At 32.3% G+C, this 72089-nt stretch overlaps 2 protein-coding genes, 1 non-coding gene and 1 pseudogene across 9 annotated transcripts; 1 reads left to right on the top strand and 3 right to left on the bottom strand.

The window, feature by feature from the left end:
- The first annotated feature begins 12438 nt into the window (after window positions 1-12438).
- On the top strand, window positions 12439-13276 carry LOC114170687. 2 transcript variants are annotated; one of them, XM_028056216.1, is made up of 2 exons: window positions 12439-12581; window positions 12657-13276. In XM_028056216.1, the coding sequence occupies exons 1-2, from the start codon at window positions 12442-12444 to the stop codon at window positions 12805-12807; spliced, it is 291 nt and encodes a 96-aa protein (XP_027912017.1). In that variant the 5' UTR covers window positions 12439-12441; the 3' UTR covers window positions 12808-13276. The 2 variants fall into 2 exon arrangements, with proteins under 2 accessions (XP_027912017.1, XP_027912016.1); XM_028056215.1 differs by having other exon boundaries at window positions 12647-13276.
- A 30289-nt stretch (window positions 13277-43565) lies between these two features.
- LOC114170168 lies at window positions 43566-46353 on the bottom strand (annotated as a pseudogene).
- A 10905-nt stretch (window positions 46354-57258) lies between these two features.
- Window positions 57259-57330, bottom strand: TRNAG-UCC. The gene has a single exon. It is a non-coding gene; the product is annotated as a tRNA-Gly (tRNA).
- An 8812-nt stretch (window positions 57331-66142) lies between these two features.
- Window positions 66143-70165, bottom strand: LOC114170007 (phytosulfokine receptor 2-like). 6 transcript variants are annotated; one of them, XM_028055463.1, is made up of 3 exons: window positions 70028-70165; window positions 69800-69910; window positions 66143-69519 (listed from the first exon to the last, which is right to left on the bottom strand). In XM_028055463.1, the coding sequence occupies exon 3, from the start codon at window positions 69385-69387 to the stop codon at window positions 66235-66237; it is 3153 nt and encodes a 1050-aa protein (XP_027911264.1). In that variant the 5' UTR covers window positions 69388-69519; window positions 69800-69910; window positions 70028-70165; the 3' UTR covers window positions 66143-66234. The 6 variants fall into 6 exon arrangements, with proteins under 6 accessions (XP_027911264.1, XP_027911265.1, XP_027911268.1 ...); XM_028055464.1 differs by having other exon boundaries at window positions 70033-70165; XM_028055467.1 differs by lacking the exon at window positions 69800-69910.
- Window positions 70166-72089: the final 1924 nt, after the last annotated feature.

Genomic DNA, 72089 nt, shown 5'->3' with positions numbered 1-72089 from the left:
CAATTCATAGCCAATAAGGTAACATACCATTTCCATCTCAAACTCATATATTAATCATGGCATCAACAATAGCACCAAAACCTATACGCAACCTCGCTCAAGCTAACAAGCCTCGCTCAGGCGAGAGAGGCCCTCTCGCTCAGGCGAAACCCTTCTCACCTAGATGAGAGCACGACAGGGAAACAGTGGGTTCTGCTATGTCTCGCTCAGGCGAGCCCCTTCTCGCCTAAGCGAGACTACACCTCGCTAAAAAAGAAACCAAGTCGCTTGAGCGACCATTCGCACAGAAATGCTTGGGTTAGTCTCACCTAGGCGAGGCATGCTCGCTTGGGCGAGAAACCTAGTGCCCGCCACTGTTCATCCACACAACAGTCATGCAAAACATCAAACCCAAAGGCCACAACGACATTTTCATCAAATCACAGTAGGATGCAGTTAGGGATGTCAACGGGGCGGGTAGGGTACGGGTAGTAGCTCCCCCGTACCCTACCCGCTGGATAAATATTTGCCCCGTACCCATACCCATATCCGTCGGGTATCCGTTATGCGGGTACCCGTCTATTTTTTTCATATCCGCGGGTATCCGCGAGTATTTACAAAAATATTTAAAAAAATAAATATTTAATCATAATTAATGCTTAGATCAACAAGTCCTCTTTCTCCGATTGATTCTTGAAAAACAAACAAATAAAAAAATCACTACCAATTTATATTATAGTTTATTTTTGAATAAAATATTAAAGAAATTACTAACTTCATCAATGTCCACCTCTTGCAACATTGTATAAAGTTTCATGTTGTCCAATTTTAATTTAGAAGAGCCTTAAAACATAAGAAGTTCAATAAAAATTTCTAACAATCACTTAATTAAAATATCTAAGTAAAAGTGTTAATTTCATTACCTTTCATGTTGGTCCATAACCAGTCTTAGAGACACATCAATACCTCCACAGTATATGGAAGTAATTTACTCATTTGTGGGGTAAGAATCTGACCACCATTATTGGATGAAGACTCATAATGTTGTTTACTAATATATATATATATATATATATATATATATAAGGTAAAGTTTAGCGGGTACGAGTATCCACGGGTACGGATACTATGATACCCATACCCGCCCCGTTAACATGCGGGTATCAAAAATATCCATACCCGCAGGTAGCGGGTATCCATTTTTAATATCCATTTCCTACCCATTGCGGGTTTTATCCGTGGATACCCGCCGGTACGGATTTTTTTGACATCCCTAGATGCAGTCCACAAAATCATACAATAATATTAGAGCAAGCTAAAAATGACTAGACACACAGACCCTAGCTTCCCTTACTTGGAAAGGGCTTATACGAGACCTCGACACCAACTGTGGAGTGCAACAGTCCGAGAAGCAGTCTCAGAAATTGGAAGAACAGCGGGGCAGTGAAAGAACAAAGTTACTATGGAACCCTAAAAGGAAGAACATGAAAATAAGCTTCAGGGAGTACAGGTACGAGCTTGAGAAACACTTACATGGAGCGAAAAACAAAACTGAGCTCGAGAAATCTTTGGCCAAGATTGGAGTCAAGCCCTAACAGGGTGTTCTAAAAGGAAGGAGGTCGCGTTTAGGGTTCTGTTTTGCAAGAATGAATCAGAATTGGAAATCCTAGCAGCTTTAGGGCCTTAGCACCCTATGGACCAGCCCTTAGGCCTAACAAATTAAGGTCAACCCTTAAACATTAGGGCAGAAATAAAACTGGGCCTTACAACATGACTACAAACGTGTGAGGTTAATGTAATAACTTGTATTTGGATGACAATTTTAGAAATGGTAAAATATCGAAATATATTGTATTTTAATTACTTATAATTTAGTTTTTTTTTTATTTTTAATTAGTTTTTTAATAGAGATAAATTAAATATTTTAGATTTTATTTTTTATAAAGTAATTAATTTTTCTTTTAAAACCAAAATTTTATTTTAAAAATATGTAGATAATTCAGTTCTATTCTTTATTTGTCTTGAATTTGTCCCGATCTTCAATCAAGTTAATTTATCTGAACTTTGACCTAATAAACTCATCTCAACTATCGATTCAGTTCAATTAGTTTTGATCTTTGATACGAACTGAATCATTTTTATCTTGTCTTAATAAACTTGTCTTTACTTTAGTTCAGACTAATTTGTCTTGATCTTTGACCCGAATAACTCATTTTTACTAATTTTTTTGTGTTATGTTTTTCACGTGTTTTAAAAATATATTTATGAACATTAATTTTTATATTTTAAAAATATGTAAAAATTATTGTAATATACTAACATAATTGTATTTTGAAGGCTCTTCATGAAAATAACACAAAAAAACATAAAAAAAATTGGATTTGATTAATGTCGTACACAATTTATAATTATAGTAATTACCTCACTTAAAAATTTTCTAAGTGGAATGTTGGGTTGATAATTCGTCGATGTTTAACCCACTTCTCGCGATCATGACCGAATAGACCATCATCAATAACTTCGGGCCTAAAAAAAACTTAAATGTGTTTTAAATTCAATTTATTGAAGCATAAACGCATCAGTGTATATCAATAATTTAATCCTTAAACATGTTGTTCTTTTCTTTTATGCTAAAATGTTTATAAATTTCCAAACAAAAAAAAAAAAACTACTTGTCTAATCCCATAAATATTAGAAATCAAGTCAACAAGTGTTCCAAAAAAATTCTTCAAATCAGTCTTCAAAACTTTTTAAAATAGATTACGGAGTTAGATTTGGTTATGCATGTTTGGTTTCATGTCAGATGCATCTAGAATCGATTTTGATGCATATGTAATTATCAAAATCATGTTTATTTTCAAAAATGAATTTGAATACGATAGATTCACGTCCGCAGAAAAGCCCTCCATTCTGGCTTCTCTGCCAACCAAAATCGATTTGGGATTTGTTTTCTTCAACTTAATTTTTTATCCCTTATAGTGGTTGTGCTGATGTTCTTCAAGGTGAGGTTTTCTTCATTGCATGTGGTTTTGCTTTGAGTTTTTAGTTGTTACAATTGTAATTCGTTCTCCTATAATTTATTTTTCTTAGTTTTGATTTCTTTAATTTTTACAAATTTAATTTGTGAAAGATTCAACCTTTACGTAAACTTTACTTAGAGATCAAACACATGTATGTAGAAAACAAGAGTTGGCACATAAGGTGTTTGATGAAATTTCAAAGAGGGACGTTACCTATGTTGTACACTGAGTTAGTATTACAATCACCCACCAGGTGCATTTATCAAGCTAAAAAATGTTAAATGATCACATTTATGAAGTTAACACCTATTTTTTTTAGTTCATTTTTTTGCCACTTTTGAAAATAATTTCTTCACATCCTTCTCATATTGAAAAACTTTAGAAAAATTAAAGTTATTAACATTAATTGTGAATCTTTTCTTTTATTTTCAAGTGCACAAACATTAAATATTGAAGGTTTGGTTGTTGAAAGTTATTAATATTTCATTAACTCATTCATAATGCCAAATTCTATAGAACATGTTGAATAGAGGTTAGAGAGTTTATTATATATTCACCATTTTTTTCTTTTTGTTCTCACTAAAATTACTCTTGAGCTTTCCAATTTTTAAAGTGAGTTGCAAGTCTTCTTTACTTATTTAATTTTTTTTTTATTTTTATTTGATAATTTATTCTTTATTTATTGATATATATATATATATATATATATATATATATATTTTGTTCTTAATTTATTTATTTTATTTGTTATCCAAAGTAGTCTTGACATAAATGTTAATGATGTGGTTTCGTCCAAGTTTAGAAGGCATTAACCTTAATTTAGAGGAAGGTTTAGGTGAAAGTGAATATGGTAGTATTGGGGCAGTACATGATATTGAAGGCCTTAATTTCAATGTTTCCTAAGCAACTAGTAGCCAATGATTAGGAACACAATAGAGTGGGGAGAAAGGTCAAAATTAATAATGGTGTTGTAAAGGGTAAAAAAAAAAGGCAACTCCCTCATTTAGGATAACTGATGGGATAAGTGTAATAGCTTATGGGATAAGTGTAATAGCTTATGGGATTTGCTTATGATTACAACAAATAACCCAAATGACTCAACAAAGTGATCATTGTCTAGTAAGCACTAGTTTAAGAAAATTCGAATGCTAGATGGATTGGCTTACTTTCTTGTATTTTCTTTTATATGTATTGAACTTTGAATTATTGCTTCATGTTTCAAGAATTACTACATCATGTGTTTGTTTTATGCTTATCATTGAATTGTTTTATGTTAACATATGATTATAATCCTATGTGAAAATTTTGTAATGTCACTTGTTGGTAATCTTTTTTGCAATATATTTGTACAGGTGCAAATGGATAATATGAATCATTGGTATGAAGATTTTAAAACTAATATTGATGAAGAAGGTGATGGTGAGTAAAATTGTGGGTGAGTATGGAGTAAAATATTTTTGTAAAGAACCATGTCGAACTAGCGATCACACAAGTCATTCATGGGTGCATGAAATCTTATAATGTTATCCTATTCGTTGTTATGAGATGTTTCATATGGAAAAACATACTTTTTGTAAACTATGCCAAATTTAGCTAATCATGGATTAACACCCACTAATCGTGTGGGTATTCAAGAAATGGTAACAATGTTCTTAAACATGATTGGCCATGAGATAAGCAATAGGATGCTCCAATAGAGGTTTCGACACTCTAGAGAGGAAATAAGTAGGTATTTCCATAAGGTATGAATTGCTTGCCTTAAATTTTCAATTGAGTATATCAAACCGAAAGATCATTTGTTTCATGATGGTGATAAAAAATTTCAAAATAATAAATGATAATGTTTTTTTTAATGTCATATGAGAAATTGATGATACACATGTTCCTTGTGTGGTAACCTTAAGTGAACAACCAAGATTTATTGGAAGAAATGTTGTTTCAACACAAAATATAAAGGGTGTATGTGAATGGAATATGTGTTTCACCTTTGAATTAGCTGGATAGGAAGGTACTGCTCATGAGGCTCGTATCTTTGTCCATGCTCACAACTGCAAGCATGAATTTTCCACATCCTCTTCCATGTATGGTTTCTTTATTATGATTACAGTTAAATTTCAATTTCAATTAAAGGTTGTGCTCATATTTTCTTTTTCTTTTTCACCAAGAAAATATTATTGGGTAGATGTAGCATACCCAACACTTACTACAAGAAAAAGTTTTATCACCCATAAATTATTTTCCATGGATTTTTTTTTTTGATGAGTAAAAAAGTATGTTTTCCATAGATATTTTCCTACGGATGTTTTTACGTGGGTAAAAAGTGTGTTTCATATGGATATTTTCCCACATATATTTATTCATAGTAAGATCGATATTTCCCATGCATTGTTCCCACAAATATTTTTTCATGGATAAAACGAATATTTCCCACACATTATTTCCCATAAATATTTTTCATGGATAAATGAATATTTTCCCAAGAATTATTTCCCACAAATTCTCACTCAAAACTTTAAATAAAAAAGCCACTTATTCTCCCAAACACGCCCGAAGTTGAATCCTTCATTCCTACAACCAAAATGCATCCATTATTCCTAATTCATTGTAATGTTCACACAACTGTTGCTCCAATAACACAAAGCTCTTATTCGAAACTAAGTTCTCTAATTTGATAGTGTGCAACTACGAATTAAGAGACCTTTCTCTATCCCTTTCCCTCTTCACAAACCCTCCTTAAGGTTCTTCTTTGCCACCATTTCTTATTCTTTTAAACGGCAGAAGGGGAAGCTAGCAATTTGAATGCTATCATTTTATTTTAGGCGTAAAAGTGGATTTGAAAATCATAATGAGGTCTTCAAGTACTAACACTCAAGTTTAAGGTGCACAATTGAAAGAATTGTTAGTATATGGAAGAACAAGGTTTGCTATTTTCCAACATATGCCTAAGTTTAAATGTGAAACACAAGTTCTTACAGCTTGTTCAACGATGGTTGTGCACAATTTTATTCAAAGGAATGCTGAAATTGATTTACAATTTAGTCAATATGAAAATGAAGATATTGTCCTTGACCTACATGATCAATCTTGTCAAAATGAAGTTAACTTAGACCAATCCAAACTTTTAATGTAATTTCATCAACTGAAATGGATTGTATTTTAGACACCATACGAGATAATATTGTACATCTAAAGCAAAAAAACAAGATTCAAGTTTACCATTATAACATTTTTTTTTATTTTTTATTTTTTTCTTGTGGACTATGTGATTTTGCATTCAATATATTCTAGGCACCTTTGGTTGTTAACGTGCTATGCAGGAACGACTATGCAAGCACTTTTTGTTGTTAATGTGCTATGCAGGAATGACAATGAATATGTTCAATCTAAATTATTAAAGCAATTGCATATGGTGAAGTGCGTTATACATATATTGCAGTTTTATATGAAGTCAATCTTGCATTTGTCTATTTGTTGATTTAATAGTCACTTGAAAAATTATTTCTTGTAGAAATTTTAGAGTGGAAGTAATAATGTCTCAATGAAAATGATATATGAATATGAATGCTCATTTTAGTAATTATACACTCAATCAATTTTGAAAAAAACTTTCCAAACAATATTTAATATGAAATGACATTCATATTTTATGTCATTCAAACAAAAATCATGCCACTTTTAAATCACTTTCATGCAAAATTTATTTGGTCAATGCATATCCAAACACAACCTTAGCCTTTCATTTAAGTCTTTATGTTTAAAAACGTCCTCTCTTAGTTCCTAATGTACAATTTTTAATTTATTTTTATCTTTGTCCTACTAAAACTAAAATTAAATAAAATTCTAATTGATCCTTACACTTTCTATACCATATCAACTTACACTACAAACTAATAAATAAATAAATATATATATATATATAATATTTTAATGATTATCCAAATTTCAACTTTTTTATTTAATAAAATTATCTTAAGATAAAAATTAGGTATACTATTAATACTATGCATACAAACTTCACTTTTTACAAGTCAAATTTATGAAAATGAATTACACTCAAATTTATTTTTTATATAATATAAATGTTTATTTTGAATAAATTTTGATGGACACACAATTTGTTGTACAAGACTAATTATAAATATAGTTAAAGATGTTTCGATAATACTAATATTTCATTAAATTAATGATATTTTTGTAAGTAATTAAGTGTGAAGGTAATATCACATTGATTCTTAGTATTAGGGATGTAAAAAACCTCAGTACCCGTGACTATCCGTAAATAAAATCCACAATGGGTAGGAAATGGATATTGTAAATACATATTCGTGGGTAATGGGTACAGGTATTTTTTATACTCGCATGCTAGCAGGGCGGGTATGGGTATCATAGTATTCATACTCGTACCCGTAATACTCTAATTTAAATTGAGGGAAAAATGATTAAAATATTAACACATTGATTTTGAATGGGTTATTTTGTAAACTATCATTCAACACTATTTAAATGGGTTATTTGGACTTTGTTTGAAATTTATCAATGTTATATATTGTATTTTATTTGAATTTATAGTTAAAATATGTTATTAAATATTTTATACTTTTTTTTTATAAATACCTACGGGTACTTGTGGATATTCGTGGATATTAAAAAAAATATGTGAATACTTGCACGAATATGGGAACGGGTACATGACGAATATTTATCCAATGGGTAGGGTATGAGAAAACTACTATCCGTGCCCTACTCGCCCTGTTGACATCCCTACTTGGTATAATGTGATTACTAAAGTAGTATATGTTAGTTAATTGAAATAGAACTCACCATTAAGTTCATAAGAACATTAGAGAATCACCCTAAAACCTAGAAATTGTAGATAGAGATTAAGCTCTTCATAATACCAAATTACCATTATAGTGATAATGAAAAATAATTATGAATTACATACAAAAATTTTGATTTAAGGAATATTTGATATTTGTTTCAAAAAATCTTTGGAATTCAAGAAATGTGACACACCTAATGACTCATACAAGAACTAGGGTTACTTTTATCAGAGTTCAACATGTTAGGAAATTGACCTTTATTAGTTGAATATGTTTACCAAAATGAAGACGAGAGCAGTTGATAAACAAATGAAAAAGTCAATTGGGAATATGATAAAAAACTATAGAAATCCATGAAGAATGGTGAATCCAACAATGAAGATTTATTATGCATAATTTTCGAATCAAATCAAATGGAAATTCAAGGAAATGGAAATAGAAATAGAAAGATTGTTGGAATGACTATTGAAGAAGTAATTAGTGAGTGCAAGTTATTCTACTTAGTAGGACAAGAGACAACCTCATTTCTACTAGTTTTGGCATTAATCACGTTAAGTAGGTATCTTGAATGGCAAACACAAGCAAATGAGGAAGTTCTTCATGTTTTTGTTATGTATTAAAAACTCATTTTATGGTAACAAGTGGCAAAATGCTTCTTCCCTATATTACAATGATTATGTATGAAGTTCTGAGGTTATACTCTCCCACTAGTTTCTTTAATCACATGCTTCAGAAGGATGTGAAACTTGGAAACCTATCACTATTGACAAGAGCAAAAGTTACCTTGCCAATAATTTTACATCACCATGATGTTGATATTTGGGGTAATGATGCAAAGGAGTTCAAACTAAAAAGGTTTTCTGAAGAAGTTGCTAAGGTAACATTATTGGTCCTTTTGGGATCCATGTCATAAACCTTTTACGAACTTCATATTTCCTTGCATTACAATTCTTATACACATGACCGTTCTTCATACAATAATTGCAAGAAATAAATAACATATCATTTGCTCATTGGATTTCTTTTCATAAACAAAATTGTAACCTAGTCTAGCCATTCCAAAAACACAGTTTTGAGAGCTAAGAACAACTTCTAAGTTTGCTTTCCCTCTTAAGAATTTTGCACAAGTTTTTAAAAGATATTTAACTTGATTTTTCAAAATAGTGCATTTTTCACAAGGTTTTGCAATCAACTAATTTTCACAACAATAGGTTGAATTATTGTATATCATGTCCAAATTTTCAAAATCAACTTTTAAATCAGCTAATTCCGATTATAGTTGATTAATCCTTTTTCTAGCCAATTGTTTAAGACTTTCCATAGATTGTTTATGACTACAATTCTTTACCTTTTTCTCACTTTATTCTTGTTCAGTTAGCCTATTCATCTCAATCTCATGCTCTCTTAACTTTTGCAAACAATGCAACAATGGTCATAATGGATAAATCCTTTGATTTTGAGATAGTCGTATCAAGACACTTTAACACTTTGATGTTTAGCTTCTCTTTGTCAAAATCTTTTCCCAAGCCTATAAGGTGGTTGACAATGTTGGCAAAAAGAAGGAAGCCCATTGATTTTGAATGATGATCAAGAAATGAATGATGATCAAGCAAGAATGAAGACAAAATGCTTAAATGTTTAAATGTTACCTTGTAAAATAAAATAAGTGTATTGTAGAATAGTTTAATTAAACTTAGAATCAGCAGCATTTCATTCGTCCCTCTAAAGGTCTTTTTCAAGAGGATTCGCGGCATGTTAAGCCATGTTAAGGTTCTTCGCTTTGCATCGAATTAAACCACATGCTCCACCGCTTGTGCGGGCCCCCGTCAATTCCTTTGAGTTCATTCTTGCGAACGTACTCCCTAGGTGGGATACTTAACGCGTTAGTTACAGCATTGCACGGTTCGATACGCACAACGCCTAACATCCATCGTTTACAACTAGAACTACTAGGGTATCTAATCCCATTCGCTCCCCTAGCTTTCGTCTCTCAATGTCAGTGTCGGCCCAATAGAGTGCTTTCACCGTTGGTGTTCTTTCCAATCTTTACGCATTTCACTGCTCCACCGGAAATTCCCTCTGCCCTACTGTACTCTAGCTTGGTAGTTTCTACCGCTTGTCCAGGGTTGAGCCTTGGGATTTGATGGCGAACTTAAAAAGCCACCTACAGACGCTTTACGTCCAATCATCCCGGATAATGTTTGCATCCTTAGTGATAATTGATTATCCTTGGCAGTTGGAACATGACGTTGCAGCTTTTAACCTAATTTTCGAAATCCTATTGGAATAATCGATTATCTCTTGAAATAATCGATTATCCTGTTCAAAATTTGTTTTTTAGGAAACCTACTAGAATAATCAATTATTCTTAGCGATAATCGATTATCCTTGGCAGTTGGAACATGACGTTTCAGTTTTTAACCTATTTTTTGAAAACCCTATTTAAGGAACTGTAGTTCAACTTCGAAAATACCTTTTTTAAGATTCAGAGTTCTTATGCTATGACTGTAAAGTGTTGCTCTATGAGATTCTTAAAGAAAGCTTTGAAAAGCCTAGTGTAAGTGAGTGATAACTTTTTCTAAGTGAGTTCTTAGAAGATTGAGTGTTGTGTTGTTGCTAGAAAAGCTGGTCATCCTCTGTGTGATTCAGGGGGAGTTTTGTTCATCTCTTGTGGTTGTTCAAGAGAGGTGTTTTCTAATCCTTACTCTTATATAATCTGTTGTAATCTGATTATTATAGTGATTGAGTTAATCTCTTTGTTTAAGATATTAACAACTGGACGTAGGGTCTTTTGATCCGAACTAGTATAAATATCAGTCCGCATCTTCTTCTTCCCTTAAACTCTTTATTTATCTGCACTTGCATTTAAAGTAACTATGATTTTAAGTTAATCAATTAAATTTTGAGAAAAAATGTTAAAACCTGTTAAGACTTATAAAAATCCAATTCACCCCCCTTCTTGGTTTTTTACCATTGTTTAGTCATTCCGCTGCGCGATACCAACAAACAATGTGTGTGAATTGTAACATCTCGACCGGATATTACTAATTTAAATAATTAGAATAGTGATATAAGCATAAAATCACATTTATGATAATTCCTTTTCCCAAAACGCTGGAAAATTTAAGACTTTATTTTAACGTGCCAATTATAAAATTCATATGACGTTCAATTATTTCAAAGATTAATTGTTCATAATTGATAACGTTGTCGTTGACGCGATCAATTTAATAATACTAAACTATAGCAACTTCAGTATTGCTAAGATAGTAGTCAAGAAAATAGAAAGGGTAAAGTAACCCAAAGTCGTCTCTCAACGAACATGGAATTGATTTTTAACAAACTAGTTCTTATAAAAACTATACAAGAGTTAGTCAAATAAAATTATAAAAATATGAGGGATAAAGATAAAAAGATAAAATAAGATATAAACAATAGTAAAGAAAATATATTGATTCCATTGCTTTTTCAAAATAGATTCATCATCGGTTATCTGAAGATTATTACTCAATTAATTATTGTTGTAGATTTACAAATTAATCAATGTAAAGTCTCAATTAATTTGTTGGCGTTCTCACTTTTAACCAAAGTACAGTCTCAATTAAAAATGAGAACTTTTAGATTATCCATAGTAAATTCAACCAAAGTACAGTCTTAATCAAATTTACTATGCCGAATCATGTCTATTCTTTTATCTCCTTACCAAATAAAAAGCTTAATTAATTAAAGTAAAGTCTCAATTAATTTTAGTTAGAGTAAATACCTTTAATCAAAGTAAAGTCTTAATTAATAGTAAAAACTCATTAAATCACATGATAGTTTCTAAATAAAATCAAAGTAAAGTCTCAATTAAATTTAAAAACCCTTGGACTCATATGACCAACATGCATATAGATTTAAAATCATTACTTCTTACGTGATTCAAAGATAAAAGACATAGATGAATCAAAACCTCAACAATAATAAAAAGAACAAAGAAATTAATTGATCTAACCTCAGAATCCAATTAAGAAATTACAATTGAATCAACCCAAGAAGTTTAGCAATCCATGGAATACAACAGAAGAATAGACAGAAGAAAAGAGAGAGAAAGGAAACAAAATTAGGCACCCCTAAGGGTTCCAAAACTCCGAAGTTCCGAGCTTGTTCCTCTTCTACTTCTCCTTTGGTCTCTTTATATAGGACTTGGACTGGGCTTTTCAGTTGCTAAAACCTCTCAAATATCTTTTTAAAATAAAGATAAAGATAAATATTCAAAGATATTTGGAGAGATCTAGACTATTTGACAAATATAGTTTGGTTAATAATTTATGATATAATTAAATAAATTAATTATTTAAAGATATATGATAAATTATTAACAAATAATATTTGCATTAATTTTCTCAATAAACCATTTTTAATCCTGTAGTCCAAATTTGTAGAGACATCTAAAAATATCAATATTTGTAGTTAAATCCCTCTCCTTTGACCAGTCTTTGACTATTTGACCAGATTTGACCAACTTTTGACTAGTTGACTATTTGACTGTCCATTGACAGGATGACACGTGGCAACCTTCTCCTTCTCTCATATCAGAATTAGGGTTTCCGCTGCCAAATGAAGGTATGCTTCTCGTGATGGCTTCTGCGTTTCCATGGCTGACGGTGCGATGGTCCAACTCGGTGCAGATGCATGGTGATTGCTCGTCGTTACTGCAGGAACTCGCGGTGGTTGCTGCTGGTCTAGAAGCTGCTGCTCTTTCTGCATGTTGCCGCTGGTTCGTGGAGGTTTGCGGTTTTGTATTTTTCGGCGACTTGCAGGTGCTGATCTATGAACGTGAAGGTTGTTGCAGGTGCTGCTACGATGTTGCTCGCGAGGGAGTGGTGCTGCCGGCGAGTTGCAGGTTCATGGTAATGGCGACGCGGTGGTGCAAAAGGTTGGTGCCCGTCGCGGTGCTTCAAGTTCCAGGTGCACTTCCATGGTGGACGGCATGGTCAAGGTGATGAAGATGGTGCAAGTGTGAAGCTTCACCGGCGAGAAGGAAGATGGTGGAACTGTGGTGGCCGGAGGCGGCGACGGCTGGCGTGGAGGGTGGTCATGGTGGCTGAATTAGGGTTAGGGTTTCATGTGTGAGATGGAGGAGATGATGACGTGGCAGTGTCTAATTGGTGTAGATGTGTTTGCAAGGATTAATGCCACATGGCTTGTTCTGGTTGGCCAATTTTAAAAGTTGTGGATTGCCATATGGCCTGATTTGAGTGAGTTGAGTTTAAGTGGTAGGAGGGGTGCAACTTAGTAGAAACTGGGGTACAGAATAGGTTTTTGTGAGATCCATTTGGAAATAGGGGAGTGTATAAGTAATGTATGGGGTGCAAAAGTGATTTTTCCAGAACTTGCTGATTTTAGTCTTATTCAAAGGTGTTTTGTAACTTCAATCAATTTATTTTCCCACCTTTAAATGAGCTTAAAACTTAACTTTAGCTGCATCAACAAACATTAAAATATCCAAAAATAATTTATGCAGCTAAAAATCACTTTTTAGCACATTTTTATCGCACAAGTTCAAATAGCCTAATTATCAGAATTGTTAATTAAATCACTCCTTAAGCACACAAATTCAATTAAATACTCAGAATTAAACACTGAATGAGGGCAAAAATACGCACTCATCAATAATATTCATTACAAAATAGTTGATGAAGAAAACTAGTAAAAACTCCCACAGCTAGCCTCACTCCGAATCTAAGCATCCACATGCTCACTTGCATCCACATTTGCTCCCATGTAACAAGTTACATGATCATCGCTAAACACACACAAATAGGGTGAGCTCAAATATAAGAAAGATAAATACAACATAAGCAATAAAGCAATTCAAACTATGACCCAGGTTAGCACCCCATTCCTCAATCCTCAACTCCCAAACCTTATGTTGGACACATCTTGATTCTACACCCTTTGATGAGTACAATGATCGATCTTTGCTACACGGGTGTCTACACGCCCTTCCGACTACATGCCACCACCTAATAGCCCGCACGTGGGAATAAATTGCCACGATCACAATCTGCGACACCAAGTGGAGTTCCCTAAAACGAACCGCAGTCTGTAGTTGTCCCTAGACTACCAAACTTAATCAGTTACAGTGAAGAGGGCAATCTTCCCAAACCTCGCCGTACGAGCCACGATCTCGCACACTCCACTGGACTTCCAAAACCACCAGGCTACAACCTCGAGTGGCCACATGTTACCCCAATACAAGTTACACTCGTAATTGGGCCCCCAACAAAGCATCGCCTCATGACCTCCATCCAAGCGGTGTAGGAATACTCCTCGCCATCCAACTCTACACCTCTTCATCGCTAGGCGGAACTTGGATCCAGATCGCCTGGCAGACACCTTACGCCGCTAGGCGCCATACGCTTTCCATAGCCTCTACCAAATCTTTTCCGCCTGGCGAGATCACATTTTCCTCTAGGCGCCATGCGTTCCAAGCTTCTCTATTTTTCCCTTATCACTTGGCAACACACCCCAAGCTGTCAGGCGGCACACCCCAAGTTGCTAAGCACCACACCGCTGATTTTTGGCACATTGAAGCAAGTTCCAAAGAACCCCAAGCATTATACATACAATCCATAACATGAAATATGATTATCAAACCATAATCACATGATTGGATCATAGTTCAACATAATACTAAACAACCAAACAATATACAAAAGCAGGAAGAATACATAATCCTTGCCCAAAAATATTGCACCGGCAACAAAATAGTAATAATGATAATAATAAAAAAACAACAACAATAACAATAATGATAATAATAATAATAATAATAAAACGAAACAATACAAATAAACAAAATAATAATAAAATAAAATGAAACAATAATAATAAAACAATAATACTAATAAGATAAAATAATAAAATAAAATAATAATAAAATAATAAAATAATAAAAATAAAATAAAGCAATAATAATAAATAATAATGATAATAAAATCATAAATAAAATAAAACAACAATAATAATAATAATAATAAAAATAATAAAGTAATAGTAAAATAAAATGATAATAATAATAATAATAAAGATAAAGATAATTATAAAATAAAATAAAATGAAAATAATAAAAATAAAAATAAAAATAGTAAAAATAAAAATAGTAATATTAATAATAAAAAATAAAAAATAATAACAAAATAATAATAACAATAATTTAAATAATAATAATTATTATTTTTATAATAATAATAGTAATAAAACGAAATTTTAAAAATAAAAATAATAATAAAATAAATATGAAACAATAATAATAAAACAGTAATATTAATAAAATAAAATAATAATAATGATGATAAAATAAAACAATAATAATGATAATAAAATATCAACAAAACAATGATAATAATAACAATAATAATAAAATAAATAAAATAATAATAATAATAAAGATAATTATAAAATAGAATAGAATAAGAATAATAGTAATAATAATAAAAATAAAATAGTAATACAAATAATAATAATAATAATAATAATAATAATAATAAATACCATACGAGTCATTTATGCTTTGATAAATTTAATGGATTCAAACAAATAACTACACTAGTCATGCATTTAAGTTCACCTTTGGGTGACGCTTAAACTGATAAATACCATACGAGTCATTCATTTAAGTTCACCGGGTGATGCTTAAACTAACATATATATGATAAAAAAATTGTACTTTAATAGACAATCAATCATACTCAAGTCTACATGTATGCTATCTTTGGATATGCAAACATATTTACTAAGTATATCAAATGTATGTCTCACTTTAATATCACTATAAGCAATGGTTCACCTTTGGGTAATCCATATATGCCTTATAACAATAACTTTCAATAAACCCATGAACCAATTAATACATTCATAATTTGGTATCCTTTATTTTATGGGTGTTGATTACCATAATTCAACTTTACTTTAAAATTAATTAAAACGTAAAATTTGATCACTTTGGTGATTACAAATTTACTATACAATTAATTCCTAAAGTTGAACACAATGTTCATAGTCACCCTTACGTACCAGTGAAAACTTCTCTCTTTTTTTTTTTCAGTTCAAAACTTTTATGAATTGACTTTTCAATTAGAATCAGATTAGAATTTAAAATCACACAAAATTCAAGATTTTGCTTATCCAATCAAAACTAACAATTACTTATAATTAGTTCATGAAGCAAAACCATACCATGCGTGACAGGGAATGTAATGCTTTTCCAAATTCAAAACACTCAAAACCTGGAAAAATTTTCGATCTAAATCCAACATAAACATAAAAGCGGCTTTCCTATTCACGTGCAATCCAAATTTTACTTTATCCATTCATGTTAATCAAAGTTTTTCTATTCAACTCCAATGCACAGTAAAAAAAAATGGAATTGAACCATGGAAAGACACATAATTAATCCAAAATTAATAAAGCATAAAGGAAAATTAATATTTATGCACATACCATACAACGCAAAGTCTACAATGCACCAAACAGTAACTCGTGCACCCAATTTAATAAAACCAAATCAAAAATTAAAATCCTTAAATTCCATAATTAGGGTTTTTTATAATTTGGGAAATACTTTTTTTATGGAGAATCATAAATTCCTAAACCTGGTTCTGATACCGATGTAAATTATTTTATGTAGTTTCCATTTTCTAATCAATTTAAGAAACTACTCTATCATAGAAGAGGAACGTTTAGGAATTATGATTCTCACAATTATATTATTAGAAGAGTTCAAGAACTTACCTGGATCCATTGCAAAGTTCTTGTAATCAATATGTTTTCCCTTCTCTTACTTCTCTTTAATGGCTTCTTGATGATATAGAATTACCAAGTAGAAAACTCTTCTCCGGTCAAAGACACTTTTCTTTACGTTCTCTTTGAATCGTAAAAACTCTACCGCTTTTTTAGAAGCAACCGTCATCCTTTTCTTCTAGTATTTTAAATCTTAAGTAAAATACTATAGTACCCTTATGAAGTGAGAAGTGAGAAGTGAGGAAATTAATTTAATAAGTCTAAAATAATCCCCATAACTTTAATAACTTATATTCTAATAATCATCACATTAGAATCTTTACATTAAATTTATTCTTTAAATTACATGAACCACATATTAAATTAATATATAATTTAACAAATCATAGCAATGATTGGGTCACAAAAGCCAAAAAGAAGAATCATGATAATCATAGCAATGATTGGGTCACAAAGAGAACTCAATAGAACGGAAATCACAAACACACAAATACTCTCTCTAAAACCACAAATGACAAACATCAAGAAGTTAAATGATACAAGAATTTGATTCAGGAAAAAGCTTTCATGCATCAATATATAACACAATTGCATATAATATCATTAAAATAGGAAATGACAACTCTTTCTGATCCCCTCATTCATGCCAACAATAATTTTAGCAAAAAGAAAACTTAATCCATGTCTACCAAGGTTCGAACCCACAACAATGTCAAAGCCAAGTCAATGCACAACCATCAAGCCAATTCATGTTTCTTAACATTTCATGCACACAATGCCTTATAACCTCTTATCCCACAACCATGCTTGTATGCAAAATAATTAAATAACCCACAAATGGCATTCACAAGACTCAAATCCAAGTCCTCTTCACACCATCTACATGCTTTACCACTTAAACTACTATTGTTCCTTGTCTTCTCTCTCCACATTAAATAACTTAGGGATTCCCGCTGCTGCATTTATTAATTTATTTAATTTTCCCAAGTCTTACATGAACCTCTTTAGAACTTTTACAATTAACTCACTGTGTTGCATCTTGAATAACTCATATTCTTGTATCAAGGCATGCTTCCTAGCTCTCTTCACATCATTAGTTCCCTCATGTGTGACTTCAAGTACATCCCACATATCCTTTGCACTTTTGCATTGAGAAATTGTAAAGAACTCATCCTTGTTTAATTAAGAGGTTAGGATGTTCTTTGCTATATAGTCATATTGAGCAAGCTTCCTTTCCTTTGTCCAAAGATTCCATGGCTTATCAACCTACTTGTTATCAACATGTTTAAGAATGAATGGTTCATTCATAATTGCATTCCAAATTCCTTGCTCAATTGGTCCAATAAAAATTTTCATTCGTATTTTCAAAATTGATAATTTATACTACTAAACATAGGATGCCTATGTATAAAAGCACCTTCTGGAAAAGGAAGTTTGTTTTCAGTAACTTATCAAAAAAATACGTTTAGGATCAAACTTGAATACCTTTCAAGAACCTACTCGTGATACCAATTGTAGATTTAAAGTGACTTTCTTAGCCAAGAAAGGGGGTTGAATTGGCTGAGTACTTAAAAATATGCTCAATTAAAACCTTTTTATTTGAATTCAATTGACCAACAAATCAAATGTTTATGTTGTAGGACCACACATTTCAATTGATTGAAAAATAGAAACAAATTGATTTGTTTATACAGTATAATTCAAGAAATTGAAATATAAAATCAAGAGATTGATATTCTGGGAAATTCTGTAAAAAAATGCAAATCATGAAAATCACTCAAAAAACATGCATTATCATACAAGATTAATTCCAATTGATATATCAAACTTAGTTGCACCACCAGGTTACATTAAAACACATGAAAACTTTGCAAAGATTGATTAAACAAGTTTTCTTAAAGCTTAAATGAAGAACAGGGTAATGGAGAGAGAATCACACAATGGTTTTTATATTGGTTCACTCAAATAAGAGCTACATCCAATTTATCATAACAACATGAGCCTGATAATGCACTATATCAAAAGAATTACACAATCACTCAAATATTACACTTTTGAATATAGCAAAAACACGAAGATTCTTGAATCACAAAAAAAAACTCAACCCCTGCATAGCAAGATCCCACTTGCAGACCTGGAATCACACCAGGAAACACCCAGGAGCACAAAAACAACCAAACCTTGGTGGTGGCTCTCCCTAGCCAACCAAAACGCGTTCTTCAATGCTTCAAAACCAAGCAAATCTTGCACATTGTGTAATTTAGATAGAGAGTTTTCCAAATTGCTTTCACTGTTTTTGTGCTAAAAAAAGCACAAAAGTTGCTTTCTTTGAAAAACCGACTAATATAACCAGCATATAAGTGAATTCAACAGGTTGATTTGTCGTAAAATCTATTGATTTTACTTGCACTAGTGCAGATTTGATATTTTACCTCGCGTTATAGGCTTCGGTTATGGTGAAACCGAAGCCTATAAGGAGGCGGTGGCAATTTTGCAATTTCATCAACCTATATTGCTTCGGTTCTACAAACAACCGGTGTTGTAAGTAGTTTTAGGCCTCGGTTCATTAAGAACCGAAGCCTATTAGGCAGCCCATAAATGAAAATTTTAAAATTGCCACCAGTGAGAACACATTTGGCCTCGGGTGCTTTTGGACTGAGACAATATTGGGCTGTTTTAGGCCTCGGTTGAAATAGAACCGAAGCCTATAACCCTGCCCAGAAACCCTAATTTAATAATTTCATCAGCACCGTCCCCTTTCGCTTCGGGTCCCCTTTCACCGAGGCCATTGAGCCACTTTAGGCCTTAGTTCTTTAAATAACCGAGGCCATAAAGCTTGTTAAAATCCCCAATTCGCGAACCCTGATCATTATTCATCTTCTTTCCCAATTCTCTCTGCACGAACGCCGCGCTGCCCTCTACCACCACCAGTTCCGACGCTGTCGCCGACCAGCTGTCGTCGCCGTCTGTGGGTTTTCGTCGCCTCCATCTCCTCATCCATTTCTCTCTGCCGCTCAATTTCTCTCCAAGCCACCTGCACCTCCATTAGACCAGCCACCATTCACGAAGCCATTGCAGCACCTCATCCATGAAAAACGCAGCAGGACCACCATGCCTCGAAGGAGAAGATCGAAACCTCCACTGCAACGCCTAGAGTCGAACGAAACGCAACCCACCATCGCGCTTGGAGTCGAACACCTTTGACGAAGCACTCTTCCACGTTCACATGAAGCCTCTCCGAAGAGTCTACCTCTTACAACTACATCATCAACACATATCTGCATAAACGACGTTCTCGCAACCAACTAAAACACGCATCTAGCAGATCTGGAACGCTGGGAAGCAGATCTGGAATGTCGGGAAGCAGATCTGGAATGCCGGGAAGCAGATCTAGAAAGTATATCTACGGCTTCGGTTCAGGCGTGACTAGAGCAGAAAAATGCCTCTATGGCTTCGGTTGACAACCGAGGCCAAAAATCAACCCTTTTGGCCTCATCCCAATATGGCTCAGTTCTAAAACCGGGGCAGAATATAAAAAACAACCGGGGCAAAAGCCCTTAGTGCACTAGTGTTGACTTTAATGAAATCATCCAATTGTATAGCAATTCAATTGATTGAATACATCACACCAAAACTATATGCAGCAAACCTTTTAGCCTATTAAAAACCTTTTTAACAGATTGAAAAGGACAGACACATGACAAAAAGATATCTACACCATGTCATCTAGTCTACAAATTAAGTCCAATCTTCAAACTTTGTGATCTTCAATTTCAGATCCAATAACCCTAAGCTTGATCAACAATGAATCACTTCATTAAGTCTTCATCAATCTCACATGATAATATGCACTAACTTCATCAAATCTATGCACTAAGGTCACTTGTGCTAACACTAGGAACGCTTAGTGAAGGGTTAAAGTAGTGGTAGATTAAAATATGAATTCTACTCTCCTTTTAAAAAAAAAAAACTTTATTAACCATAGTTCTTATCTTTGAAGTATTTTGGTTATCTTTTGGGAAGTATTTTAAAATACAATCTTCATGAATGTAATGATTGGTTGATGGATTTATATATATATATATATATATATATATATATATATATATATATATATATATATATATATATATAAAGTGTGTATTTAAGATTGGACTATATTAAATATAAACCTAAGGTTTTGTGTAAAAATTTGGAATGTTACACGTTGTACGTTGTGATTGCTTATGCAGAATTTCTCGTTTGAACTTTCTCCTGTCTATGTGCATGCTTTTAATATTAGGCTTAGTTTGCAAGTAAAACACGAGGCACCCTTATTTTGCAAAAGCTATGATAATTAATGATATTCTGAATCGAAAGGTCATGGTTTTAGATCTACAGAAAGAATCTTACTACTATACTATAAGACTATGCATATGTCACATGATTTAATGTAGTACTTAATTAGATTGCATTTCTGTAACAAAAATGTTGTGTTCGTGTACATGGATTAAAACTATATTTCTTTTAAGAACTTGTATATCGTAATGCATGCGTTTGAATAACATCTTGCGGTTAAGTTATAAAGAATTATTGGGTGATGCATAATGAATAATGAATAAGTATGTTTAGAGCTATCAAAACGGGTAACCCAGCTTGACCCGGCTCGACCCACCACAGGTTAATGATTTAGTGAGCCAACTCAACCTGACTCACTTTTTAGCGAGCCAAAAAAATTCGAACTCGGTCCGGTCCACCACGGGTTGGCGGGTTAAATGGGTTGGCTCACGGGTTCACTTAATTAAAAAAAAATTTATTTTTTTATTTTTTTTCAGTCAAAACTAAATTGTAATTCTAATTAAAATCTAAATAAAATTTAATACAATCAAAGTACAAACAAAAATAAAAAAAATACAAATTATTTATGTGTTGGATAAAAAAACAACCTAACATGACCCAAATGTAAAGCCCAACTTAATAAAAATAAATAAAAATACTTGTGTGACCCTTTTATCTACGGGTTGGCTCACCAACCCGACTCACTATGGGTTCAACTCGGATGAGCCGAGTTCTAAATGAGTCGGGTCAAAAATCAACCCGTATTGAAATTTATAAAAAAAATTTAACCCAACCCGACCCGAACCCATGGTGAGCCGGGTTGACTCGCGGGTTCAAACCCATCTTTAAGTATGTTAAATGTGTCATGGTATTTTTTTTAAAAGACAAATGATACTTTTAACACCTATTAATTTTGGTCATTTGCTACTATGCACCTTCAATAAATGTTTCTAAAATCCTTTTTATGTGTTTTCATTTATTGGTTGACATGTTCAATTGTTTTACACATTATTTTATCTATATACTTATTTTTAATAAAGATATATACATGTAATTTTAAGACCTTTGAAATTCTGATTTTAGTTCTACGAGTACGGTCTCATCTCGCCACCACCTCCACCTCCACCGTCGGAAGATCATAAACTGCGTTACTTACACCAGATTCTCGTATCTGCTGTCTTTGACACTTTTATCAATGTGAATAACTACGGCTGGCTTGATGCTCCGAAGAACATTAGATCAATTCTTAAAGGAAGTGGTGTCACCGTTAACATATGGCAGTTGGCCACCTCCCAAGACCCCATTGTTGATAAGCTCAATAGATACACAAAGGGTTTGAGTAGTGACAGCGACGACGTGCAGTGCCAACCTGGTTTGGTCTTCAAAGTATCCAACACGGTTAGTATAATTTATGTTGTAATGAAATGACACATAACATGGTTAACAAATATCATATGGAATATGACATTTTTAACTTACTAAAATTAAAATGTACTTTTAAAAATTAAAGAGATATAATGTGAAAATTAAGTTGTTTCAAGAATAGTTTTTAGTGTCAACTGTGAAGAAATTGATATGACATTATTTTAGTTAATCCAATACTTCTAAGAATTTACATATTTATTGTAATTTATTTCTATAATTACGAAAAATGAATAAATTTTAGAAAAGCTGTTAAAATAAATAAGTAATGCTCAAACTAAAAATTTAGTTTTAAAAAATTGCATGTAGAAATACAACTTATACTATTTTTCTTCAAGAAACTTAAAGTGCGACTTCGAATTCAAAAATATTTTGCTATGAAAGTAAAGTATTTTAAATTTTATACTTACGTTTTTATTGTATTAAAATATCATAACTTTTAAAAAATGAGAAATATTAGATATGTCAAAATGGATTGGAACCTGTGAGTCAACTCCACCCACCACGAGTTCAGACTGGGTGTAACATCCTAGGTACATATTATTTAATAAAATATAATTTTATTGAAATTCAAGATAGTAAATAAGGTTCCCAAATGCGGAAAAATTTAAAACTTATATCGCTGCAATTATATTACGTTGTGACATCTTTATTACAAAGCTCATAGTAGAGAAAAGCCTCATAAAGTTTATTACAAATGTCTGAAATTAAAACATAGAGTAAAACATCCCATAGTCTACCCCGCTGAGTCCCTACGCATCAGCACGCTCACCTGGATTCACATCTGCTACAGCATGACAAGTCACATGATCATCGCCAAACACAAACAGAAAGGGTGACCTGAGAAAGAAAATATAATATACTTAATGAATAATAATAATTACCCCTCACCCAATTTGTCTTAATCAATTTTAATTTATTGACTTCTCTATATTGGTTCCCACCACAATCTCATAACCTATATGAGAAAGATCCATTTACAACCTTGGTCTTTAGGGATTATCATGCTCCCACAAACCTACCCGCTCGTGGTCCAACCCTACAGACCTCCCCGCCCGTAGTCTAGCTCTATGAATCCCTGCCCGCTCGTAGTCCAATGTGCGTGAACACCAACTATGAACCTCCCTGCTCAGAGCAACCTCAAGTGTGAGCACGGAACATACGAACCTCCCCGCTCGTATCCCCACACAGGAGTACAAAAATATACGGACCTCCCCGCCCGCATCAATCACGCATCTGACATCTCCGTTACGAACCTCCCCGCTCGTAACTAATCCAGCATATCCCTAACCAAGCCATCAAGATCATCCATGCAAATATATTTGCAACGGACCCCTGCCCCTACACTATCGCCTGGCGCTACCTAAGCGCCGCCATGCAAAAACATGCTCTAGACCACCTGGCGGTAACCCCCTATCGCCAGGGCCACACGCCTAGTGACCCCTCTATTTGTGGCTTATCGCCTGGCGGAGCATTCCTTGCCGTCAGGCGCCACACCAGTAATTCAATTTTCTACTAGTTTAGGCACAACCACATGTTTCCTAGCACACACAAGCACATCAATCCTACAACTAGAATACCAAGTTCATATTATACGGTTCGCAAGCCACAAAATCCATCATTGCAATTCCTTAAGACCAATGAATTATAAGCACCCAAACAATCCAACTTCAAACAATGCATCACTTGAAAGAAGTTAAACATACATATGTGACCTTAAGTCCAACAGTAACATCAGGCATATTATCTCACCATCACCAAATCAATACTACCTCTGCATCCATATACATCATGCCTCCTTTTACAATTCATACAACTCTATAAACAACCAACATATACATAATTATTCCAATAATTAGTTTATTCATTTAGTAGTTCTCATATACAAGTGAAGGACCTCTAATTTGTCATCGCTAGACTCTTAAGGCATAAACCAATTTACCAAAATCAACAATGTTCCTTCTACTCTATGTCCCAATCCATTACTCAAATCAGTACAAATTCCATAGTAATTTTATAGCTTGAACTCATGCATCAATACCACTAAATGCACACCTTTACATCATACAATAACACTCATTGTCATACCCAAAAACCATCTCCAGTAACCATAATCTTATTTTTCCACTAAGCACACCAAACACATGTTGGCCACTCGGTTTCGCCTGGCGGCACGTTTTATACCGCCAGGCGGCGCATTAAGAATTAGGGAAATTCCAGATTTTCTTGTGTAACATCCCGATCGTATATTATAGATTTAAATTAAAAAATGGAATAAATAGTAAATAGGCATCATTTATTAATACCTCATTTCCCAAAAACGAGGGAAATTTAAACTTTTATTACGTCAACAATAATTCAAAATCCATAATTATAAACACCATTATAATTATCAAAAGTTGAGTAATATAAACGATACAATTTATTTAAAATCATAAAAATATAAAAGCTCTGATGAAAATCTTTATCCTAGACTAACCCCGCTCTTGCTCTACGCCTCACCAGATCCACCTGCAACATCATCTGCTCACGTATACCGCGTATACGATCATTGTCAAACACAAGTAGATAGGGTAAGCTAACAAAATAAACATATATATACAACAGATACATATATCACAATCACATCAAAGGAAAACCATTCTTTGATTCCATAACACATGGCCACTACCATGTCAACCGTGTTCTATGTCTTCTAGTGAGTACCTCAAGATGTCTTGTTGCCACACCTATCAGCCACAACTAATAGAGCACGTGTGGGAAACCATGCTACAGATCACACACCGTAACGTTAGCTGCAGTTCCCAATACGAATAACATTCGTAACACTCGCCATTCGTACACGCCGCTACGTGCACACTCACACCGGCAACACTTGCCAACCCGAGTCACAAATGTAACATCCCGTCAGGATATTAGGAATTATTAATAAAATAAAGAAATTAATATAATAGCTTTATTTAATAAAGTTTTGAATTTCCCGCGCTTTTGGGAAATGAGGTTTTATTAAATGCAGCGTAATTAAGAGTTCCTCGTGTTCATCCGTCATCCCGAGCCACAACTCAAGAGTTGTTATTCTAAGCCACAACTCAATGAATACCACGTGCTTTTACCCCTATCCCGAGCCACTCCTCAAGGTATACATTCTGATCCACAACTCAAGGAACATCAGCAACCCGACCTTTAAGATATCCTAGAAGCCTTGTAGACCACGCATATCAAAGCAAACAAAACACCTTTGCCTTAACGGTATCGCCTGGCGCAACCCATATGTCGCCAGGCACAATGCGCTTCTAGATTGCCTGGCAGGGGACGCGTGCCGCGAGGCGCCAAGCGCCTTTGTTGCCACTATTCTTGCTGGTGTCGCCTGGCGGAACACCCCTTGCTGCCAGGTGCCTCACGTTCCAGTTCTCTCTGATTTTTTAGCTATCGCTTGGTAGGTTACACTTCACCGCCAAGCGCTACACCAGTACAGCAAGGGTACTGGTTTGATTCCTATAGCGTTTTCCCATTTTCCAACCCTTTCATTCTCAACTTAGTCCTCTACTGAAATATCCACTCATGCATCTTAACACAGGATTCTCTCTAGCACCTTTGCCTATCCATGAATCCCTCATTACTCCATAATAACATTGACTTAATGAGATACCATTCAAACTGCTTCTAATCATTAAATACAACCTATTAATCCTCCATTTGTTAAGTATTGTCATTTGCTCATGCAATATAACCCTTGCCACATACCCTTGAATCCTACTTTACTCAAGCAACATCTCAGTGTGACTAGTACCACAACAGGTTTTACAATACTTAATTACCATTTGCACTACCACTCCCACTGCACTAAAATGACCTTTCTTCCTTTTACATCACAAAATTGATATTTCTAGTTTCCATATGTCATCCTCAATACTTTTAACCAAATACTACTCCCAACTCCACAAGTAGTACGAATCTAATTCACCAAAATTCTAGAACCACCAGAATTTCCCCAGCCACGTAAAAACTCTTGTCCCTGTGATGGCGCTTGGCGAAAGATCCTGCGCCGCCAGGCGGTGCATGCCTTTCTGGGTAGATTCCCAACATTTCTACACCCGCAACTACCCCTTTCCATCTTCCAAATAATTTCCTCTATCTATCTTCGTTATTTCGTACGTGCGCATGATAGCCGCGACTCAAATATTCAAACTTAACTATACTCAACGTAGTCCCAATACCAATTCGCAATAATTATACTTGAATCATAAAACTATCAATTGTTCAACCATAAAAGGGTGTTCATAGCAATTTTTATCAAACTTGGCCTCCAACCACACGTAATTCAACAATGTAACACAACTAATCATTCACAATTACCTAGGACTTCCTTTCTTCCCAATCAGAATCATCCCAGAATCCTAAAATATCAAAATTTGAACCAAAACCGGTAAGCGTCGCCTGATGGGTATTCATCACTGCTAGGCAGTTCATCAAAACCCAGAAAAACTGGGTGACAGGCATGTTTCACCTGGCGGTCAGGGTTGTGCTGCCAGGCGGTTGCCCTTTTAGGAACCCAAAATTCACTTAGAATGCATGTGTCGCCTAGCGGCTATGAATAGCCCGCCAGGCGGTTTCTGGAAATTTTCCAGAAACACGAAATTTAACAGAAGAGCAATGGTTTATGCATAAACATCATATATTCATCATACAATTCATGCTAAAACATAAAAATCAATGCGTAAAAGCTCCCCTAACCTGGTTTCGTTTGCTTAAAATTTGGGAAAGATGAGTGTTCCTTCTTGATCACCAATGGCCTCCCCAATTCTACAACAATTTTGCTTTTCTTTTCTCGCACGCACCATAAATCCTCTCTGGAAATTTTCTCCTCACAATGCTCTACAATGGCCAAAACTCAGAAACCTTCTTTCTCTCCTCTAATTGGCTTTTTAATTAGGACATAATGGTGGTTAATGGCCAAAAACGAAAATGGAGCTTAATAGTGATGCTAATTGCCATTCAATGGTTCGTTATGGACTATTTTTCAGCCAATCTTGGCTACTCCTTGGCCAGCTAGGGTTCCTATGCCCTTTCACCTTCATGCCAAATAAAATTTTGGCAAAAAGAAAGTTTAATTTGATTGTACCAAGGTTGGAACCCCTAACCATGCCAATGTCAAATCAATGCACAACCATTTAACCAATTCATGTTTCATGATGATTAATATAGATCTGTGATTATATTATCACTCAATTAGTCCGACCAAATCTTCCAATCAATCACTTTCCAATTTTTGTACATTATAGTTCGCAAACACACCCAATTCCATATTGATCCCTTATGCATACAACCTCTAATTCAACAATTTACCATCAGAAGCATATATTATTATTTGATTATGCCAAAAAACATTTTAACAAGTTCACATAACCACAGAACACCCAACACATCACGAAAAACACCAAAAACATATAAAACATACGATTCTAGTGCGCATCACCGTTGGGCGGTTCATCACAGAACCCATAAAACGTGAACAAAATGGTTGTGTCGCCTGGCGGGCCTTCATAGCCATCAGGCGATTTCTAGGCACAACCCTAATATTTTTACGAAAAATAGCACGAATTGAAAGAGAACTAAACCATTCATGCCAATCATCATCCAATACAAAATTAAACGAAAATAAACATGTAAGGGTAACTCCCCTTACCTGATTTCCTTACTCCCAAAAAAACAAATTCTAAGGGATTCTTCTTGTATTCAAAGTTTCCACTCATATTCCCTCTAAACACTCAAATTTTCTCTCTGGATTCACTATTTCTCAGTTCCTTCTCACTCTTCTTGTTGCCAAACTCCAGAACTCTTTGTTTTCTCACTCATTCCCAATTTTCCAGCCCAATAATAAATAAAAATAATTAACACGAAATTTATTGAAATTAATAGTAAGTGGCCATTATTGTGCTTTTACTGCACCTCAACTTCTTCCAAACTACCTTTCTGGTTTCTCAAGGAATTTCTAGAGATTCTGGGTTTTTCCTTCCTTTAGTAAAATATTAAAGCATGAAAAAGAACCACTCTTATTAATGAAGGTTCGAACTCACACCCTTCCACCCACCAAGTCTATGCAGAATCAAAAAGCTATCACATGATTTATGTTAATTTAGTCAAACTTAACATGTTAAATTATACTTCCACATTCACTTGTCAAGAATGTTTCTTAGGGTATTCCCAACCCATCATTACTTGTACATTATTAACTATTATTAGTATGAATTTCTTAGGTCTTACACCAGGTTGAGTTGAAATATTTTTACAAATTTTAATACAAGTTAATTTTTTACTCGACCCACCTAGAACGCGGTCACCCGAGTTGAACTAGTGGTGAGCCCGGTTGGCTCACCAACCCTCAAATAAAGGAGTCACACAAGTGTTTTTTTATTATATTGAGTTTTGCATTTGGATCTGATTAGGTTGTTTTCTTAAAGCCAACACATAGATAGTTTTTTTTATTTTGGTTTGTAGTTGGAGTTTAACATCCTTTTGGATTGTATTTGGACACTATTGAAGTTTATTTAGATTTTCATCAGAAGTATAAGTTATTTTTTTTAGATTGAAGAAAAAAAATTATATTTTTTTTAATTAAGTGAACCGGTGAGCCAACCCATTTAACCCACCAAGGTTCGAATGTTTTTGGCTCGCTAATAAATGATCCGGGTTAGGTTAGCTCACTAAGTGACCAACCCATGGTGGGTCGAGTTGGATTGGGCAAGATTACCCATTTTGACAACCTTAAGAAATATAAAATTTTGTAAAAAGTAACAATGTGCAAGTTAAATAATTATTTTCGAATTGAATTAAGATAGATTATGCAATTTTATATCATTTTAAAAAATAAATTATTTCAATTAAATAAAAAATTAAAATTGTATAATAAAGTGATAAAGAAATAGTTCAAAATATAAACGTTTTTAGATAAGGAAGATAAATTTTGTTTGAACACAAATATTATTCCCTCATTCTGACAACAAATTATCAAGCGTTTGTAGTCCAACGGTTAGGATAATTGCCTTCCAAGATATAGACCCAGGTTCGACTCCTAGCAAACGCATGTAGTCTCCTCAATCTTTTTAAGTCACTAATTAAGCAACTGTTTTGAATCACAAATCAATCACCTTTTATCATTTAGTTTTAATTAATAATATAATTATTTTCTAATCTAACAAATACAAAATGACACATATATGGAGTAGAAAGAAACATGCCACTTTTTATGTTTAATTTTGTGTAACCTGAAGACCAATGCAAAATGCTGACAAAATTTCATGAAATTTAAGATAAGTTTTTTAAAATTAATATGTACCATTAAAAAAAGTGAATCTTCTTTGATTGGATAGAGTCACATCGCAAATACAAAAGCGATGTGAGCAATCACTCTAAGATTACTGAAATTGTTCACGTAATTTCAGTATATATATATATATATATATATATGGATCAAGATCAGATTAATTCCCCATGCATCAGTGTTGAGTTTGAGATAAGAGTAAAAGAATTTATACAATTTGCGCTACACAATGAGGGTAAAAGTGATGATGAGGTAAAGTTTAGACGCCCTTTTTCAACTGTTTGAATGAGATAAAGTTGAATGCAACTGATGTTAGGGAACATCTTATTTGTGATATTTTCCTTATACTTTATACAACATGGGGCACGGTAAATTAAAAGATTTCCCAATTATTTCTCAAACTAAACAAGTTGTCAATTCCACCATGGAAGACCAACTGAATGAAAAAAAATTAGAGAACATGATCTGGGATGTTGGTGTAGAAGCTTTTGCATATGTGCATGTGTATGAGACGATGTTTACTCATGTGGAGACTCTGTTGTATGTCAGTTCAACTATGTTCACACGATTGTCCCCACATATGTGCAAATGAATATAAATAGGACCAATGGGTGGATGGATAAGAGTTTCACAAAATTACTGGTACTTTTGAATGAAATGCTTCTGGATGGAAATACACTACACACTCGTAATTACGGTGCCAAAAAAATTCTTTGTTTGATAGGTATGGAGTATAAGAGGATACATGCATGTCCTAATGATTTCATTATATAGGAAAAAATTTGAAAATTTGAAAACATGTCCAAAGTGTGCATTATCACAGTGCAATCAGAAAAAACCAATAGCAAAGATAATGGTCAAATAGAAAAAGAAGGTCCCGCTTTGAAAGTAGTCTGGTACCTTTCAATCGTGCCAAAACTTAAGTGTTTGTTTGGGAATCCAAAATATGTTAAAAACCTTAGATGCCATGCAAATGAGAGAAGATGTGACAGACTACTTCATCATCCAACTGATTTAATACAATATTGATCATGAGTTTCCCAAGTTTAGTCAAGAATGTTGAAATGTTTTGTTTGGTTTAGTTACTAGTGGAATGAATCCATTTGGTAATTTAAGTACTAACCACAATTGTTGGCCCGCTATATTATTCATTTACAACTTATCTCCTAGGTTGTGCAAGAAGAGAAAATACATGACGTTGTCTATGAAGATATCTGCATCAAGGTAGCTTGAAAATGACATAGATGTATATCGTATTCCACTAGTTGAAGACTTGAAGTTTTTATGGGTTGATGAGGTTGACATATTTGATATTGTTGCTTCTAAAACTTTCATGATGCATGCAATGTTATTTTACACCATTATAACTTTCCAGCTAATGGTAATTTGTCAGGGTACAATGTCAAGGTTCATAAAGCATGTCTTATATGTGAAGAAAACATTGCATCTCATCAATTGTAGAATAGAAGGAAGACCATATATTTGGGCCATCGAAGGTTTTTACAAGCTAATAATCCTTATTAAAGGTTAAAGAAAACATTCAATTGACATTAAGAAAATCACAAAGCACCAATTAAGTACATCATATATTTGGGAAAACATCCAAGAAGTCATTTGTATCGAGCCCTTGGAAGAATAAAAATCAATATTCTTTGATCTTCCATATTGTTCGAGTTACAAGTTAGGCATTAGATAGATGCATGTAGAGAAGAATATGTGTGATAGCTTGATTAGTATAGTACTTAACATTTAGGAAAGTCAAAACATGGAGTAAATGCTTGTTTGAATTTGATTGAAATGAAGATCCGAGAAGACTTGGCACCAAGGAGGTTGGTAAGCGTACTTATTTGGCCTCGCATGTTACACTATGTCCAAACAAGAGAATATTAGTTTTTGCTTTTGCCTAAAAAGTGTCATAGTACCTAAAGGATACTCTTCAAATATTAAGAGTTTAGTGTAGAAGCAAGACTTGAAGCTTGTTGGCTTAAAGTCTCACGATTGTTACATCTTAATGCAACAATTCTTATCGGTGGCTATCCGTGAAATTTTATCCAAAAATGTTAGACAAACTATAACTCGTTTGTGTTCATTTTTCTCTTCAATTTGTAGCGAAGTCATTGATCTTGTAAAATTAGAAGATCTTCAAGGCGAGATTGTTATCATCTTATGTCAACTAGAGATATTTTTCCATCCATCAGTTTTTGACATCATGGTACATTTACTCATTCATTTGGTAAGAGAAATCAAGTTTTGTGGACCAATATAAATAAGATGGATGTATCTCATTGAACGTTATATGAAGATTTTGAAAGGGTACGTGAAAAATCAATATGTCCAAAAACTTAAATGATTGAAAGCTATATTGCTAAAGAAAGTATCGAGTTTTGTTCAGATTACATGACAAAAGAAAATCTGATAGGAGTTCCTCGTTGAACATGTGTTCTATATGTAGGATCATTTTAGGTGTGAATGTGGTTTAAAAAGATCGCGAAGAATTGTTCCAAGCACATCTATATATATTGAACAAAATAGATGAGGTGATCCCTTGCTTATCTACACACAAAGCCATTGTGAAAGAGAACAATCCAAGACAATTAGATAAATGGTAGTTGATAGAGCATAATAGAACATTCATTTCTTGGTTTAAATCTTAGGTTTTAAAAGATTCCCAATCTTTCGAGACTTCAATATGATTACCAAATGGGTATTGCTTATCTACACACAAAGCCACTGTGAAAGAGAACAATCCAAGACAATCAGATAAATGGTAGTTGATAGAGCATAACAGAACATTCATTTCTTGGTTTAAATCTTAGGTTTTAAAAGATTCCCAATCTTTCGAGACTTCAATATGATTACCAAATGGGTAGAAGTTTGATGTCATATGTTGTATATGTTACAAAATTAATAATTGCACATTCTATACGAAGTCTTTGGATGATAAAAGTACATTACAAAATAGTGGAGTTAGTCTTGAATCTAAGTCGCCACAACTTTCCACACCTAAAGATCAAAATCTTGTATAAAAGAGATATGGGAGGTTGATTATACTGTGTTTATTATTCCACTATTCAAATGTAAGTGGGTTGACAATAAGAGTAGTGTCAAAATGGATGAATTAGAAACGAATCTAGTTGATTTTCAGAAGGTAGGTGATCGAGATAAGCCATTTATCATGGCACAACAAGCATATCTAGTTTTTATATGTAAAATATCATGCATATGAACATTGATATATCGCTCTTTAGTGTAAAAAAATTATGCTAATGAAGAAAATCTAAGTAATCTTAATAATCTTAACACCTACCCATTTAAAATAACGATAAATTTTGATGAAGACCCTTTAGTTGATGATGTACATGCAATTCGGGAAGATCATGATGAAGGAATATACATATGACCAATTCATAACTTTATGTTAGAATTTCACAATTTTGTACAAATTTTCGTGTTTTGTTAAATAATATTTTATATGTTATTAATGTTTTGTGCTTTTTTCTTTTGACAAATATATGGCTGAACATCGGAATTCCCCAGGGGATGAAAGACCCACTACGAGACCTACCCCAAGAGCCACTAGGTTGAGACAATTCTTAATGAGAAGAGCTAATGGTGAGAAAACACATGTCTTTATTGACATCAACACTGGTTTAGCTTTAGGTTGTTATGTGGATGTCTTCAGAAGCTATTTAGGAGTATTGTCACGAGAAAAAATATTCATCCTTACTCCATCTTTCGATCATGTGACTGAAGTTGATCAAAACATGATATGACATTCTTTATGGGTAAATAATCTTAGTGTTATTGAACTTATAGTTTGATTTTACTGATAATTTGTTACATACTACTAATGTGCATTTTCTATATTGCAAATGACATTTGATATTCCAAATGTGACGACGCTTAGAAATAAATGTTTGTCATCAATGATTGAGAAATTTCGTATATTTAAGACAAAATTGACATTTATGTATGTTTTTGGAGCTAGAAAGAATGAAAATCATTGTGCTAAATACAAGGCAATTGGTGAACAAACTTGGCGTCAATTTGTTGAGCTTCGAACATCTGAGGGGTTGTAGGTATGTTTATTTCAATATTGCATTTTCATGGTTAAACATGAAATTGATGTATGCATAATATAAATCTCATGTTTTTTCACCTTAATCAACCTGTATTCAAACTATTTTTACCACTATTTTATTGTACCTTTAAACTGTATTTTTAAATGTGTTTCTATGAATGTACCAACCCCTCCCCCTGTGTTGCATCTGGAACCCTTGAATGATAATATAAGTCATTAGGAGACAACCTTGGGATAACTCTTGAGTACTATAATTAACTGTTTTATTTGATTGGGTACAACTTCGATCAAATTTTGCACCATTCTCGACGACCGACATTTTCATTCAAAGTTATTTTGTGGTGTTGAGTTGTTCTGTGTTATGTGTTGTTTTGTGTGGTATAAGTCATATATCATTTGTGATAGTCATTTTTTATGTTTTGTGTAGTGTGCATGTTATTTGTGTAGTAGAGTGAATAGTGCCATAATGAATAATATCATTTCTAGAGTACTAAATAATGTAGAACAATGTTACATTCTAGCATTTAATTTGTAATTTTTTGTTCTCATAGCTACGGTGCTTGTTTTCACTTCAATTTTTTTCGCCCCACTTCTAACACCCTGAACTTGATAGGAAAAATAGTTTGAGCAATTGGTATGGTCTGGTTTGAGAGATACAAAAAAAAAATTGGATGATTTTTAGCCAAACTTCAAAGAACCATAACTTTCACTTTAAATTATCAGAATTACTAATATTATATATGCATTTGGGGTAGAATTTGATTTCTAAGAAAGGGCTCAAATTTAGAATTCCTAGAAAGTACCCTTTTTTGTATATAATCAATAATTTTTGTGTTTTCTCTTTAAATTTTGCACTTTTGAAAAAATATTTAAAATAGTTAGACTTTGATTTTTGAGCTGAATTTTTTTGTGGTAGTGTTTTATTTATTTTTTTTTTTTTGGGACCATCTTAAGTCATTTGGAGTTAGTTTTAGTATACTTATTGTTTCCTTTATTATGTCGATATTACTAGAATTAATGTATTTTGATGCATGACTAGGGAAATCCAAGTGACTTACAACCATTTGACCCTGAAATTGGTAGAACCTTCCATAGAGCAGTTAAGAATCATAGGAATCCATCTTTGCATTCTGAATATTCTATGACTTTTCCTAATACTCTTGAATTTGTACGTTCTTTGCATTTTGAGCATTTTATGCACTTTTATCATTTTGAGCATTTTGTGCAATCTGATCATTCTGAGCATTCTCATCATTTTGATTTTGATTTTGATACTGATAATATGGCTCAACATCCACCTCGTGAGAGGAAACTTAGTGAGCTGGTTGCACCTGATTTCACTTATGATAGCTTGTGCATCCAATATCCTAATGAGGAAGTGCCTTATGTTTGTTGCCAAAGTTTCATGGTCTTGCAAGTGAAGACCCACACAAGCACTTGAAGTAGTTTCATATTGTGTGTTCCACCATAAAGTCCACTAATGTCTAAGAAGATCATGTGTACTTGAAGGCTTTTCCTCATTCTTTAGAGGATAAAGCAAAGGATTGGTTGTACTACCTTGCACCTAGGTCCATTACGAACTAGGATGACTTGAAGAGAATGTTCTTGGCCAAATTCATCCATACTTCCAGGACCACAACTATCAAGAAGATATCTCTGGTATCAAGTAGCAATCTAGGGAGAGCCTTTATGAATACTAGGAGAGGTTCTCTAATCCATGTTCCAATTGCCCACACTACTAGATATCTAAGCATCTACTTCTCCAATATTTTTATGAAGGCTTACATCATATGGATAGAAGCATGATTAACGTTGTGAGTGGTGGTGCTCTTGGTAATATGACCCTAGATACAACTACACAATTGATTGAGAATATGGCTTCTAACTCCCAGCAATTTGGTGCAAGAAGTGACACCATTGTTGTTAGAGGAGTTCATGATGTCGGAGCAGCCAAATACACCAAGAAGTTGGAGATTAAAATTGATGCTCACATGATAATTGCCATTATCATTTTTTTATTTTATTTAATTTTATATCTTATTGTTATTTTATTTAAGATTCAATTCCATTATTACCATTATTTTTACACCTTGAGTTAACTTTTTGAGATTCAATTCCAAATGGTTAGGCACTTATGGGGAAAGTTTTAGTACATCAAAATACACTTGTTCTGACTCTAAGATTGCTGAAAAGTGGTCTCTAGCTGCATGACACTCTTGAAAACTCATTTTCACATGTTTAGTCCTCTTAGGTGCTTGTAGTTGTGGCATAGCATTGTTTAGTAGGTTATAATTCATTTCTTGAGTCCTAAATTGTAGGAGGAGATGTGCTAAAGTTAATTCTCATCAAGGAGGATTGTTGAATGATGTGGACTGTGACCAAATGGACAAGGAGTGTTGAATAGTTTAACACGTGAAAACTTGTAAAGGGAAACCTAAAGTTGTTATGAGCTAGCTGGCTTTGATCACCTATTGCAGCAAGTCACAAAGTCGAGGCCAGTTAGGGATGTCAAAAAAATTCGTACCTGCAGGTATTCGCAGATAAAATTCGCAATAGGTAGGAAATTGATATTGTAAATGGATACCCTCGGGTAATAGGTACAGGTATTTTTAATATCCGCATGTTAACGGAGCAGGTACGGGTATCATAGTATCCATACCCGTGGATACCCGTACCCGCTATATTCTAATTTAAATTAAAAAAAAACATTATTAAAATATTAACATATTATTTTGAATGAGTAATTTTTTTATCAATTAGTTTAAAAAAAAAATTCATTTCCTTGTCAACTATCATTCAACACTATTTAAATGGGTTATTTGGACTTCATTTAAAATTTATGAATGTTATGTATTGTATTTTCTTTGAATTTACTATTAAAATATGTTGTTAAATATTTATTTTTATCTTTTATGTAAATACCAGCAAGTACCCGTGGATATTCGTGGATTTTAAAAAATTATACGGGTACCCGCATAACGGATACCCGATGCATATGGGTACGGGTACAGATACGGGGTGGATATTTATTCAGCGGGTAGGGTGCGGGGGAGCTACTACCCGTACCTTACCCGCTCCATTGACATCCCTAAGGCCAATAATGAATCAAGAGGCAATGAACCTGGTTTAGCCAGTAGCAGCTGCGGGATACCTACCACCTAAGTCACTTGTGAGTTCAGCAATGTAATTAGGCATAATAGAGTAGTTTAGTTAGTTATTTTTGTAGCTTATCATACCAATTGCAGGTGCAGGATTTGCATTAGTTTGGTGTCATCTTTTACACAATCAACACACCACTCACTCAAACCATCCACGTACACCATATTCTCTCCTCTTCCACGAACCACTCAATCATGGTCACAACACCATTTTTCATTGCTTTACTACATATCATGTTACGAGTTTGATGAATCTTGGAGTTGTTCCAGGGTAATTCAATCCATTTTCACCAAACCAATTGTTGTAAGGATTCTTTCTTATGTTAAATTCATTCTTTATTTTCATTTCTACCATTTAATTGTGATGAATTCCTTTTTCTTGTCTACTGAATTGCTCCCATTGATTAAAAATGCTTGATTGAGTGATACTGTCAAATTCAACATTAAATTTAGGATGAAGTCTTTATAAATTTCATAAGGTGCATTGTCACCTCACTTCTATATCAAATGTCTTTTGATTCAAGGTCAATGAGACATAAATCGTGCACCTTAAACTATGGAATGAAATTCTGCAGAAGCTTTATTATTCCTTCGCAGCTTAGATTTGATTATGTTGATTTTGTGTTTCTGGTGATTGATTTGTGTTTGTTTCTTACTCGTGATATTAGACTTGATGTTTCTGAACAATTTCTGCACTCATTTCATCATTCGCTACATCCAATTGTCTGCTCATGCACTTGTTCGTTATTCAAGTTAATTAGGGTTGTAAAATGGGGGTTTCAATTTATGTTTTACATTTTTGCATGATTCTTATTTGATTCATCAATAGAGACAATTTTTAAGCATTTCGCATCATTACATTTTAATTTTGAGCATTAGAATTCAAGATTTGATGTGGCCCTACACCCATTTATATACCGTTGTTCTCGAGATTTTTTTGAAATTGTGATTTCTACATTTTTTGAGTTGTAAAGTGTTTTCAATGGTTGAGTCAAGTTCTAATTAGGTGTTAGAAGTGTCCTACAAAGTTAGATTGAATTTTGGCATGTTGCATTGCATATTCTTGCATTAGTACATATAGGTTAGTGTTAGTTTTTCATCAAACACCTTAGGTGAATTTGATTTCATTTAGGCATTTCATCAAATAGTTTTCACTTTTACATTTTAATAGCATTTTAAGTTTGTTTCAGTTTTAATTTCAGTATATATTATTAGATTTCCTCTCATTTCACAAGTCAAGTTCAATAAATCTCTCATTTGCCTTTGCATATATTTTGGATTGATACTCGATTGTCCAACAATTGCTACATTAAGTTGTTTTAAATGAGGAAATCGAGTTTTGATTAAGCTTTTCTGTGACCAAGAGTTTACTAGTGCAGTTGAGATTAAAAGTGAATCCATGAATAAAACCTTCAAGGTTAATGGGCATCCTCTAAAGCCATTCTTTGGTGGACACAGTTGTAGAGGAGACTTCCTTGCTTGATGCCACTTCTCTTCTCCCACCATGACTCAAGGAGTCTTCTTTTTCTCTTTCATACGTTTATTACACTTGTCCAATTCCATCTGCTGATATTTGATTATCTGATCTTCTTGTTTGTGCCACATTGAGACAATATGTAGTTTAAGTGTGAAGGGGATACTACTCTCTATTGTGTTTTTTTCATGTGTTTTGTAAAAAAAATTGCATGTGTTTCTTTTGTTTTTGTGTAAGTTTTGCATTCTATTTTGGCACTTACTTCACTCTTGGAGGATTTGAGTTGCTTGACATTTTGTGTACTGAAATTCTTACTTTTCTCTTCATGTCAAGTTATTTTTGGGATACATTTACCCGTTGTGAGGTTTGAGCCATTAATTGTTCTTTCTTGTGTGTTATGCCTCTTGATTGCTTGCACAATGTCCTTGGCTTGACTATTTCTGATACTTCTTAGTTCACATGCATGTTTTGGGATGATATAGGAAGTTTTGTTCTATTGAGCTAGTGAGCCTACCTTGAATTGTTTTCTTTGATAGCCTTTTTGAGCATGTTTACCCTGTTTCATTGTCTTATAGCTCATTACAACCATTTAGCCTGAAAAATCATGATTGATCCTACCTTAGGAAATTTTGGAGCTTTGAAATTGTCTTGGGAATGGGTGCTTAATCAAGTGTGGAGGTGTGCATAATTGTGTTGGTTCGTGGATTGTTCATTCTATACAGTGGCCTTCAAAGTTGTTTTGAATTACAAAAATGAAAAAAAAATAGAAGAGAATGAAAAGAAAAAGAAAAAGAAATTGGTTTTGGCAATTATGTGAGGAATTGAATTGGAAATGTAGAAGTATGGGATTGCCTTCATGTTAATTTTGACTTATTCCCCATTGCTCCTCTATTTCCTTGGGTTTGTAGCTACATGTCCATACATTCCACACCTTGTCCTCAGCTCCACTACATCCTTAAAAAATCTTGTTGGTTCCTATGTGCATTTGTCTTGAGTTGTTGATTTTAAAGGCTTGTCAAGTCTGTTTAATGCTTGTTTTTCATGGGTGCTTTGAGAGTAAAAAGTAGCCTAGACACTTGAGTGATATAGTGCATATTCTGTGAGATTATGTTACTTTCAATTCACCTATTAAGCTTACTTGAGTTACTTAACATGTTTTGAATTGCTTGGATGATGTTCATGGATACCTTGCAGCTTTGACTCATTTGTGTTGGATGTGTTCCCTTTGTCTATTTTGTGTCTGTTTGTTTATGTCTCGTGCATGTCTCTCTTTGTTTTGTCTGGTTGTCCTTGTCTTGCTTCATGATTTTTCTTAAGAGTGGAAAAGACTAAGTGTGAAGCAGTTTGATAAGTCATTATTTTCCCCTGTTTACTTACTTTTATGTACCCATCTTGATTGATGTTTAATGCTTAATTATCTATCTTTAGTGTATTTTCATCTTTTGGGCCTCACTAGGCTTGTAATTCATATTTTTACTAATTTGGATTTATTTGGTTTAATTTTCATTCTTAATTAATTTCATGTTTTCTTGTGAAGCATATTTGGGTTTGGACGTTTATTTTGTGAAGAAAAGAGTGCCACGACACCAAATTTGATCGAGGTCGTACCCAACCAAATAGAACATTACAATGCAATATACTCAGTACTTAAACCAAGGTCGTCTCTTAGTGACCAACCTTTCATTCAAAGCCTTCCATATTGTAACTCAACATAAAAGGGTAGGGGGAGGTGGCAGATTCCAAAAAATTCAACACAACAATAAAATGTAATTGCCAATTTGATTAAACAGTAGAGAAAACGACATTGATTCCTTGCTTCGAATGAAATTTCACCCATCCCAAATTTCAAACTAAATTGGTAATGTTATTCCTCATGAAACTCATTGCTAAACAATTAAGCGAAGGTTAACCACAAATTCAATATGCAATTAAGCAGTGCGCACGTACATGAATTTGTCACAGTTCATTAAGCATGAACACAAAACAATGAAAAATGAACCCACTCTAAAAATTAAGAATAAACAGATTGGTTTCTTCAATTAAAACACAAACGCAAATCCATAATGAAGAAATAACAAGACCAATGCATACGAAATTAGTTGTCCATGGAATTCGAATCTCAAGGTTTCATTTTATTCTCTGCAAGGAATCAATGCATACGAAATTAGTTGTCCATGGAATTCGAATCCACAAACAAACCCAAATTGAAATGCATCACTAAAAGGAAGAAAAGAAGACAGAAAACTCAAATTAGAAGAGAGAATGTGCAGAAAACGTTACTATTAGCTCCAATGTGTGTAAGATTCAAGAAAATGCATAAACCCTAACATTGGTGCTCTCCCAAAACACATAAATCATATTAGGGAAGAAGGAATGTGTCAAAACCCTACTAAAACCCACTAAAAACGTGTTTCCCTCAATTCTAGCACTCCTATTTTCAGAAATGCCACTCAGGGCTACAATTGTCATTTTTATCAGCAGTATTACAAAAATGTCACTATGGGTTGAAAATGTTGGCCCAATGACGTGGACAGGCTATAGTGCAAACGTGGCAATGATGTGGCAACCCTCTCTTCATCTTAAAATTAGTGTCCAAGCTCCAAAATTTGGTCCACAAAATACCTAAAAACAATTACAAACAAAAATTAGACCAATTAATGTCAAATTACTCAAAATTCGGAATAATGGCCCAATGAAGCCCAATTGAGGAAAATGCACTAACAAAAGTCAATTAAGCACTAAACAACCCTCAAGATGGGCACAAAAAGGCAATGGAATAAGGGAAAATAATGACTTATCAATGTTTAATGCTTAATTATCTATCTTTAGTGCATTTTCATCTTTTGGGCCCCACTAGGCCGGTAATTCAGATTTTTACTAATTTGGATTTACTTGGTCTAATTTTCATTCTTAATTAATTTCATGTTTTGTTGTGAAGCATATTTGGGCTTGGACATTTATTTTGTGAAGAAAATAGTGCCATGTCAATGCCACATCATTTGCGCCACATCAACCTTTGTTTCCATATTAGCATTTTGGCTCATAGTAGTAGTTTTGTAATTTTGCTTACCGGAATGGCAATTTTGACATTATGCACATGTTGTGTGATGTTACCACAAGCCCCTTGGGGTTTTAGGTGGGTAGAGCCTTCATTAGGGGTGTTTTTTCTTCACTTTGAGCATTTTTTGGAGACCATTGAAGGGAGTCATTAGATTTTCCCGTTTATGCACATAGTCAGTGCATTTCCACGTTTTTGCACATTAGAACATCACTCAAGTTGAGGTTTTTCCGTTTTCTCCTCTGTTTTACATTTTATGCACATTGGTTTTTATTTTCTGGCTTCTTCTCTTCATTAAAATTATGCATTTTTGTTTTGGGTTGAGTTGTAATTCGAATATCATAAAGAACTAACTATATGTATTGATTCCTTGAAGAGAATGGAATGAACCCTTGAGATGCTTGTTCACTTTTGAGTTCTATTATGTTTTCCGTTCTTCATATTACATTTTCATGGTTAATCACGAAGTTGATGTATGCTTAATCTCAATCTCATGTTTCTACACCTTAATCAACTTGTATTCATGCTTAGGGGGTGTGGATTGTTCACAACATGCTTAATTTGTACATGTTATTTGTTGAAGTATGCTTTGCTTAATTGCATATTGAACTTGTATTAATCTTCACTTAGTTGATTAATTTTGGGTTTCATGAGAGTAAACTGGATAGAACAATTAAATTCATAATTTGTGATTGGTGGATTTTAATTTGAAATTAAGGAATCAATATTGTTTTTAACATTGTTTCATTGAACCTTTAAACTACATTTTTAATTGTGTTTCTATGAATCTACCAAACACCCATGTGTTGCATTTGGAACCCTTGAATGATAATATTGGTCACTAGGAGAAGACCTTGGGATAGCTCTTAAGTACTACATTGAACTATTTTATTTGATTGGGTACGACCTCGATCAATGTATCTTAGTGTTTATATTATATGATCATTCTTTTTCTGTTAGCTTATCTTATCTTTTATCTTTTGTGTGGTTTGTTGTCTTCTTCTATGATCATGTGTTACACGAAAACAGATGATAGCATATATGGTGGTGCAATATAGTGGAGATGTTGAGTACTATCAAGTTTTTGTAGAGAATATATATGCATGTGTGTGTGTTGTAATTTTATATTCCTCTAGAAAATGGCCTTTATGTAAACTTTTGTTTCCAAAATTTTAATACAAGAGGAATGCAAATGGTTATAATATATGTGTAAAGGTTTTTATAAATTTCAAGACAATGAGTAGATTATCTGAGTTAGTTAATACATTGTCTTACAACTAGTTAGACGAACTACTTAATAACACTTAGTAGATGTTTAACTAGTTGCATAATAGAGGTAGTATGACACCATAAGGTGTTAGAAGACGCAATTTGTTCACATGTTGTATATAAGCATTTCATTAAAACAATTGGGTGTTGGTCTTTTGCTATAACACCATTAAACATACACATTATACATTGATGTTTGTTTAAATCAACCACGTAACCATAGTCTCACAATTGGCATATGCTTACTACATTATACTTGAGTCTAAAACACATTTTTAATTCAAGCAAGGGGATTTACACCTACTTTTCTTATATTTGAGGTATTTCCCTTATATGTGCCTATGAAGGCTACTTTACCTTTGTCATGTTGCTTTAAGTCTAGGAATGTAGACTTTTTCTTCGTCATGTTGGTTTATTAGGTCTAAGAACATAGACTTTGCACCCAATTTATGTTGGTACGCAAATTATCTTAGGCGATTTCTTATTATACTTAGACAACATCAATTTCCCAAAGAGAAATGATTTGGAATAAAAACTAATAGGTGTTAAAGTATCATTTTCCAAAAAAATAGTTACAATAAAATCTCATATGTAAAATACTTTTTCATCATACATAACCCAATAATCCTTTATAACTAAATCACAAAGACGTTATTCAAACACATGCATTACAACATACAAGTTCTTAAACGAAACATAGGTTCAATCCATGTACACAAACACGAGATTGTTGTTACAAAAAGGTAATCTAATAAAGTGACATATTAAGCCAAGTGACATAAGCACAGTCTTATAGCAGTGAAAGTATTTTGAAGATCTAAAATCATGACCTTTCGGTTCATAATATAATTAATTATCATAGCTTTTGCAAAATAAGGGGCGCCCCATGTTTTGGCTGCAAAGTAAGCATAATTGTAGGAGCATGCACATAGATAGGAGAAAGCTCAAATGAGAAATTCTGCAAAAAGAAGTGACAACACTACCTTGGCCTCCAACAAGGCAAAGTTTTGGCCAATACAAATTCTAGGACCCCATCCAAATGGGTAAAACACAACTTGGCCTTTTTGTTGCCTTAGAAACTCCTTTAGAGAACCTTTCTAGTTTAAACTCCAATGCATCATTACCCCATATATCAGCATCCTGGTGATGTAAAATTATTGGTAATGTAACTTTTACTCCTGTAGGTAGTGACAGGTTTCCAAGTTCCATGTCCTTTTGAAGCGTGCGATTAAAGAATTGATTAGGACGGTATAGCCTCAAAACTTCGTACAAAATCATGGTCATCTACGAAACAAACATTTTGGCACATGTTCGATGAAATGTATTTTTAATAGACAATAGAGATAATCAAATAAACGAACGTGATACATATAGTTTTGAGTTGACTTATCCCGTCAAAGTTTGGATTTTGTTTTCCAAAATCATGAGGAACTTCCTCCCTTGCTTGTGTTTGCCATTCAGGATACGTACTCAACATGATCAATGTCCAACCAACATAGATGAAGTTGTCTCTTGTCCTACTAAGTAGAATAAATTGCACTCACCAATTACTTCTTCAATAGTCATTCCAACACTCTTACTATTTCCATTTCCCTGGATTTCCATTTGATTTGATTCCAAAAGTATTCCTAATAAATCTTCATTGTCGGATTTACCATTCTTCATGGCTTTCTCTCATTTTTTTTATGATATCCCCAATTGAATTTTTCATTTGTTTATCAATTGCTCTCATCTTCTTTTTGGTAGGTGTTGGTAAATGCCTAGAAACATGCTGAATTAATAAAGATCAATTTCCTAACATGTTGAACTCTAACAGCAACAACTCTAGTTCTTGTTTGAGTCAGGTATGCCACATCTCTTGAACTTCAAAGCTTATTTTTTTCAACAAAATACCAAATATTCCTTAAATCAAAATTTCAATGTAATTCATAATTATTTGTCATTATTACTTTGTGATTTGGTATTATGGAGAGCTTAATCTCTATCTAAGTGTCTAGCTTTTAGGGTGATTCGTTGAGGTTCTTATGAACATCATGGTGAGTTGAGTTTCAATAAAACTAAAAATGCTAAATTTAGTAATAATTATCTTATACCAAAAATCAATGTGATATTACCGCAATATTGGTGAGTTCTTGTACTTTGCAGTCATGACAAGGTATCCCTGAGTTTTGAGAAGCTGAAATATCTTTTTTCCTTCTGCATAGCTGCTTCCGAAAGTTGTTCTAGAAATTACATCATGAGTCAAATTCTGAAGGAAAGGCAAAACGTCAATCTCACATTTTCTATCTGATGGCAACAATCTCATCCATTTGCTAATCACATCATAGCAACTTTGAGAAAATGTTGGTAGCATGTTCTATAAATTAATTATCAATTAAGAGTTTAATTTGAATACGAAGCACAAAAATAACTTTGGGTTTAATTGTAATGTCAATTAATTTAGCCACTGAAGAATAACTAATATGTTGACCTTGAAGTCTCATCATTAAGATCAATCATATCATCTAAGATTTTATTGTTTGTTTTGAAGCTAGAAATTCCTTTCAAATATTGTTTTCAAATATGTGTCTAAGGGTTGAAGAACAAAAATGTATTTAAATTTTTGTTGGTTATGACTCCAAAATGATGTTTTTGATGTGATGATTGACGCTGAAGATGTTATGTCAATGAACTTAAGGTCGAACCATTAACACCATTTGTGGGAATAAAAACTCTCTTAACACTCGACTAAGGACTTGTTTTAGTATATCTAATAGTATTGTATTGTTTAGAAGTTAAGACTAAAGAAAATTTAAATATGCATTTCTCTTCCGATCCTCTGACACATTTAAAAAAAAAACTCAAAAAATTAATTTCAGATTTCAAAACCAACGATCCTCTGACACATTTAAAAAAAAAAACTCAAAAAATTAATTTCAGATTTCAAAACCAACGATATTTTATCTAAGGATTTTAGATTCGCACAACTGTAATAACTTTTAAACTCATTACGTATACATATTTTTGTACACGTCAATTAATAACTAGGTAATAATGTAAAAAAATTGTTTATTCATAAATTAAAATAATAACCTTACTTTCAATTTTCCTAAGTGGAATGCAAGATTAATAATATTTCGATGTTGAGCCTACTTATCACCCTCATAATGTATCAGACCATTGAACAAGAACTTTGCAAGACTTCTTTGATTTGATTTGGATCAGTGATTATGACCTTTGGTGTTGTGCCTTCCCATAAAAAGGAATTTTTGCCTGCATATAATTCACTTATTAGCAATTGCTCAAAAAAGGCTTTGCTTTAACAATTTAACAACTCAGGGATCCAAAAGTTTTATGTTGTGATCAAGGAGAGGAATAATGGTATATTTGAAGGTGCAATATTTTTGTTACTTTATATGGCACACACTACCTTCACTCTTAATTACATACAAAAATATCATTAATTTAATAAAATATTACTATTATTATAAAAATATTACCAACTAATATATATATATATATTCGGAAAATTTTAAATAAGTGGATTTAAGTTCAATTTATTACTTCAGAATTAAATTATAATGCTAAGCCCTTGTGCTCTCAGAAGCTTCTCCAACCTCTTAGGCCTAAGCCAAAGCGTGTTCACCATCTTCACCGCCGCCCATAACGGAATCACAGCAACGATCACGGTCAACACACACAGTGTTGCTGTCGAGGAAGGAAATGAAAATAGTTCCATTCTTTTTGTCAACACTGGCACCAAGTTAGAACATGAGTAATGGTAGACTTATAGACGTAGACTTGTATATGGTATACATTTCGTGTGTCTTAATTTAATTATAAAAAACTAAATGATGGATTCCATCTGTATCAGTTTAATTATAAAAATACTTAATTACGTTTACAATCTTTCTAAAATTTAGATCTTTTACTTAAATATCCAAATTTAAAAGTTCTATACCTTTCAACGTGAAACGCAATGCATATTTTTTATATTACTAAATTTATAATACATAATTTTATTCGTCAATGGCGTCCATCCGTTCACTAAAAGAAATTAAATTTTACTAGGGGTTTATTTTCTATGGTTTTATTAGACCTTTAAAAAATATATATATAATTGTGTTAGATTATTTTAATAGCAAAAATTATTTATATTATTTTAATATTTTTAATATTTTTACGCTTCTTTTTATCTTGTTTCTATTTTTTTTTTAAGTTTTATTTCATATTGCCGGTATATAACAAGAAATGTTAAAATGAATTTTCTTGAAATCTTACTTTATTTCATCTGAGATTTTAAAAATACAAGGTTGAATTGTGTTTACCTTAACAAGAGTAGAGACAACTCGAAGAGTTAACTTTATAGAAGATGTATGCTTCCTAATTTGTAGATGTTTGAATGTATTGTTTGAATCTCGAGTGACACAATCTTTTTGTGTCATGCATGTATGTAGAAGAGTTGGGTTTGCATGTAAGCAAGTTGTAGTGTGAGCTTCTAGTTTCCACCATTGCTTCAGGAAAAGTATCAACCAATTTAGTTTGTATTAGATGTCCACTTGTGATATATGGACACAAATTCAAAGTCAAATTGATTTGTTTACCTTCGCAAGGGTAATCTTAGAAATAGATTAGATATCCGTTAATTATATTTTTATCGATTGCAATAAGAGGAAAGTGATTTTCACAAACTTGAAGGATTAGAAATGATATCTGCAAACCAAGTGTTGAGTGGGTTGAAAGAGGGAACCAAGTATTATGTGATTTTAACACACCTAGAGACGAACAAGGAAGGAGAGACAAGAAAGATTTCAATGATGAAGGAGTTTCTAAGATGTATTTTCAAAGCAAGTACGTAAACTACCACAAGGTGAAGTTTTCTATTGACCTAATTTCAAAATTGAATTGATGTTAATAGCTCTTTATACAATGACTTCTAATAAATTGGTATAATTGAATAAGCAACTTGAACAATTGAAGAAATTATTTTTAAATTATTATAAAAGAAATTTGTACATAGGCGTTACCAACCAGAGACTTTCTTTTTAAATCTCTTCGTTCATTCCTTCAAATTTGTTAATTTTCAAACAATCCCATAATTATATGTGTATGTACTCAAATTAGAGATGGCAAATAAACCTGTCTCTGTGGGTATTGTTCGAACTCGTCCCCGTTTTGATGAGAAATCCCCGTATTGATTGGGTATGAGTATGGGTATTGGCAATCCCCGACTTTTTCAATTGGGTATGGGGATGGTTATGGGGATGTACATATTCCCGCCATAATATATGTCCCCGTCATATCTCCATTATTAAAATATTCACAATTAATTAAGTAACCCTATATTATATATATATATATATATATTAAATTTTTTATTTCTTATAATTATTTCATTTGTCATGAAACTCATTCGCATCTCCAATATATTTTTCATCTTATCATAACATTTATGTAATTATATTAAAATTATGTATGTCAATTAAAAAAAAATTATGTCTCATATTTGAATATTTCTATTATTTTTAATATTTTTATTTATTATATATTTTCTTTTCACATGAGTATGTTTAATACTCTCATTTTAAATGTTTAATAACATAAATCTTTCATTTACTAGGTAATATAAAAAAAATCTTTACTTATTTTTATTAATTTTTGTTTCATTTGAAGAACTCTTTTGTTTCGCTAAAACAATTATTTCTCAACCATTGAGTATATATATTGATATTTGAAAAGTGTTCTTAGATGTCTAAGGTATTTTTCATCTTATCATACTCTTAATTATACATTCGTTTTCCTTTGTGCGATTTCTTTCAATAGTTTCTAAGATATACATTTGTTAATTTTTTAATATTTTTATTTGTTGTTTGTTTTCATCATGTAGAATACTATTTCAGTATATTTTATCTAATTATTTTTTATTTTCTAACTCATTATCAATCATACTGTAATTTTTCACTATAATTGTATAAATAACTTTTATTTACTACAATATCAAAAATTAATGTAATTACCATGAATATTTTTTTATCACCATCCAACATATATTGGAGTTCAAAAGATACAATATCCATGTTAAATTTTTTTATTATGTTTATTATTTGTTATTTGCGTCATTTTGATTAAGTGATGTATTATCATTTTTTTAGTGTATAAAAAAATAGATTCATTAAAATTTAAAAAATTGAAGTAAACATACATTTAAAATATATTTTAATTTGAATTTTTTTTTCCTTTAAATTTTTTTAAAAATATTTTTAAATTTTATCAACTAGGTTTCATTAATGTTTGCAGTTTGCAAATTTAATAAATGTTTTAATTCTTATGAAATTTTATTTGGTATTCCAATCTAAAATGTAAATAATTATAATTTATTTCAAAGTATTTGATATCGAAGAAACCATCATCCTCCTAATATTGAATATTTCATAATATTATGTTTCCTTTACCGTAATTTTTTATTATTTTATAAAAATTAATTAAAATTTATATGGAAGTAGTAAGGAAACGGGTATGAGTATGAGTACGAGATTATACCCGTTACCCTGTGAGATAGGGATGAGATAAAACTTTAATATCCATTGAATTTGGGAGGAGATGAATTTCTTTTACGAGAATGAGTATGGGATAGTGAAACATGTCTCCGCCCTGCCCCGTTGGCATCCTTAACTTAAATCTATTTAGACATTCTCCCTCAAATCCTTTCCTAATCTAAATATTACCAAAATGATGGTTTAAAGGGGGAAGGATCATCTTAAGTGACATATTTAAATTATATAATTTATTCAAAGGTTGTCTTGGACTTTTGGCTAGAATGGTTGGCCTTATCCGAATTAAACAAGTGAATTGATAGAAGTTCAAACAAATAGATCAATCGTTCAATATTACTTGAAAACAAAATAACATTATAAAATCTAGATTAGAATAAAGAATATTGAATTCTTTGAATAAAGTGTTATTGTCGCCTTCAAATCAAAATTTTAAAATATTAAATATAAGGGATTTTTTATATATTATTTATTTAATTTACTTTTACCTAACTTGTACACTTCAATTTTTCATAAAGGAGAAATAAAGAAGAAGCATTATTGGTCCTAATCATCATTATGACAATGACAGAAGTGTTGTTTTGATTTATTCGAATATGTGAAGGCAAGGGAGGGCTATAGATTTATGAAAACTTTGAAAATATAATTTTCCACTTTATGACCGAATTTGGTTGAGTGTCTTTGAGATAAATAATGAGGCTTTTAAAATTTTTAAAATTAAGTTATTATATTTTGTTAAAAAAGTTTGGAGTTCTAAAGAAAAACATAAAGAAGATTTATTTGGAAAGGATTTTTTATACTCAAGGATATTGAGTAAATATTGGGTATATGAATGAAATATTAAAAGTGAATTTAGTGAGATACCAGGCGTTATATTTATAGATTTTTTGGATTATAAATAAACCAATATTGATATATTAAACATATTGTTACATGGAATATTTATGAAGATAATCAATTATTTTATTATAAGATATTATTTATATTTGGGAACTATTAAATAATTAATTATTATATAATTAATTGTAATATAAAAAGATATTATTTGTGAGTATTTTAGAAATATTTCATAATATTGTAAAGATAGTACATTTTTTTTTCAAGATTTTTTTTTTTAAATTTCTTGTTTTTATAGACGATATCAATATTTCAATCTTAAATTTGTTAAAATAATACCGTTATAATTAATTACCGCATTTCAGGTAATTTGTTTTAGTCTACAAATTATTTCACAATTTTATCTTTATAAATTATCTAAGAAAGTTAGAAGAGAAAATTATATTTAAATTGTTTTGGATGTGCTAAATCATGATACATTTTAACAACCATTTAACAAATGAAAATTAATATAAAAAATAAGAATAAAAATGAATTAATTAATTAAAATAACTGAATTTAACTATGTAATTTACCATTTAACTGTCATAATTTATGAATTTTATCATCTACATCATGATTTAATGAATCTTACCGTCTATATTTTCTCTTATACATTTTCAATTTTCACATATTCTATCATATATTAAATGTGTAAGAAAGTTAGCTACATATATACAAATAGTCTTAATTTATCATTAATCTTTATAAAAGAAAGTCATTTTATGTTTAATATGATACTAAAATAAGTAAAAACTTAGATGATAAAATTTAAAGATGATGTTGAATGATCAAAACATATAGATAATAACTAATAAACTTCTTATTTTTGTCCTCTCTCATTTTCCTTTACTAAAAAGCCATTTTTCTTTCATTAATTTTTGTTCTTGTTCATCAGACTCTCATTGAATGAGGTGTCATAATCTTATCTATTAATAAACTTCTGCGCAGATTTTGGTTATCTCAAACCTACTTAAAATTGTTCAAAAATGTCAACTTTTGACTGCGGATCTGATCTATGATTAATTCTGTCGACGTATCTATTTACTTTTGCGGTTGACACTGTCTTCAACATTATATATGTATTAAATGTCAACATCAACAACAGCATGAACATCATAAATATTATATAGTATATGATAGTTCCATTAATCCATTTCATGATACATGTGAAATTATTAAAAGGTGAATCGTAACGTATTTTACAAAAGTGAATTTTAAGTTTATTTCATATATAAAATTAGTTTGTGTATCGATTTATTAATTTATATGTTAAAAGTTAATTTAACTGCTAATATTATTGATATGTATATTTTCAAGGTTTTTTTTTTTCTAAAAATGTTAAGATAATCTTTCAATTTTTCTAGTTTTAACTTGTTTTTGATTTTTAAAATATTAATATAATTTAATCATATTTATTAAATTTTTTAAATAAATAAAATATGTTTTATTAGAATTAAAGTTGTTAATAAAATAATATTTATTTTGTTAGTGTAATTAACATAATCTTAATATCAATCTTAATGAAAAAGATTAAATTATATCGATTTTTCAATAATCAGAATCATATTGAGATTAAAATAACTTAAGGACTGACTTGACATTATTTTACAAAAATAGAAATAAAAAAGTAATTAAACTTATTTTCAATATATAATTAAACTTATTTTCAATAAATAACATAATAAATCTCATAAGAATAATAAATTTTAAATAATTATAATAATATATTAAAAAATAAATTTTAAATATAATTTAACATCATAAAATTAACTATTAATATAAGATCTATCTTTATTTATATTTTTTAAATTGATATGATATTTTGTTCTTGGTATTGATCTCATATTTTGTTCTTGGTCTCTGGGTTGTTATTAAGTTTTTACTTCTATTAAAACTTTATTTGGAATAAAGGATTACAATTGAAAAATTATTTATGGTTTTTTTATAGATCCTTTGACTAGATGATTTGGATGTACAGGTGAATTGGTTAAAAGATTTTGGATTTTATGCAAGGATAATATGTTTGAAAAACTATTTGAATATTGAAAAATAAATGTTATTAAGTTTTGATTAATAGAAGATTGTTTTAGAATGTTCGAATTAAACATTATCGATAACAAGGTGATTTAGTGGTTAGATTATGCAAGTTAACGTATGTAATTTGTTAAAGTTGTGAATACGATTTTGATGAAATATGGTTAGTTTTGTATAGTTTCATTTATATTAAATTACAAGTTGAACGATTAAGACTGAATTGAAATAAATGAAGAATAATATTTGAGTGAATTTTAAATTGTAATTATCATTTTGAATGTATTTGAGAATTATATTTGTTAAATTGTTTTTGGGTTAAACTTTGAAAGTATATATGTTCTATTATATGAAGTTGATTTTATGATACTTTCGCTTAAGTGGAAAGATTTTTTTTCTCAAGCGAAAAGGGGAAATAGAACATAGGTTCATACTTGAAAGTTAGTTATTTTAACTAAAATGAGAAAGTTTTGGCTTAAGCAAACCAATTTTTGCTTAAACTAAAAAAATTGAATTATTTATTTATTTTTCTCTATTGATGAAATGTGTTTAAATGTTTATTATAAATGTAAAGTGAATATTAGTTGGTACATTTAATTTATTGGTGATTTTTTAAGTGAATTATGTTTTATGGAAATGATTATCGAGAATTATAAGACTTGTATAATATGAGTTAATATATGAGATAATATGTGAATTATTATTTTATTAAGTATTGACACTTATGTTATAATAAATATTCTTTTTTACTTATGATCTAAGTCATATATACTAAAATATCATGTGGTGAGAAGTTAGAGGGAGACACTCTTTGTAACATCTCACTTAATAGTGTAAAACTACTAAATAAAACATTATATAGCTGATAATAAATACGTAGCAGAGCAAAACATAACATTGTACTATTACAGTTATCTAAAATAACCATAATGGCATATTAGATATTTTACATATACAACTCAAGGGACATAAAACTGATAACATATACTACAATGTTTCTTAAAATATGCTATAGAAAATATTAATTCTAGCCCAAACAATCTAGACAACATCAACAATGTCACCTTCCTGAGGCACCTCACTACATGTTTCCTCATATGCTCACACCAATAAAGGTGATCTTTACAAAATAAGAAAACCAAACACAAGAAACACAAGAACTAGAGAGGGTAAACTAATCTACAAAAAGAACATGCATCCATCTAATAAGTAAATATATTGTAGTACAATGTCATACACTTCAAATAATCATGGAGAAACTAAACATGTAAAGACTCTTATAAACTCTATTATCCAGATACATGCATTAATATCGAATTCACTAGAGATGTGCACTTGTGGTGACTTATACTACTTTGCAGAATCATTATCAATGGATTTTAACTTACCACACATAAGGTTAATCCTCTTCTCATCTTAGGTCAAGGAAAACTCCCTAGATTAGGAACTTTTACTACTCTTACAACATAATCATTCTACTAAACATGAGTGTGAATGGTTATTATAACGTCAAGATATCTCATTGCTTGAATCCATACATCGATGCATACACTAAATAAATACATAACAAATGGAATTTCCCCCATGGAATTCCTTTCTTCAAACCAATTCATACTTTACTTCATCCTAATTAACCATTATCACATTCAAGATCAATTACAATCATCATACTTTATCATAGATGTACATACTTATCAATAATTTCATCATTACAATTCAAACAAGAAAACATGAGACTCATTACTGCCCAATGTCATAAATCCCAACCAATGAATCTATAACAGAGGTACCCTTGGAAGAATCTCGTTGAGCGCTAGCTATATGGTTCTTAATGCTAGTTCCGATGCCTAGCGAGTTCAATGGTCACCCAATGATAGCACCCCTAGAGCTCCCAAGATTTGATTTGAATTTATGGCGTCCGACGACCTTAAGGGATGGCCTACTACACCAAGTTAGTGAGCTCTCTAACGTTGGTGTCACCCAACAAGTAGACCCCTCTCCCAACAACGACTAACATAGAGAACCCATTGTCTAAGGGGCGCCCAATGCTATCAGTGGCGTCTAGTGGTGTAAAAGTACACAAAATTACCCTTTTTTTAGTTCTAATTGAGTAATTGGACTCCTTTTGAATTAATCCCCATTTAACAAAGTTACAATTACTTAAAAATTCATAATCTTAACTCAAGTCTAGTCATATTACTCAATTTAAGAACAAAGCAAAGGCTTTCCAAATCATAAACAAATTCAAATAAATCATTCTTTTTACATTTGGCAAGACATACAATCAACACATATCTATAATAGATTAAGCAATCTCATATCACCTCAAATCACAGTTCAACATAGCTTTAGAAAATTAACCAAGCAACTCAACTTAAAACAAGTATTATTAGTTTCCCTCACTTGTAAGACAACTCAAACAGTTCTAAAAAGCACCAAAACACATCTATCTCCACATGATGCTCTATCTACACATAGAAAGATTACAAAAATGATAAGGACATACCATTATGATCACTTATCAACATAAACTTAGATAGAATATGTAAACGACACATGCAACCAAAAGGAGATCGCATGCAAACTAGAAAACAAATTTGACCAAGGGGAAAAAGAATAGAAATTCAACTTACTCATGGAGAGACTAATCAGACAAAAAGGAAGAGTTCGCCAAGAGGATCACTCTAATGGTCTCCAATCTTCAAACAGACAAGCGAGGAGTAAGCATAAGAAGAGAAAAGGCGGAGGATTTCTAGAAAAGCGGTTTCTAGAGAGTTAGAGTGTTTTAAAGTAATGAAACTCATTTATAAAATTTCTATTTATACCTTAGCGTTTTATTATTAAAATAATGTAGTCTCCTTAATTTAAATATACTATCACTTGTAAATAACCATTTTCTAGGTCTTTTCATTCTTGCATACATCGACATGTGTACATGTGTGGTTTGAATTGTAATGTACTTATTTTTATTCATTGTCTTATGTTTACTCGTAAGTTTATTCAATTATATGTTAATATTTGCTAAGATACAATATTTTGAAAGGTTTCAACAAATATTTCACTTGTTGAATATTTTTTACTACTACAAAAAATTTACATTTACCTATGACAAAATTCGTGGCTGATAGAAAAATTTCGTGGATAATAAGAAATTACTCACGTATTGTCGGCGACGCAAGATCTGTATGTAATCTTAGTGTAAGTAATTTCAATATCAATTTGTGGTTAATACATACGGACAACCATCCGTGAATAATTTTCCACTGTTCATACTCTATGGGTTATATATATATATATATATATATATATATATATGTATATATATGTATATATATATATACATATATATACATATATATACACATACATACACATATATATACATATATATATATATATATATATATATATATATATATATGGGTAATTTCCCATGACTCTACCTTTGTAGGTAATATTGATGGACCACAATTCGTGGATAATTTTCCACACTTGTTGTCTATGGGTAAAATTGAGTTTTGGACATATTTTAAAAACCTTATTTACATGGTATTCATAACTTTATGTCACCTTTTGATAAATTCAACAAGTTAATTTTCACAACAGAACTTTCATTTTATAGTTACTAACTGCATCAAATATTTACAAAAAAAATTTGAAGTCCTATTACTATGCCTTTTAGTAATGAGGCAACATCAGACCAACCAATCTTAACCTTTAGTTGTTTACAGGTTGCCCCATCACACTAATCAATAATGTCCTTAAAATATAGCAGTATAGGAAGCTTTATTCCTTTAGCATTGAATAAGTCATATAATAACAAAAGTCTTTAATAAGGTTTTGCTTATCTACTAATTTGTTATCCTGTCATGTATCTTTACTCTTGCATTATGTTTTAATCATGTTCAACTTTCTTTTCTATGGAAATAGTCACCGAAGACTTTCTTAGAGACTAGACCTACATAGAACTAAATAACATACACATAAGAAAGTATTATACTAAAATTTAGAATGAGTACTAGAGCCAATAAAGTGGTATATTGAAAGAAATTATTGTGAAATAGATTATAAACAAACAATATATATATATATGGTGGAAATGGAGGAAGAGGAAAAGGGCAATAATGGTCGCATTGGCAGGGTATTTAGAGATGGAGTCGAAGAGGGAGTGATTTCTTTCATCATCGTCGGAGAAGAAAGCATAGTTTAGGGTTTTGATGCTGGTGAGGTGGATAAAGGGGCGACGTAGGTGGTTATTCGTAAAAGGGTTCATAAATGGAGGAATTGAACTTAAATGAAATATTCAAACCTAGAAATCAAGACTTAGATTTAAGGTTTTTCAAAAGCACACATTTTCAGGGTGGAAAGAATTTGATTCCTTAACCCTTTTGGAGTGTTTTTTCGTGAGGGTTTGTTTAAAATCATATAGTCAATCAAGTGAGAGTTAACAATAAAATCAATTTTTTTATTTTTTTATTTTATCTACAGATTAAATAATATTATTTATGCAATAAGTTTTCCCATGGACCCTCCATCCCTAGGTAAGTTATTAAATAATATTAAAATCATAATATTTTTTTTATACCTATATTTTCTTAAGTTGAAAATTTATTTTAATAATGTTGCTTATTTTTGTGATTTATAATCATGGTAATATGTAAACAATCATATTTTGAAAGACTATATATTTTATTCTAATCCTCGGATTTATATTGAAGTATACTGTATATAGTTTTATATGAGTATTTAGATAATTATGAAATGGATGAGTTTTATAAAGAAAAAAATATGAAAAGCGGGCAAGTTGTAATTTGAAGGATAAGTTTTTACTTATTATATATCTAAGAAAGAAAATATCATTTTATAAAACGAGCTTTCAAATATAGCTGTTTTTAATTAAAATAATGAAAGTTGTGATTTAAAACTATCTTTAATTTTTTTTATAAAGAAAACAGAAATTATTTTATAAAACACTACTTCTCCTGTTTAATTAAACCACGTCCTTTGAGGAGCAAGTTATGCCCGCTGCAAATTTACAACTGTCATATTACAGATTTTTTTTCCCAGATTCACAATCAATCTTGAAAAATAAAATTTACCAAAACCAAATGCGTTTGCCGGGAGTCGAACCCGGGTCTATTGCTTGGAAGGCAATTATCCTAACCGTTGGACTACAAACGCTAAATGTTTTTCTAATGGTAGAAGTGAAATAATACTTTATTTTATATAAAATTTATCTTCTTCACCTGAACATTTATATTGGCAATATAAATATAATATTGCGTAGTATTTTTCTTATCAGTTTATTACACAATTTTAATCTTTTTTGTTTAATTAAAATAACTTATTATTTAAAAAGATATATAATTCCACAATCTTTCTAAACCTCTTAACTCAAAAATAATTTATTATTTATTTCTTATGTTTTAAAAGTTATAATATTTAGCTAAAAAAAATTGAATTCGAAGTCGCACTTAAGTTTCTTTTAGAAAAATAATAAAAATTGTATTTCCACATACAACTTTTTGAGACTAAATTGTTAGTTTAAACACAACTTATTTATTTTATCAACTGTTCTAAAATTTATTCATTTTCATAATTACAAAAATAAATCACTCTAAATCTGTTAACTATACGATATTGGTTTAAATAAAATAGTGTCCTATCAATTTTTTCACGGCTAAAAGTAAAAGTTATTCTGTATGTAAGGCCCATTTTTCCCTGCCCCTTTTATTTTAAGGGCTGCCCCAGTTTATTGAGCCTAAGGGTTGGCCCAAAAGAGAAATCCAAACCTAATCTTCCATAACTCTAACCTTTCTGCTCACTTTCGTAAAATAGACCCACTTCCTTAGAGTCGCTGTCATCTTCTTTTGCTAGGGTTCCGAAGTTTACGCAGATTCACGTTTAGCTTGATCTTGATTCTGCTCACGTAAGTGTTCTTTAACTCTTATCTTCCTCTCTAGTCTAGTTTCATGGTCACTGTTGGGGTTTCTGTATTTGCTCGCTATTTCCAGTTTGCCAGTATGGTTCTAGAGCTGATGTGCTCCGTGGTTCAATGTTGAAGTCTCGTATAACCCCTTTTCAGGTAAGGGAAGCTAGAGCCTTCTTATTTGGTGTGATTGTTGTTGTCTTGCTTGTGTTTCGTGATTATTGAGCTTGTATGCTGTTGTGGATGTATGAGATGGTTGGCATTGTCTAATACACTCGCCCAAGCGAGTCTGTCTCGCCTAGGCGAGACTTGCAGAAACAGGTCAGGGCTGCACTCGAGCTCTCGCTCAGGCGAAAGCTCTTGTTTTAAGCGAGGCATTATCTCGCTCAGGCGAGAGACGTTCACCTAAGTGAGAACGCGTGAGAGCCTTGGTATGTTGCTCCTGTTTTAGCCTAGGTAAGGAACCTCACCATTAGGCGAGGGGTTGTCTCGCTCAGGCGAGGAGGGCTCGCCTAAGCGAGCCTGCGAAAGTCTCCCAATGCCTTTGTCGCGATCTCGCCTAAGCGAGGGTCTACCGCCTAAGCAAGGGCACTCCTCTCGCCTGAGCGAGGGCTCCTAGCTTGAGCGAGATCTGCCGCAGGTTACGCTGTTTTTCTTTGCTTGGTTAATTGGATTTTTTGATTTAAGATATACCCTATATAATGTATGAGGCTTGTGAAATGAAATGCATGGTATAAGCTGTGGTTATAAATTGAATTGTTGTGATTGTGTGGTCTTGGCATGTGAAACAAGTGAGATGGTTGGTAACAAAGAGGCATGGTATTGGTATCAGATGAAACCCATATTCTCATGGATGGGGAATAACGAGTGGTATGGATTCAACATGTGATATGAATGAGGATTGGTTACAGAGATTGATATGAAATTATATGCATGATGAGTATTCCGTTATTGTTTGATTTTGATTGGTCTGTAGTCAGTGCGTAATTCCTTAAAATTTCTAGGTGAGATTTCAGGATTGTGCTTCAGTGGTCGGGACGTAATTCCATGACCCTTATTAGTGGGTGTTCATGGTGGTGCCCCATCTATATAATTTGGCAAGGATTCAAGGTAAGGTTGCATCCTAACACTCTAAGGAGTCAGTTAGTCTTACTTAGAGCGGACTGACTCTTGTGGTGAGAGTAGTAGAAGGCCTGAAACTCATTAAGGGTTAATCTTGTGTGGGAGGGATTGAAACATTGTAACACTTATCTCGGGGGTGAGCAGCTCGGTGGTGAGCAGAGATATCCACCACAAGTACAAGCATCTGCTGAATCCGACTAGATTATATGTCTCTAGATGATCCGGATGAGTCGAGTCAAGTCTTAGTGTATTGATTGGAAGGTCATAACATGCTTGGATGATGTATGCATATTGGACTGTGAGAGTATATCTGATTGTGAGATAAAACCACTTTTGGCTCTAGCTTACCCTTTGCTTGTTTGATTGCTTTGTATGTTGTTCCTCTACCTTTGCGATGATCATCAATTTATTGATGGGAGCAGATGCGAGAGGTACTCGTGGTCAACAGGAAAGAGATGATTCCGCTGCATAGTCTGTCTAGGCTAGACTTCATATTTTATTGGGCTTTTCTTTAGGGCTACGACCCATGTACTAGTTTGTCTTTAAAATTCCTATTTTTTTCTATTAAGCTTTATATCTGGTTCCTTTTTGGCATCATGGTGTGCCTTGGATAATTGTAATGAGTTAAGTTTAAACTCTAGGACTGCGCTGCTATATTATTTTAGTGTGACACTTCCTTTAATTATGTTTATTAATTAAATGGGGTGTTACACTGTAGGGATCTTGACTAATAATGTTAAGAGAGTCAAAATAATATAATTAAAATTTAAAATTTACATATTTAATTATTGTCACTAATATAATAAAAATGAATAAATAATTTAGTATATTTGTACCTACAAAAGAAAAATCACTCGTATATGAAAGATTGTCTTTCGTTCTTTCGGATTTTTGAACTCATCAATAATTGAATCAAAACTAAAATTTTCAACTATTGAACATGTTTCAATAATATAAACATGTTTCAAAGAATTAATATAAAATACATTCCTCTAATTGAACAACATGATCATTTGTATCATGATTCAAGATACGTAAAATAAGATATTGAATTAATATTATTTTCATTGTCACACATAGCTTTATTTTTATCACTTTTAACAAATAAATTTGTTCTTTTATTCTTCATCAATATACGTATTTCTTTTTAATTTTAAGATTAAAAAATATTATCATAATTTAATTAAAAAATAAAAAATTAAGAGTTACTAAAAGAAATAATCAATGGCAATCAAGTCTCAATCAAAAGATGGTTATGAATAAACAAATAGTATAATCCTTTTTCTCCCATATTCATAGAAAAAATGAATATAAAGCTCATGTGATAAAAAATAATATTAAATATTAAACAAATATTTCAGTATCAAGTGATACGAGAGTTACATTTCTACTTTGTGAATGTAAGAGAAGAAATGGAGATGAAAGTAAAAATAAGAAATTTGTATTTAACTTTTTTTTTTCAAAACAAAAAGAAAAAAAACATGTGAAAGTGTGAGAAAAAAATAAATGAAAGATCAGTATAATTTGTGAAAATCTTAAAAATATAATAAGAAAGAAAATAAAAAAGATTTTAATAAATATTTTTATTCTTCATCATATTTAATTTTATATTTTATTATTTATTAATATTAAATTTTATGGCTTATAAAATAAATAAAAAAATACTTAATTTAACTTTTATAAATTTTCAATATATGTTACATAAAATTTAAAAAATTTAAAAAATTTAAAAATAAATAATATATATATATATAATGTAATATAAAAAGAAATAAAAATTGTGGGGGACGGTGACCACCCTTACCCCAAGTAAGCTCTGCCATTGCTTGAAACAACTTAATTTTCATATTATATCTATTTAATTTAAAGAAAAAACATTACATAAGTTAAAACATTGTGTATTGTTTTAAGAAAAGAAACAGTATCACTTACTAAAGTTCAGCTCTTAAAATAAGTAGTCTATTACCAAAAAAAAAAAAATGAATGTATATATAACAACCAATCGGCTAATGAAATATTTATATCTCAAAAGTCAAACAAATCGTTTTCAATCAACATCTTCCAACACAGTCCACCAAATCATTTAAAACTCATTTTCCCTAAAATGAAAATTAACATAGAAGAAAGAAAAGACACCAGAATTCCCTAAAATCAAATGTATCCTTATTTTTTTAATTTCAAAAAACATATAATATTAGTCATTCTTCTAAACTTATTAGTTGATGGAAATTCTTTTACTTGAAAAAAAAAAAAAAAACGAGATTTCGACCAAAGTAAAAATAAAAAAATCATAAGTGAACTTGTTGAAATCTAGGTAATATTGTAACACCTAATTTAATTAATAAATAAAATTAAAGGAAGCGTTACACAGGATAATACATAAATGCAGTCTTGGAGTTTAAACACAACTCCATACAATCCAAGACACCCAACTATGCCAAAACGAACCAGATACAAATATTTAACAGTAATAAAATTGGGAATTTAAAGAACAACCAATACATGGGCCGTGGTCCTACAAGAAAAATTCACTAAGCGGGATCTAGCCCAAGCGGGCTAAGTAGCAGAGTCACCATTCCCCTGTTGACCGCGAGAACCTCTCGCATCTGCTCACATCAATAAATTGATGATCATCGCAAAAGGAGAAGAACCACATACAAGATAGCCAAACAAACAAACAGGGTAAGCTAGAGTAGAAACAATTCATCAAGCAGTCACATGCCATTACACAGTCCAACAATATATATCATCCAAACATGCTATGACTCCTCAAACAATACACTAGACTATGACTCGACTCATCCGGATACATATAATCTGGTCGGATTCAGCGGATGCTCGCACTTGTGGTGGATATCTCTGCTCACCCCTGAGTTGCTCACCCTCGAACTAAATGTTACAAGTGTTACAATATTTCAATTTCCCCACACACAAGGTTAGCCCTTAATGAGTTTCAGGCCTCCTACTACTCTCACCACAAGAGTCAGTTCGCTCTAAGTGAGACTAACTGACTCCTTAGAGTGTCAGGATGCAATCTTACCTTGAATCCTTACCAGACTATATAGATAGGGCACCACCATGAACTCCCACTAATAGGGGTCATGGAATTACGTCCCGACCACTGAAGCACGACCCTGAAATCCCACCTAGGGATGTTCAAGGAATTACGTACTAACCTCATACCAAACATATCTAAGCAACCAAACAATATTATTCATGCGTTTAAAACCCCATACCAACCTCTGTAGTCCATCCTCATTCACATTCCATGTTGAATCCATACTATCTCATTCTTTCCAACTCATGAATATATAATTTTATCTCATGCCAATACCATGCCACTTTGATTATCAACCACATCATTCGATTCCCGTGCCAAGATCACACAATCACATCAATCCAGTTCATAGTCACAGATTTGGTCATACATTTCATATGCCGCATGCAATAAATAGAATATATCATAAATTGAACAACTCAAAACAACCAGGCGAAGAAAATAGCATGGTCTGCAGTAGACCTCGCTTAAGCCAGAAGCCCTTGCTTAGGCGAGAGGAGTCCCCTCGCTCAAGCTACAGGCTCTCGCTTAGGCGAGATCGCGACAGAGGCCTTGGGAGATTCTTGCACACTCACTTAGGCGAGCCCTCCCTCGCTTGAGCGAGATAACCCCTCGCCCAAAGGTGAGGTTCCTCGCCTGGGCTAAATTGCACCGGCACCCCAAGGCTTTCACGCCTTCTCGCTTAGGCGAGCATCTCTCGCCTGAGCGAGATAGTGCCTTGCTCAAAACAAGGGCACTCCGCCTGAGCGAGAGTTTGTGTGTGTCACCCTGGTCTGCCTCTATCAGTCTCGCCTGGGCGAGTCGGTCTCGCTTGGGCGAGAGCAACAGATCTCGCCACTGCCTTCCTACAACAGTCGCATTTTCACATCCAAAACAACAACACAAGGCAATCCATACATTCACAGCAATGCACAGTATATGCAAACATAAAGTAACTTCCAAAACAGACCAAAATAGACTAAAACTCAGAACCCTAGCTTCTCTTACCTCGAAAGGAGCTAATATCGGGCTTCGACTCTTAAACCAACAGAACCAGCAGCTCCAAGAATAGATCTAAGAACTGGAACAGTGGCACAAAAAAGGAACGAGGTTACTAAAGTGGACCTCTAACGAAAAAATACAAAAAAGAACTTTGAAAGGAACCAGTAGGGGCTGAGGTTTAACTTATGTGAAGACGAGCTGAGCTTAGAGCTAGCTTGACCAAGAGCCATGAGTAACCTAACAGAGCGTTCTGAAAGGGGACTCTTGGCTGTTTTAGGGCCTTGGCACCTTATGGGCCAGCCCTTAGGCCCAGTAGATTTGGGACATCCCTTCTAATTAAAGGTAGAAAAATAAAGTGGGCCTTACAAGCAGCATAAACGTAAAATTATTTTGGTGGTGGGTAGTACGGTGACTTTAAATAACAAATTACCATAGGTAATTTTGGTTAGATGTGTAAAACAAATTGGTAAATTGGAAATGGAAATATTATAAAAATTAATTTATCTATTAGAAATAAGTTGAGAAATAAGTTGACAGTTTGGGTTATATTATATAAAAGTCAAGCTTAGCTATTGTAAATTGTTGGAACAGTTCTTAAATCAGATTATGTTAAGAATAATTTTATAAATTAGTGTGGGTGCAGTGGAGAGTATAGTACTTGAAGCTTGTTTAAAAATCCATTGCTATAAGATACGTTAAAATAATAAATGTGTTAAAATGTTTGTACTTGCATGATTATGGGGAAAATTAATATAAAATGGTGGTATCTATGTAGATTCTAATATATTTTGGAAGATAGTGAAAATGGTATGCGGCGGTTTAGTATACTTAAAAAAAATAAATATTCAATAATTTAAATATTATGAGAATATTTTAAGAGCGAGGTAATACAGTGTTATGGATTGATATTATGGTAATTTGATGAAATGAATATATATTGATGAAATGAATATATATATATATATATATATATATATATATATATATATATTTGTTAAAATTGTATATGTGGTGACTCGACGAAAGATGGTGTATTTGAAAAAATATTAGAGAATGGTATTCGGTTGCAAGTTTTTCTAGAAGAACATTAAGAAAGGTAACTCTAATAATTATACTGAATATGAGCTTTTTCAAGGAAGTCCTAGAGAAGAGTGATGAAAAGTGACACTTATACACTTCGCTAGAGAAGCTCTGAAGGAGAGTGATGGAAAGTGACACATATGTATTTTGTAGAGGAAACTTTCAAAAAAAGTAGTAGAAAGTGATATTTATGTATTTCACATAAAAGATTTTAAGGAATGTAATAAAAAATGACACTTATATACTTCGTTGTAAAGCTCTTATCGAAGATGGGGAGTAAACCATATCCATTAGATTTGTGAGAAGCAAGAATAATGATTGCTCAAATGGTTAATTGTTGTTGTTTAGTTGCGAGCAAGAGTTACAACAAAAATTTAGTTGGTGATGGTGAGATCATTGATGGTTATATCATATGTTGTGATGATATGTTTTGGACAATTGTGCATGACATGTTTTGTGGTCGCGTAAAACAAATGGTGTAATTGTATGGTGAAACACCATGTTATTTAAGGTTTGTGTGTTATTATTATTGTTGATGTATATTATTTCGATGATATTTCAATGTTTTGTTAGTTCACCCTAGACTTGTCATGTGACTATAATAATAGTACTTTTATACAGGAGCGTACGTTAATGCAGTTGTACAATATTAGTGCAGATGTGAATGAATATGCATAACAATAAGAAGACAAATTGAGATTTATTGGAGAAAGTATTATTAAGAAATGTAATAAAATAATGTAATAAGATTTTTTATGTTTTTTATAAATAGTGAATTTATTTTGTAGGATTTTATTTCTGAAAACTTTAATTGTTTATAAGTTTGAGAAATAAAGAAATCTTTTAATTTCTTGTTTCGTTTAAAGCAATATCAGAGGTTAATTAGGTAACTTGCTAAGATATTAGTGACATCCTAGACCGATGTTACATATTATCACCAGATTCTGAGGGAAGAAATTGAGAATGATGAGGTGAAACATTAGTTTAAGTATCTAGGTTATACCTATCGCAACAGTGAAGAGCAATATGACCAATCTTCTCACGAATTTGACACTGCTCTGCGAAGAGCTCCAAGAACATCTGTTCAGGTTCTTTGATCCTGAAGTGCATTTTTTTTGTTTGAAGAGTAGTAGGATCTAGTTTGAGATCGGGAACCCTTATTTTGGAATTATAATTGATAGTAGTAGAAGACAAGGGTCTAGAGGCAAGATTAGCTTGAATAAGAACATGATCAGTGAACTTGTGTTTGTCAAAACATTCTTATTGAGATAAGAGGAATGACTCTATCTCTTCAATATTGTAAGAATCAACATGTGATAAAACGACAATAACAAAACCATCACATTCTTCAGAAAGACCATTCAAAATGGCTTCAACATGATCATTTGTTGTAATCACAGAACCAATAACAACAAAGGTATCAACAATTTTCTTGATATCAAGAAGATAAATGCTGATTGAGTGATCTCGTTTTTTGGAGTACGTAGTTGAGTTTTTAACTTTCTAACCTTTGCACCAGTTTGAGAAGCATAATATATACTCTTAACTTTGTGGGATGAGATAATTGTACACAAACTAACAAATGACAAACTGATTGAACTAGATCAGTTATCTAACATGTTCAATTACTTCATCCATGATCAGAGTTCAAACAAAACTAATAGAATTAAAGTTTGAGTAGTGTTATTTTTTTTTTCTCTTATTCTACTAAAAACAAAATATGTCAATGCTTGTATTAAATTAACTACTTACCCTGTAAATTATATCAGCATTCTCTTGCATGGAATTCCAGTCATCTTGCAATAAATGCAGCCATATAAAAATATGGGACATACTACAAAGATGCCTTATATAGGTATTTCCTGACTCAATGATACACAATCAAAAACCAGATAGATGTCATGAATGCAGTGATTTAAGATGATGACTGTTGAGAGCCATCAAATCCTACACCATCAAGCCATGAAACAACTAATTCAATATGGGGTCTCTGCCTTGGATCTGCATCTATACATTTACAAGCAATAGCTAGTACCTCTAAGAGCTGTTTCTCAATATCCTTGTGCCAAATTACTGAATCAAAAATTTCTTGATTCCTATTTTCAGATTTCATCTGAAACACCCAAGACACTAGATTCCTGCTGCATTGCCCCACAATGACTTCTACAGGCCTTCGACCAGTAAGAAGCTCAAAAAGAACAACACCAAAGCTGTAAATATCACCTTTGAATGTCGCTTTCAGTGCTTGACTATATTCTGGAGGAATATATCCTAAAGTTCCAACTAAATCTGTTGAAACATGTGTATCATAGGGTTGAAGTAGCCTTGAAAGTCCAAAATCAGCCAAATAAGCTTCGAATTTATCATCCAAAAGTATGTTGCTAGATTTAATATCTCTGTGCACAATATGTGGTTCACACTCCTTGTGCAAATAAGCTAGTCCATGAGCTGCACCTTGAGCAATCTTGAGCCTTACATTCCATTGTAGAGCTGAATTTCCATTCTCGCTCTCATGCAACCAATAGTCAAGGCTTCCATTCTCCAAGTAGGAGTAAATTAACAATCTGTCGTTGACATGCTGACAATAACCTTTGAGTGAAACAAGGTTCTTATGTTGAGCTCTAGAGAGTGCCTCCACTTCTGCTTGGAATTCTCGTTCTACCTGACCACAGTATCCTGAAAGTTTCTTGACAGCTACCTTTCTACCATTTGGAAGATTTGCCTTGTAGACAAGGCCAAACCCACCACAACCAATTATGTTTTCTTGGTTGAAGTTGTTGGTAGATTTGATCAAATCTTCAACTGTGAGATCCTTGCAATCTGAATTCTGAAAAAGCACCAATTTTGAAGTGACAACTGCTTCGGGTATCCTGTTTGGAAAGCTAAGCTCCTCATCAAAGTTATCCACTGGTTTATCCTCATCCTTCTTTGACATTCTTAGCAGAATAACTGCAATAAGTAGTGCAAGGCCCACTCCTGAACCAATTGTGATGCCAAGGACACTGTTTTTACCGAATTTACCCGATGAATGAGTGGAAATGTCGATAGTTTTTTCTTTGTTACAATGATTGTATGTTTCTCCACAAAGACCAAGGTTGCCCTCAAAGCTTGAATTTGGGAAACTTGAAAATTGTCCCCCAGCTGGAATTGTTCCCCATAAGTGATTATATGCCACACTGAACTTGGACAAGAATGTGAGGTTGTTAAATGATGGAGGAATAGTTCCGTATAGATTATTATTAGACAAGTCTAATGTTTCCAAATTCTTCATCTCAGAAATAGAGCTGGGAATTGTGCCGGTGATGTTGTTCCTGCTTAAATCTAAGATATGAAGTTCTCTCAAACGACCGATTTCAGGCCATATTGTTCCACTTAATCTGTTATTGCTCAAGTATATTGATGGAGGGAAACTCGAAGCATGGTTATATTGCAACCCATTGGCACTCTTGTTTCTCTTGACATAGAGAGGAATAGCAGAAGATGAAAAAAGACTTGATATATGATAATTTAGGGATATGAGGCCCTTCAGCTCTGTTAAACCTTTTGGTATTTCTCCAGTAAGAGAATTATTTGACAAATCCAAGTAGAACAGATGATCCATCCAACCAATCCAAGAAGGGACACTTCCTTCCAAATGGTTCCATGACAAATCAAGAACTTCCAATCTCGAGCAATTTAACAGCCAAGCAGGAATATGGCCTTTGAGACCACAATTTCCAAGTGCTAACACCACAAGGCTCTTGAAGCTTACCGTTAAGTTTTCTGAAATTTCTTCACCGTGGAAATTCTTTGTGAGGATAAGAGTTGTGAGATTTTTGCAGTGCTGCAGTACATAAAGCGCCCCAGATAGGTTCTCAAAACTGTTGTTTGAGAGAGACAGAGTCAAAAGTGAAGTGAGGTTTGCATAACTCTCGGGGATTTGGCCAGTTAATTCATTTTTTGCAAGGCTTAACATTGTCAATTCATGGCAATTGGAAACAGAATTTGGAAGGGGTCCATTAAAATGATTACTACCAAGGTCTAACGTGGAAAGATTAGACAACCCAGAGAAATTAAGGCTAACAGAACCTGTCAAAGAATTATTTCGAAGATCAAGAACTTGAAGTTTTGAGCATAAGGCCAAGGTGGAAGGCAATGATCCAGAAAATGAATTGGAGTGCCCTATTAGCTGTTCAAGGTCCGAAAGATTCCCAAAAACATTTGGGATCTCCCCAGAAAACCGGTTTCCAGAAATTATTAAAGATTTTAAGTTTGAGAGGTTACTTAGCTTCATGCTTAACTGACCGGAGAGGTAGTTCATAGAGACTGAGAGCTGCTCCAATGCTGACATTGAATACAAGGAATCAGGAAGATAGCCAGTGAAAAAATTGGAATCCAAATGTAACTCTTGGAGGGAAGTGCTGCAGTTTCCCAACCATTCAAGACCACCAGAAAAATTATTTTGTGATATATCAAGAATATGAATACCCTTAGAGAAGCTGCAAATTTGAGAATTGAACTGGCCCGTTAATGAATTGTTGCTTATGTTGAGAGCAACGAGATGTTCTAATCCCCCGAATTGGAAGAGATCTCCAACAAATAAATTGCTAGAAATATTCAGTATCTGAATGGATTGTAAACCAGAGAGTGCACCAAAAAGTGGTCCAGACAGAATATTATGGCTCAGATCAAGAACTTCTAACTGCTTCAAATTAGAGAACTCGGAAGGCAATCCACCTTGGAGACGGTTGAACGAAATATCAAGCACTTTCAGCTGATCCAGATAAGCTAAAGAACTTGAAATTGTGCCGTTAAGACCCATTCTAGGTAGAATCAACTTGGACACTCTACTACCTCCATCAACCACATCATCACAAACAACTCCAACCCATTTGCAGCAGAAAACATCATCTGACCATGCTGTGATAATAGACCCTTTTGTAAGGTTGCCAGCAAATTCCTTCAGGGCCAACAAATCATGCTGGTCACAGGAACTGGCAAGGGTCTCAAGTCCCACAGAAAAGAAAATAAACCAAGCCAAGAAACTCCATCGCACAAAAGCCATAGGGCAATATCTTCGCAATTCCATTTCAGAAACCAAAAGAAATAATATACTCGTTCAGCTTCAAAGGATCACTAGAAGATCATTGCTTTCCACACAACTCGGAAGACCCCAACCTCCAAAATTTTTCAACACTCGGTAAAATGGACCAAACTGTAACTGCATACATAAAAAAGACAAACAACGAGGTGAAAAATTGATATCACCAACACACGCCAACATCAAATACTGGAAGAACAAGAAGAAGAAAATACTACTAAATCTGAATGCAAATTAAAAAAAAAACAACCCACTTCAGGAGAGAGGATGCTCAAATAAAGAAAAGGGATCATTTTACAACAGCGTGAGGATGAAGCAATCAATAGTAACCATTTGAAAATAAAAAGTACACAAAGGGAGTGAAAAAGAGCATTGAATTCACGTAGAAGCAGTGAGATACCTAACAGAAAGTAAAGATCCCATTAGCATTAACATTGCAGGTAGCTGAAGTCTATGTTCAACAGTCACCATTCAACCAAAACCTCGGCATTCTAAGGCCACCCAGAAAGTTCTTTTTGGTAAAAATGTGATTTTGGGTCAGTTAGAAGGCAGAAAAGTTTGAAAAGAAGCACAGAAAGCGTTGAAGAAGCATTAAAGAAGAGGAATGGAAAGTCATAATGCATTTTACCTAACCTTTTCAGACTTTTGGTCAATTGGGTCTCTGTTTCAGAGCAGGGGTGTATGATTTTCAGAACCAAAAAGGAGGTGGTGGAGTAGAGAGGAAAACAAAAGAAAGGGATGTTTCACATCAATCAACAGTGTAAAGGAGAAAATGTAGCACGGGTGCTATATCTCACCACATTACTATTTTTTTCAATAGATAAAAGGGCATTAATTATAAAGGAGAACAGTGTATCATTTTTTTATTATCATAATACTCTTCACCTCTTTCATTTATTTTTCACAGCACATTGTTCCTGTTTGGATATGTTCAAATTTGTTTCAGTTTGTACAAAATTGGATAAACTTGATCTTGTTTTCATATAGAGATCTCTCTCTATCTAAATATAAAATTGAAATATAATATATATATATAAACTTAAATTTATAAATTAGTTTTATAAGATTTAATTAAATATATACTTAATTTTTTAAATGATATAAGAACATGTTAACCAATTTTAAATTAATTACAAAACTGAGGTGAAAATCTTTCAAACAAAAACATGTTTGTAGTTATTTATCCTTTTGTGAAAGGATTAAAATAGAAAGAAAATGAAAAAAGATAAAAAAAAGCTTGATAAGAGATGGATAGAATTAAGATTATTAAGATTGAAAGAAGCTAAGAAAAAAGAAAAAGAAAAAGAAAAAAAATGTGTTTGGAGAATTAATACAAATGGATAGAATTTTAATGTTACCATACAAAATAAGTTGGACAAAAAACTGATCATTGTTTAATTGGATAGAAAAGTTGAAAGAAAAAGAAATTACGAGATGTTTCTTTTTTCTTAATATATATTTTACGTCATGGAAGAAAAATAATTAACATTATAATTATAATTTTAGTCATTTTAATAAATAAAAATCCCGTTCTTTGCTTCCCAAAGGGATGCCAAACAACTGGTTTTTTTTTTTCTTTTCTTATTTTTCTCCTTAATCAAATAACATAAAATTGTTTAATCTCTTCTATTTTTTTTTCACTCTTCCAAATTTGTCCTAGAAAGAGTTTGATGCTTTTAGTTTAAAATATATAAAACAAAATGTTTCTAAATAAGTTGTTTATTGAAAAAATAATTTTTGGAGAATAACATCTCAGTAGCATATGAACATCCACATGCATGATAACAAATATTCGTTTTCTATTTATATTTATATTTTCTCAGTATTATGATAATTTTCGTGGTTTATATTTTTATCTTTTATGCAATTAGTAATAAATTGTGTTTGTTTTGCATAAATGGTTTAGTTTCACATTTTAGTCACGTTAATACTAGTCTATTGTTTTTATTCTAATTTTTCCTGTAAATATTATTTTTGGTTAATTTTAGTTGTATTGAATTGATCATTGATATGGTTTCATTTTGCATAAATGGTATATGGTTTGTAGTATTAGGAGTTTTCTTCTATTTTTAATAATTTTTTAAATTGAGGGAATTTGGTTTGTTCAAGAAATTGACGCTTACTCATTTACATTAATTAGAGTTTATAAATATATTTTTTTAACAGTTCTTACGGGATACATTACAATTTTTAAATTTCTATTTCTTTTTTAATTTTGTCCTTGTATGATGGTCTTTGTATATTCACATTCTTTTTAAATCTTACCAAATATTTAGTTTTTCACATGCTTTCATTAAAAGAACCATCTAATAATAGATTACCATTAATTTGCACCAGGTTCACAAATATGTGACAAATACTTCTTCATTATGAGATACAGTATTTGCACGGTGTATACATATTTTAAACATTCATATCATTTCTAAAATTGTGTTTATTCAAGTGTTACTTATGACTTAATATATACAAAAGTTAACATTTAAAAGGGAAAGAAGCATTTATAGAGATTTTATCGGATGAATTTTACCGATAAATATCGGTGAAAATACGTGTAGAACAAGAGAAACATTATGGAATGTAGTTAGTGTAATAGTCATGTCAATATGATAATTCAATAATTAAAATTCTATTTTACCAACGATATTAGTGATAGACTTTATCAATAGATTTTATTGAGAAATATTACTGAT

Source organism: Vigna unguiculata, chromosome 11 (assembly GCF_004118075.2).
Source record: "Vigna unguiculata cultivar IT97K-499-35 chromosome 11, ASM411807v1, whole genome shotgun sequence".
Classification (NCBI taxonomy): Eukaryota; Viridiplantae; Streptophyta; class Magnoliopsida; order Fabales; family Fabaceae; genus Vigna; species Vigna unguiculata.
The sequence above is the reverse complement of the archived record's forward strand: the minus strand, read 5'-3'. Positions and strand labels throughout refer to the sequence as shown.

What these genes read in the sequence shown, in the direction of transcription:
- LOC114170687 (XM_028056215.1), top strand. Translation starts at nt 12,442, where the DNA reads ATGGCTTCTGCGTTTCCATGGCTGACGGTGCGATGGTCCAACTCGGTG. An exon ending in CTTTCTGCATGTTGCCGCTG is followed by an intron (nt 12,582 to 12,646) that starts GTTCGTGGAGGT and finishes ATGAACGTGAAG; the next exon opens with GTTGTTGCAGGTGCTGCTAC.
- LOC114170007 (XM_028055463.1), bottom strand. Translation starts at nt 69,387, where the DNA reads ATGGAATTGCGAAGATATTGCCCTATGGCTTTTGTGCGATGGAGTTTC.